Source organism: Hyla sarda, chromosome 11 (assembly GCF_029499605.1).
Source record: "Hyla sarda isolate aHylSar1 chromosome 11, aHylSar1.hap1, whole genome shotgun sequence".
Lineage (NCBI taxonomy): Eukaryota > Metazoa > Chordata > Amphibia > Anura > Hylidae > Hyla > Hyla sarda.
Window position 1 is genome coordinate 74277965 of NC_079199.1, and position 72089 is coordinate 74350053.

The 72089-nt window shown below is 47.1% G+C and overlaps 1 non-coding gene and 2 pseudogenes across 1 annotated transcript; all 3 read right to left on the reverse strand.

The window, feature by feature from the left end:
• Positions 1-40826: 40826 nt before the first annotated feature.
• On the reverse strand, positions 40827-41005 carry LOC130296118 (U2 spliceosomal RNA; annotated as a pseudogene).
• Positions 41006-46734: 5729 nt separating this feature from the next.
• LOC130296095 (U2 spliceosomal RNA) lies at positions 46735-46881 on the reverse strand (annotated as a pseudogene).
• Positions 46882-48769: 1888 nt separating this feature from the next.
• On the reverse strand, positions 48770-48957 carry LOC130296141 (U2 spliceosomal RNA). Its single transcript, XR_008849132.1, has one exon. It is a non-coding gene; the product is annotated as a U2 spliceosomal RNA (small nuclear RNA).
• Positions 48958-72089: the final 23132 nt, after the last annotated feature.

Consider the following 72089-nt stretch of genomic DNA (forward strand, 5'->3'; position numbering starts at 1 on the left):
CTTTTTTTCAATGCAAAGGAGGAGCGTATAATTATTAAAAAGGGTATTTTTGGAGATGGACAGGCAGGCTGTAGGGGAGGAGGTAGGCCTGTATTTTGAACTTAAAAACTCAAATGGGTTTTTGGGTTCAAAATGTGTATTTTTCCCTTATGCTGCTATCCTTTTATAATCCATAATTTTTGGCCCAGGTAGTCTAATTACTTGGCGACATAATAACAGTATGAGTGCGTGGTTTGGGAAAATAGATGCAGAAGGACAAATGGATGAAAGGATGGCCGCATCTGGCAACTTTACTGTTTGCTTTTTTTTAATGCAAAGGAGGAGCGTATAATTATTAAAAGGCTATTTTTGGAGATGGACAGGCAGGCTGTAGGGGAGGAGGTAGGCCTGTATTTTGAACTTAAAAACTCAAATGGGTTTTTGAGTTCAAAATGTGTATTTTTCCCTTATGCTGCTATCCTTTTATAATCCATAATTTTGGGGCCAGGTTGTCCGATAACTTGGCAAAGTGAAAACAGTATGAGTGTATGATGGTTTGGGAACATAGGTGTAGAAGCACAAATCGATGAAAGGATAGCAGCATATGGCAACTTAACTGTTTGTTTTTCCAAAGCAAATGAAGAGTGCATAATTATTAAAAAAGGGTATTTTTGGAGATGGACAGGCAGGCTGATGGGGAGGAGGTAGGCCTGTATTTTGAACTTAAAAACTCAAATGGGTTTTTGGGTTCAAAATATGTATTTTTCCCTTATGCTGCTATCCTTTTATAATCGATAATTTTTGGGCCAGGTAGTCTAATTACTTGGCGACATAATAACAGTATGAGTGCATGGTTTGGGAAAATAGATGCAGAAGGACAAATGGATGAAAGGATGGCCGCATCTGGCAACTTTACTGTTTGCTTTTTTTCAATGCAAAGGAGGAGCGTATAATTATTAAAAGGGTATTTTTGGAGATGGACAGGCAGGCTGTAGGGGAGGACGTAGGCCTGTATTTTGAACTTAAAAACTCAAATGGGTTTTTGGGTTCAAAATGTGTATTTTTCACTAATGCTGCTATCCTTTTATAATCCATAATTTTTGTGCAAGGTAGTCTAATTACTTGGCGACATAATAACAGTATGAGTGCGTGGTTTGGGAAAATAGATGCAGAAGGACAAATGGATGAAAGGATGGCCGCATCTGGCAACTTTACTGTTTGCTTTTTTTCAATGCAAAGGAGGAGCGTATAATTATTAAAAGGCTATTTTTGGAGATGGACAGGCAGGCTGTAGGGGAGGAGGTAGGCCTGTATTTTGAACTTAAAAACTCAAATGGGTTTTTGGGTTCAAAATGTGTTTTTTTCACTAATGCTGCTATCCTTTTATAATTCATAATGTTTGGGCCAGGTAGTCTAATTACTAGGCGACATAATAACAGTATGAGTGCATGGTTTGGGAAAATAGATGCAGAAGGACAAATGGATTAAAGGATGGCCGCATCTGGCAACTTTACTGTTTGCTTTTTTTCAATGCAAAGGAGGAGCGTATAATTATTTAAAAGGGTATTTTTGGAGATGGACAGGCAGGCTGTAGGGGAGGAGGCAGGCCTGTATTTTGAACTTAAAAACTCAAATGGGTTTTTGGGTTCAAAATGTGTATTTTTCACTAATGCTGCTATCCTTTTATAATCCATAATTTTGGGGCCAGGTTGTCCGATAACTATGCAAAGTGAAAACAGTATGAGTGTATGATGGTTACCCCTGCTATCGGCGCTGCTGCCCCTTCTCTCCCCCTGGCTATCAGTGCAGCTGCCCCATTGCCGGCACCGATAGCCAGGGGGAGAGAAACGGCGCAGGCAATGGGGCAGCGATGTCGACAGACAGGGGGAAAGAAGGGGCAGCGGCACCCATTGCCGGCGTCGCTGCCCCGTTGCCTCCCCCATCCCCGGTTGTATAATTACCTGTTGCTGGGGTCGGGTCAGCGCTGCTTCAGGCCTCCGGTGTGCATTCCCTGCGTCGTTGCTATGCTTTGCATGGCGCGGCGCAATGACGAGAGACTTCACTCGTCATTGCGTCTCGCAACGCATAGCAATGATGCAGGGGACGCACAACAGAGGCCTGAAGCAGCTCGGACCCGACCCCGACAACAGGTAATTATACAACTAGGGATGGGGGAGGCAACGGGGCAGCGGCGCCGGCAATGGGTGCCGCTGCCCCTTATGCCCCCCTGGCTATCGGTGCCGTTGCCCCATTACCGGCGCCGCTTCTCTCCCCCTGACTATCGGCGCTGGCAATGGGACAGCGGCACCGATAGCCAGGGGGAGAGAAGGGGCAGCGGTGCCGATAGCAGGGGGAGAGAAGCGGCGGTAGCAGGGCTCTAGACCCCAGGAAAGGCAGGGGGAGAGAAGCAGGCAGCGACGGCCTCTCTCCCCCTGCCTTTCCTGGGGGCTCTGTGGGTTGAGAAGCAGTGTATCGGGGTACACACATGCACACACACGCACCCTCATTTTATGAAGGATATTTGGGTAAAAACTTTTTTTACCCAAATATCCTTGGTAAAATGAGGGTGCGTGTTAAAGGCCGGTGCGATGTACACCCCGATAAATACGGTAATGTTCCCTTATGCTGCTACCCTTTTATAATCCATAATTTTTGGGCCAGGTAGTCTAATTACTTGGCGACATAATAACAGTATGAGTGCATGGTTTGGGAAAATAGATGCAGAAGGACAAATGGATGAAAGGATGGCCGCATCTGGCAACTTTACTGTTTGCTTTTTTTCAATGCAAAGGAGGAGCGTATAATTATTAAAAAGGGTATTTTTGGAGATGGACAGGCAGGCTGTAGGGGAGGAGGTAGGCCTGTATTTTGAACTTAAAAACTCAAATGGGTTTTTGGGTTCAAAATGTGTATAGTTCACTAATGCTGCTATCCTTTTATAAACCATAATTTTTGGGCCAGGTAGTCTAATTACTTGGCGACATAATAACAGTATGAGTGCATGGTTTGGGAAAATAGATGCAGAAGGACAAATGGATGAAAGGATGGCCGCATCTGGCAACTTTACTGTTTGCTTTTTTTCAATGCAAAGGAGGAGCGTATAATTATTAAAAATGGTATTTTTGGAGATGGACAGGCAGGCTGTAGGGGAGGAGGTAGGCCTGTATTTTGAACTTAAAAACTCAAATGGGTTTTTGGGTTCAAAATGTGTTTTTTTCACTAATGCTGCTATCCTTTTATAATCCATAATTTTTGGGCAAGGTAGTCTAATTACTTGGCGACATAATAACAGTATGAGTGCATGGTTTGGGAAAATAGATGCAGAAGGACAAATGGATGAAAGGATGGCCGCATCTGGCAACTTTACTGTTTGCTTTTTTTCAATGCAAAGGAGGAGCGTATAATTATTAAAAATGGTATTTTTGGAGATAGACAGGCAGGCTGTAGGGGAGGAGGTAGGCCTGTATTTTGAACTTAAAAACTCAAATGGGTTTTTGGGTTCAAAATGTGTTTTTTTCACTAATGCTGCTATCCTTTTATAATCCATAATTTTTGGGCAAGGTAGTCTAATTACTTGGCGACATAATAACAGTATGAGTGCATGGTTTGGGAAAATAGATGCAGAAGGACAAATGGATGAAAGGATGGCCGCATCTGGCAACTTTACTGTTTGCTTTTTTTCAATGCAAAGGAGAGGCGTATAATTATTAAAAATCGTATTTTTGGAGATGGACAGGCAGGCTGTAGGGGAGGAGGTAGGCCTGTATTTTGAACTTAAAAACTCAAATGGGTTTTCGGGTTCAAAATGTGTTTTTTTCACTAATGCTGCTATCCTTTTATAATTCATAATGTTTGGGCCAGGTAGTCTAATTACTTGGCGACATAATAACAGTATGAGTGCATGGTTTGGGAAAATAGATGCAGAAGGACAAATGGATGAAGGAATGGCCGCATCTGGCAACTTTACTGTTTGCTTTTTTTCAATGCAAAGGAGGAGCGTATAATTATTAAAAAGGGTATTTTTGGAGATGGACAGGCAGGCTGTAGGGGAGGAGGTAGGCCTGTATTTTGAACTTAAAAACTCAAATGGGTTTTTGGGTTAAAAATGTGTATTTTTCCCTTATGCTGCTATCCTTTTATAATCCATAATTTTGGGGCCAGGTTGTCCGATAACTTGGCAAAGTGAAAACAGTATGAGTGTATGATGGTTTGGGAACATAGGTGTAGAAGCACAAATCGATGAAAGGATAGCAGCATATGGCAACTTAACTGTTTGTTTTTCCAAAGCAAATGAAGAGTGCATAATTATTAAAAAAGGGTATTTTTGGAGATGGACAGGCAGGCTGTAGGGGAGGAGGTAGGCCTGTATTTTGAACTTAAAAACTCACATGGGTTTTTGGGTTCAAAATGTGTATTTTTCCCTTATGCTGCTATCCTTTTATAATCCATAATTTGGGGCCAGGTTGTCCGATAACTTGGCAAAGTGAAAACAGTATGAGTGTATGATGGTTTGGGAACATAGGTGTAGAAGCACAAATCGATGAAAGCATAGCAGCATATGGCAACTTAACTGTTTGTTTTTCCAAAGCAAATGAAGAGTGCATAATTATTAAAAAAGGGTATTTTTGGAGATGGACAGGCAGGCTGATGGGGAGGAGATAGGCCTGTATTTTGAACTTAAAAACTCAAATGGGTTTTTGGGTTCAAAATGTGTATTTTTCCCTTATGCTGCTATCCTTTTATAATCCATAATTTTGGGGCCAGGTTGTCCGATAACTTGGCAAAGTGAAAACAGTATGAGTGTATGATGGTTACCCCTGCTATCTGCTCTGCTGCCCCTTCTCTCCCCCTGGCTATCAGTGCCGCTGCCCCATTGCTGGCACCGATAGCCAGGGGGAGAGAAACGGCGCCGGCAATGGGGCAAAGGCGTCGACAGACAGGGGGAAAGAAGGGGCAGCGGCACCCATTGCCGGCGCCGCTGCCCCGTTGCCTCCCCCATCCCCGGTTGTATAATTACCTGTTGCTGGGGTCGGGTCAGTGCTGCTTCAGGCCTCCGGTGTGCATCCCCTGCGTCGTTGCTATGCTTTGCATGGCGCGGCGCAATGACGAGAGACGTCACTCGTCATTGCGTCTCGCAACGCATAGCAATGATGCAGGGGACGCACACCGGAGGCCTGAAGCAGCGCGGACCCCACCCCGGCAACAGGTAATTATACAACTAGGGATGGGGGAGGCAACGGGGCAGCGGCGCTGCCCCTTATCCCTCTCTGGCTATCGGTGCCGTTGCCCCATTGCCTGCGCCGCTTCTCTCCCCCTGGCTATCGGCGCTGGCAATGGGACAGCGGCACCGATAGCCAGGGGGAGAGAAGGGACAGTGGCGCCGATAGCAGGGGGAGAGAAGCGGCGGTAGCAGGGCTCTAGACCCCAGGAAAGGCAGGGGGAGAGAAGCAGGCAGCGACGGCCTCTCTTCCCCTGCTTTTCCTGGGGACTCTGTGGGGTGAGAAGCAGTGTATCGGGGTATACACATGCGCACACACACGCACCCTCATTTTATGAAGGATATTTGGGTAAAAAACTTTTTTTACCCAAATATCCTTGGTAAAATGAGGGTGCGTGTTATAGGCCGGTGCGTGGTACACCCCGATAAATACGGCGATTTTTTCCTTATGCTGCTACCCTTTTATAATCCATAATTTTTGGGCCAGGTAGTCTAATTACTTGGCGACATAATAACAGTATGAGTGCATTGTTTGGGAAAATAGATGCAGAAGGACAAATGGATGAAAGGATGGCCGCATCTGGCAACTTTACTGTTTGCTTTTTTTCAATGCAAAGGAGGAGCGTATAATTATTAAAAAGGGTATTTTTGAAGATGGACAGGCAGGCTGTAGGGGAGGAGGTAGGCCTGTATTTTGAACTTAAAAACTCAAATGGGTTTTTGGGTTCAAAATGTGCATTTTTCACTAATTCTGCTATCCTTTGATAATCCATAATTTTTGGGCCTGGTAGTCTAATTACTTGGCGACATAATAACAGTATGAGTGCATGGTTTGGGAAAATAGATGCAGAAGGACAAATGGATGAAAGGATGGCCGCATCTGGCAACTTTACTGTTTGCTTTTTTCAATGCAAAGGAGGAGCTATGCACTGCATGGCGAGGCGCAATGACGAGTGACGTCACTCGTCATTGCGTCTCGCAACGCATAGCAATGATGCAGGGGACGCACACCGGAGGCCTGAAGCAGCGCGCACCCGACACCGGCAACAGGTAATTATACAACTAGGAATGGGGGAGGCAACGGGGCAGCGGCGCCGGCAATGGGTGCCGCTGCCCCTTATCTCCCCCTGGCTATCGGTGCCGCTGCCCCATTGCCGGCGCCGCTTCTCTCCCCCTGGCTATCGGCGCTGGCAATTGGACAGCGGCACCGATAGCCATGGGGAGAGAAGGGGCAGCGGCGCCGATAGCAGGGGGAGAGAAGCGGCGGTAGCAGGACTCTAGACCCCAGGAAAGGCAGGGGAAGAGAAGCAGGCAGTGACGGCCTCTCTCCTCCTGCCTTTCCTGGGGGCTCTGTGGGGTGAGAAGCAGTGTATCGGGGTATACACATGTACACACACGCTCCCTCATTTTATGAAGGATATTTGGGTAAAAAACTTTTTTTACCAAATATCCTTGGTAAAATGAGGGTGCGTGTTATAGGCCGGTGCGTGGTACACCCCGAGAAATCTGGTAATGTTCCCTTATGCTGCTACCCTTTTATAATCCATCATTTTTGGGCCAGGTAGTCTAATTACTTGGCGACATAATAACAGTATGAGTGCATGGTTTGGGAAAATAGATGCAGAAGGGCAAATATATGAAAGGATGGCCGCATCTGGGAACTTTACTGTTTGCTTTTTTTCAATGCAAAGGAGGAGCAAATAATTATTGAAAAGGGTATTTTTGGAGATGGACAGGCAGGCTGTAGGGGAGGAGGTAGGCCTGTATTTTGAACTTAAAAACTCAAATGGGTTTTTGGGTTCAAAATGTGTATTTTTCCCTTATGCTGCTATCCTTTTATAATCCATAATTTGGGGCCAGGTTGTCCGATAACTTGGCAAAGTGAAAACAGTATGAGTGTATGATGGTTTGGGAACATAGGTGTAGAAGCACAAATCGATGAAAGCATAGCAGCATATGGCAACTTAACTGTTTGTTTTTCCAAAGCAAATGAAGAGTGCATAATTATTAAAAAAGGGTATTTTTGGAGATGGACAGGCAGGCTGATGGGGAGGAGATAGGCCTGTATTTTGAACTTAAAAACTCAAATGGGTTTTTGGGTTCAAAATGTGTATTTTTCCCTTATGCTGCTATCCTTTTATAATCCATAATTTTGGGGCCAGGTTGTCCGATAACTTGGCAAAGTGAAAACAGTATGAGTGTATGATGGTTTGGGAACATAGGTGTAGAAGCACAAATCGATGAAAGGATAGCAGCATATGGCAACTTAACTGTTTGTTTTTCCAAAGCAAATGAAGAGTGCATAATTATTAAAAAAGGGTATTTCTGGAGATGGACAGGCAGGCTGATGGGGAGGAGGTAGGCCTGTATTTTGAACTTAAAACTCAAATGGGTTTTTGGGTTCAAAATGTGTATTTTTCACTAATGCTGCTATCCTTTTATAATCCATAATTTTTGGGCCTGGTAGTCTAATTACTTGGCGACATAATAACAGTATGAGTGCATGATTTGGGAAAATAGATGCAGAAGGACAAATGGATGAAAGGATGGCCGCATCTGGAAACTTTACTGTTTGCTTTTTTTCAATGCAAAGGAGGAGCGTATAATTATTAAAAAGGGTATTTTTGGAGATGGACAGGCAGGCTGTAGGGGAGGAGGTAGGCCTGTATTTTGAACTTAAAAACTCAAATGGGTTTTTGGGTTCAAAATGTGTATTTTTCCCTTATGCTGCTATCCTTTTATAATCCATAATTTTGGGGCCAGGTTGTCCGATAACTTGGCAAAGTGAAAACAGTATGAGTGTATGATGGTTTGGGAACATAGGTGTAGAAGCACAAATCAATGAAAGGATAGCAGCATATGGCAACTTAACTGTTTGTTTTTCCAAAGCAAATGAAGAGTGCATAATTATTAAAAAAGGGTATTTTTGGAGATGGACAGGCAGGCTGATGGGGAGGAGGTAGGCCTGTATTTTGAACTTAGAAACTCAAGTGGGTTTTTGGGTTCAAAATGTGTATTTTTCCTTTATGCTGCTATCCTTTTATATTCCATAATTTTGATGCCAGGTTGTCCGATAACTTGGCAAAGTGAAAACAGTATGAGTGTATGATGGTTACCCCTGCTATCGGCGCTGCTGCCCCTTCTCTCCCCCTGGCTATCAGTGCCGCTGCCCCATTTCCGGCGCCGATAGCCAGGGGGAGAGAAACGGTGCCGGCAATGGGGCAGCGGCGTCGACTTACAGGGGGAAAGAAGAGGAAGCGGCACCCATTGCTGGCGCCGCTGCCCCGTTGCCCCGTTGCCTCCCCCATCCCCGGTTGTATAATCACCTGTTGCTGGGGGCTCTGTGGGGTGAGAAGCAGTGTATCGGTGTATACACATGCACACACACGCACCCTCATTTTATGAAGGATATTTGGGTAAAAACTTTTTTTACCCAAATATCCTTGGTAAAATGAGGGTGCGTGTTATAGGCTGGTGCGTGGTACACCCCGATAAATACGGTAATTTTCCCTTAAGCTGCTACCCTTTTATAATCCATAATTTTTGGGCCAGGTAGTCTAATAACTTGGCGACATGATAACAGTATGAGTGCATGGTTTTGGAAAATAGGTACAGAAGGACAAATCGCTGCTGCCCCTTTTCTCCCCCTAGCTATCAGTGCCGCTGCCCCATTGCCGGCGCCGATAGCCAGGGGGAGAGAAACGGCGCCGGCAATGGGACAGCGGCGTCGACAGACAGGGGGAAAGAAGGGGCAGCGGCACCCATTGCCAGTGCCGCTGCCCCGTTGCCCCGTTGCCCCCCCCATTCCCGGTTGTATAATTACCTGTTGCTGGGTTCGGGTCAGTGCTTCATCAGGCCTCCGGTGTGCATCCCCTGCGTTGTTTCTATGCGCTGCATGGCGCGGCTCAATGACGAGTGACGTCACTCTTCATTGCGTCTCGCAACGCATAGCAATGATGCAGGGGACGCACATCGGAGGCCTGAAGCAGCGCGGACCCGACCCCGGCAACAGGTAATTATACAACTAGGGATGGGGGAGGCAACGGGGCAGCGGCGCCGGCAATGGGTGCCGCTGCCCCTTATCTACCCCTGGCTATCGGTGCCGCTGCCCCATTGCCGGCGCCGCTTCTCTCCCCCTGGCTATCGGCGCTGGCAATGGGACAGCGGCACCGATAGCCAGGGGGAGAGAAGGGGCAGCGGCGCCGATAGCAGGGGGAGAGAAGCGGCGGTAGCAGGGCTCTAGACCCCAGGAAAGGCAGGAGGAGAGAAGCAGGCAGCGACGGACTCTCTCCCCCTGCCTTTTCTGGGGGCTCTGTGGGGTGAGAAGCAGTGTATCGGGGTATACACATGCACACACACGCACCCTCATTTTATGAATGATATTTGGGTAAAAAAACTTTTTTTACCCAAATATCCTTGGTAAAATGAGGGTGCGTGTTATAGGCCGGTGCGTTGTACACCCCGATAAATACGGTAATGTTCCCTTATGCTGCTACCCTTTTATAATCAATAATTTTTGGGCCAGGTAGTCTAATTACTTGGCGACATAATAACAGTATGAGTGCATGATTTGGGAAAATAGATGCAGAAGGACAAATGGATGAAAGGATGGCCGCATCTGGCAACTTTACTGTTTGCTTTTTTTCAATGCAAAGGAGGAGCGTATAATTATTAAAAAGGGTATTTTTGGAGATGGACAGGCAGGCTGTAGGGGAGGAGGTAGGCCTGTATTTTGAACTTAAAAACTCAAATGGGTTTTTGGGTTCAAAATGTGTATTTTTCCCTTATGCTGCTATCCTTTTATAATCCATAATTTTGGGGCCAGGTTGTCCGATAACTTGGCAAAGTGAAAACAGTATGAGTGTATGATGGTTTGGGAACATAGGTGTAGAAGCACAAATTTATGAAAGGATAGCAGCATATGGCAACTTAACTGTTTGTTTTTCCAAAGCAAATGAAGAGTGCATAATTATTAAAAAAGGGTATTTTTGGAGATGGACAGGCAGGCTGTAGGGGAGGAGGTAGGCCTGTATTTTGAACTTAGAAACTCAAGTGGGTTTTTGGGTTCAAAATGTGTATTTTTCCCTTATGCTGCTATCCTTTTATAATCCATAATTTTGATGCCAGGTTGTCCTATAACTTGGCAAAGTGAAAACAGTATGAGTGTATGATGGTTACCCCTGCTATCGGCGCTGCTGCCCCTTCTCTCCCCCTGGCTATCAGTGCCGCTGCCCCATTGCCGGCGCCGATAGCCAGGGGGAGAGAAACGGTGCCGGCAATGGGGCAGCGGCGTCGACTTACAGGGGGAAAGAAGAGGAAGCGGCACCCATTGCCGGCGCCACTGCCCCGTTGCCCCGTTGCCTCCCCCATCCCCGATTGTATAATTACCTGTTGCTGGGGGCTCTGTGGGGTGAGAAGCAGTGTATCGGTGTATACACATGCACACACACGCACCCTCATTTTATGAAGGGTATTTGGGCAAAAACTTTTTTTACCCAAATATCCTTGGTAAAATGAGGGTGCGTGTTATAGGCTGGTGCGTGGTACACCCCGATAAATACGGTAATTTTCCCTTAAGCTGCTACCCTTTTATAATCCATAATTTTTGGGCCAGGTAGTCTAATAACTTGGCGACATGATAACAGTATGAGTGCATGGTTTTGGAAAATAGGTGCAGAAGGACAAATCGCTGCTGCCCCTTTTCTCCCCCTAGCTATCAGTGCCGCTGCCCCATTGCCGGCGCCGATAGCCAGGGGGAGAGAAACGGTGCCGGCAATGGGGCAGCGGCGTCGACTTACAGGGGGAAAGAAGAGGAAGCGGCACCCATTGCCGGCGCCGCTGCCCCGTTGCCCCATTGCCTCCCCCATTCCCGGTTGTATAATTACCTGTTGCTGGGGTCGGGTCAGTGCTGCATCAGGCCTCCGGTGTGCATCCCCTGCGTCGTTTCTATGCGCTGCATGGCGCGTCTCAATGACGAGTGACGTCACTCTTCATTGCGTCTCGCAACGCATAGCAATGATGCAGGGGACGCACACCGGAGGCCTGAAGCAGCGCGGACCCGACCCCGGCAACAGGTAATTATACAACTAGGGATGGTGGAGGCAACGGGGCAGCGGCGCCGGCAATGGGTGCCGCTGCCCCTTATCTACTCCTGGCTATCGGTGCCGCTGCCCCATTGCCGGCGCCGCTTCTCTCCCCCTGGTTATCGGCGCTGGCAATGGGACAGCGGCACCGATAGCCAGGGGGAGAGAAGGGGCAGCGGCGCCGATAGCAGGGGGAGAGAAGCGGCGGTAGCAGGGCTCTAGACCCCAGTAAAGGCAGGGGGAGAGAAGCAGGCAGCGACGGACTCTCTCCCCCTGCCTTTCCTGGGGGCTCTGTGGGGTGAGAAGCAGTGTATCGGGGTATACACATGCACACACACGCACCCTCATTTTATGAATGATATTTGGGTAAAAAAACTTTTTTTACCCAAATATCCTTGGTAAAATGAGGGTGCGTGTTATAGGCCGGTGCGTTGTACACCCCGATAAATACGGTAATGTTCCCTTATGCTGCTATCCTTTTATAATCCATCATTTTTGGGCCAGGTTGTCCGATAACTTGGCAAAGTGAAAACAGTATGAGTGTATGAAGGTTTGGGAACATAGGTGTAGAAGCACAAATCGATGAAAGGATAGCAGCATATGGCAACGTAACTGTTTGTTTTTCCAAAGCAAATGAAGAGTGCATAAATATTAAAAAAGGGTATTTTTGTAGATGGACAGGCAGGCTGATGGGGAGGAGGTAGGCCTGTATTTTGAACTTAAAAACTCAAATGGGTTTTTGGGTTCAAAATGTGTATTTTTCACTAATGCTGCTATCCTTTTATAATCCATAATTTTTGGGCCAGGTAGTCTAATTACTTGGCGACATAATAACAGTATGAGTGCATGGTTTGGGAAAATAGATGCAGAAGGACAAATGGATGAAAGGATGGCCGCATCTGGCAACTTTACTGTTTGCTTTTTTTCAATGCAAAGGAGGAGCGTATAATTATTAAAAAGGGTATTTTTGGAGATGGACAGGCAGGCTGTAGGGGAGGAGGTAGGCCTGTATTTTGAACTTAAAAACTCAAATGGGTTTTTGGGTTCAAAATGTGTATTTTTCACTAATGCTGCTGTCCTTTTATAATCCATAATTTTTGGGCCAGGTAGTCTAATTACTTGGCGACATAATAACAGTATGAGTGCATGGTTTGGGAAAATAGATGCAGAAGGACAAATGGATGAAAGGATGGCCGCATCTGGCAACTTTACTGTTTGCTTTTTTTCAATGCAAAGGAGGAGCGTATAATTATTAAAAAGGGTATTTTTGGAGATGGACAGGCAGGCTGTAGGGGAGGAGGTAGGCCTGTATTTTGAACTTAAAAACTCAAATGGGTTTTTGGGTTCAAAATGTGTATTTTTCACTAATGCTGCTATCCTTTTATAATCCATAATTTTTGGGCCAGGTAGTCTAATTACTTGGCGACATAATAACAGTATGAGTGCATGGTTTGAGAAAATAGATGCAGAAGGACAAATGGATGAAAGGATGGCCGCATCTGGCAACTTTACTGTTTGCTTTTTTTAATTGCAAAGGAGGAGCGTATAATTATTAAAAGGGTATTTTTGGAGATGGACAGGCAGGCTGTAGGGGAGGAGGTAGAAAAAAAGAAGGGGCTGCGGCACCCATTGCCGGCGCCGCTGCCTCCCCCATCCCCGATTGTATAATTACCTGTTGCTGGGGTCGGGTCAGAGCTGCTTCAGGTCTCCGGTGTGCATCCCCTGCGTCGTTGCTATGCGCTGCATGGCGAGGCGCAATGACGAGTGACGTCACTCGTCATTGCTTCTCGCAACGCATAGCAATGATGCAGGGGACGCACACCGGAGGCCTGAAGCAGCGCGGACCCGACCCCGGCAACGGGTAATTATACAACTATGGATGGGGTAGGCAACGGGGCAGCGGCGCCGGCAATGGGTGCCACTGCCCCTTATCCCCCCCTGGCTATCGGTGCCGTTGCCCCATTGCCGGCGCCGCTTCTCTCCCCCTGGCTATCGGCGCTGGCAATGGGACAGCGGCACCGATAGCCAGGGGGGGAGAAGGGGCAGCGGCGCCGATAGCAGGGGGAGAGAAGCGGCGGTAGCAGGACTCTAGACCCCAGGAAAGGCAGGGGGAGCGAAGCAGGCAGCGACGGCCTCTCTCCCCCTGCCTTTCCTGGGGGCTCTGTGGGGTGAGAAGCAGTGTATCGGGGTATACACATGCACACACACGCTCCCTCATTTTATGAAGGATATTTGGGTAAAAAACTTTTTTTACCCAAATATCCTTGGTAAAATGAGGGTGCGTGTTATAGGCCGGTGCGTGGTACACCCCGATAAATACGGCAATTTTTCCTTATGCTGCTACCCTTTTATAATCCATAATTTTGGGGCCAGGTAGTCTAATTACTTGGCGACATAATAACAGTATGAGTGCATGGTTTGGGAAAATAGATGCAGAAGGACAAATGGATGAAAGGATGGCCGCATCTGGCAACTTTACTGTTTGCTTTTTTTCAATGCAAAGGAGGAGCGTATAATTATTTAAAAGGGTATTTTTTGAGATGGACAGGCAGGCTGTAGGGGAGGAGGTAGGCCTGTATTTTGAACTTAAAAACGCAAATGGGTTTTAGGGTTCAAAATGTGTATTTTTCCCTTATGCTGCTATCCTTTTATAATCCATAATTTTGGGGCCAGGTTGTCCGATAACTTGGCAAAGTGAAAACAGTATGAGTGTATGATGGTTTGGGAACATAGGTGTAGAAGCACAAATCTATGAAAGGATAGCAGCATATGGCAACTTAACTGTTTGTTTTTCCAAAGCAAATGAAGAGTGAATAATTATTAAAAAAGGGTATTTTTGGAGATGGACAGGCAGGCTGTAGGGGAGGAGGTAGGCCTGTATTTTGAACTTAGAAACTCAAGTGGGTTTTTGGGTTCAAAATGTGTATTTTTCCCTTATGCTGCTATCCTTTTATAATCCATAATTTTGATGCCAGGTTGTCCGATAACTTGGCAAAGTGAAAACAGTATGAGTGTATGATGGTTACCCCTGCTATCGGCGCTGCTGCCCCTTCTCTTCCCCTGGCTATCAGTGCCGCTGCCCCATTGCCGGCGCCGATAGCCAGGGGGAGAGAAACGGTGCCGGCAATGGGGCAGCGGCGTCGACTTACAGGGGGAAAGAAGAGGAAGCGGCACCCATTGCCAGCGCCACTGCCCCGTTGCCCCGTTGCCTCCCCCATCCCCGGTTGTATAATTACCTGTTGCTGGGGTCTCTGTGGGGTGAGAAGCAGTGTATCGGTGTATACACATGCACACACACGCACTCTCATTTTATGAAGGATATTTGGGTAAAAACTTTTTTTACCCAAATATCCTTGGTAAAATGAGGGTGCGTGTTATAGGCTGGTGCGTGGTACACCCCGATAAATACGGTAATTTTCCCTTAAGCTGCTACCCTTTTATAATCCATAATTTTTGGGCCAGGTAGTCTAATAACTTGGCGACATGATAACAGTATGAGTGCATGGTTTTGGAAAATAGGTGCAGAAGGACAAATCGCTGCTGCCCCTTTTCTCCCCCTAGCTATCAGTGCCGCTGCCCCATTGCCAGGCGCCGATAGCCAGGGGGAGAGAAACGGTGCCGGCAATGGGGCAGCGGCATCGACTTACAGGGGGAAAGAAGAGGAAGCGGCACCCATTGCCGGCGCCGCTGCCCCATTGCCTCCCCCATTCCCGGTTGTATAATTACCTGTTGCTGGGGTCGGGTCAGTGCTGCATCAGGCCTCCGGTGTGCATCCCCTGCGTCGTTTCTATGCGCTGCATGGCGCGTCTCAATAACGAGTGACGTCACTCTTCATTGCGTCTCGCAACGCATAGCAATGATGCAGGGGACGCACACCGGAGGCCTGAAGCAGCGCGGACCCGACCCCGGCAACAGGTAATTATACAACTAGGGATGGTGGAGGCAACGGGGCAGCGGCGCCGGCAATGGGTGCCGCTGCCCCTTATCTACCCCTGGCTATCGGTGCCGCTGCCCCATTGCCGGCGCCGCTTCTCTCCCCCTGGTTATCGGCGCTGGCAATGGGACAGCGGCACCGATAGCCAGGGGGAGAGAAGGGGCAGCGGCGCCGATAGCAGGGGGAGAGAAGCGGCGGTAGCAGGGCTCTAGACCCCAGTAAAGGCAGGGGGAGAGAAGCAGGCAGCGACGGACTCTCTCCCCCTGCCTTTCCTGGGGGCTCTGTGGGGTGAGAAGCAGTGTATCGGGGTATACACATGCACACACACGCACCCTCATTTTATGAATATTTGGGTAAAAAAACTTTTTTTACCCAAATATCCTTGGTAAAATGAGGGTGCGTGTTATAGGCCGGTGCGTTGTACACCCCGATAAATACGGTAATGTTCCCTTATGCTGCTATCCTTTTATAATCCATCATTTTTGGGCCAGGTTGTCCGATAACTTGGCAAAGTGAAAACAGTATGAGTGTATGAAGGTTTGGGAACATAGGTGTAGAAGCACAAATCGATGAAAGGATAGCAGCATATGGCAACTTAACTGTTTTTTTTTCCAAAGCAAATGAAGAGTGCATAATTATTAAAAAAGGGTATTTTTGTAGATGGACAGGCAGGCTGATGGGGAGGAGGTAGGCCTGTATTTTGAACTTAAAAACTCAAATGGGTTTTTGGGTTCAAAATGTGTATTTTTCCCTTATGCTGCTATCCTTTTATAATCCATAATTTTTGGGCCTGGTAGTCTAATTACTTGGCGACATAATAACAGTATGAGTGCATGGTTTGGGAAAATAGATGCAGAAGGACAAATGGATGAAAGGATGGCCGCATCTGGCAACTTTACTGTTTGCTTTTTTCAATGCAAAGGAGGAGCGTATAATTATTAAAAAGGGTATTTTTGGAGATGGACAGGCAGGCTGTAGGGGAGGAGGTAGGCCTGTATTTTGAACTTAAAAACTCAAATGGGTTTTTGGGTTCAAAATGTGTATTTTTCACTAATGCTGCTATCCTTTTATAATCCATAATTTTTGGGCCAGGTAGTCTAATTACTTGGCGACATAATAACAGTATGAGCGCATGGTTTGGGAAAATAGATGCAGAAGGACAAATGGATGAAAGGATGGCCGCATCTGGCAACTTTACTGTTTGCTTTTTTTCAATGCAAAGGAGGAGCGTATAATTATTAAAAAGGGTATTTTTGGAGATGGACAGGCAGGCTGTAGGGGAGGAGGTAGGCCTGTATTTTGAACTTAAAAACTCAAATGGGTTTTTGGGTTCAAAATGTGCATTTTTCACTAATTCTGCTATCCTTTGATAATCCATAATTTTTGGGCCTGGTAGTCTAATTACTTGGCGACATAATAACAGTATGAGTGCATGGTTTGGGAAAATAGATGCAGAAGGACAAATGGATGAAAGGATGGCCGCATCTGGCAACTTTACTGTTTGCTTTTTTCAATGCAAAGGAGGAGCTATGCACTGCATGGCGAGGCGCAATGACGAGTGACGTCACTCGTCATTGCGTCTCGCAACGCATAGCAATGATGCAGGGGACGCACACCGGAGGCCTGAAGCAGCGCGGACCCGACACCGGCAACAGGTAATTATACAACTAGGAATGGGGGAGGCAACGGGGCAGCGGCGCCGGCAATGGGTGCCGCTGCCCCTTATCTCCCCCTGGCTATCGGTGCCGCTGCCCCATTGCCGGCGCCGCTTCTCTCCCCCTGGCTATCGGCGCTGGCAATGGGACAGCGGCACCGATAGCCATGGGGAGAGAAGGGGCAGCGGCGCCGATAGCAGGGGGAGAGAAGCGGCGGTAGCAGGACTCTAGACCCCAGGAAAGGCAGGGGAAGAGAAGCAGGCAGTGACGGCCTCTCTCCTCCTGCCTTTCCTGGGGGCTCTGTGGGGTGAGAAGCAGTGTATCGGGGTATACACATGCACACACACGCACCCTCATTTTATGAAGGATATTTGGGTAAAAAACTTTTTTTACCAAATATCCTTGGTAAAATGAGGGTGCGTGTTATAGGCCGGTGCGTGGTACACCCCGAGAAATCTGGTAATGTTCCCTTATGCTGCTACCCTTTTATAATCCATCATTTTTGGGCCAGGTAGTCTAATTACTTGGCGACATAATAACAGTATGAGTGCATGGTTTGGGAAAATAGATGCAGAAGGGCAAATATATGAAAGGATGGCCGCATCTGGGAACTTTACTGTTTGCTTTTTTTCAATGCAAAGGAGGAGCAAATAATTATTGAAAAGGGTATTTTTGGAGATGGACAGGCAGGCTGTAGGGGAGGAGGTAGGCCTGTATTTTGAACTTAAAAACTCAAATGGGTTTTTGGGTTCAAAATGTGTATTTTTCCCTTATGCTGCTATCCTTTTATAATCCATAATTTTGGGGCCAGGTTGTCCGATAACTTGGCAAAGTGAAAACAGTATGAGTATATGATGGTTACCCCTGCTATCGGCGCTGCTGCCCCTTCTCTCCCCCTGGCTATCAGTGCCACTGCCCCATTGCCGGCGCCGATAGCCAGGGGGAGAGAAACGGCGCCGGCAATGGGGCAGCGACGTCGACAGACAGGAGGAAAGAAGGGGCAGCGGCACTCATTGCCGGCGCCGCTGCCCCGTTGCCTCCCCCATCCCCGGTTGTATAATTTCCTGTTGCTGGGGTCAGGTCAGCGCTGCTTCAGGCCTCCAGTGTGCATTCCCTGCGTCGTTGCTATGCTTTGCATGGCGCGGCGCAATGACGAGAGACGTCACTCGTCATTGCGTCTCGCAACGCATAGCAATGATGCAGGGGACGCACACCGGAGGCCTGAAGCAGCGCGGACCCGACCCCGGCAACATGTAATTATACAACTAGGGATGAGGGAGGCAACGTGGCAGCGGCGCCGGCAATGGGTGCCACTGCCCCTTATCCCCCCCTGGCTATCTGTGCCGTTGCCCCATTGCCGGCACCGCTTCTCTCCCCCTGGCTATCGGCGCTGGCAATGGGACAGCGGCACCGATAGCCAGGGGGAGAGAAGGGGCAGCGGCGCCCATAGCAGGGGGAGAGATGCGGCGGTAGCAGGGCTCTAGACCCCAGGAAAGGCAGGGGGAGAGAAGCAGGCAGTGACGGCCTCTCTCCTCCTGCCTTTCCTGGGGGCTCTGTGGGGTGAGAAGCAGTGTATCGGGGTATACACATGCACACACATGCACCCTCATTTTATGAAGGATATTTGGGTAAAAAACTTTTTTTACCCAAATATCCTTGGTAAAATGAGGGTGCGTGTTATAGGCCGGTGCGTGGTACACCCCGATAAATACGGTAATGTTCCCTTATGCTGCTACCCTTTTATAATCCATCATTTTTGGGCCAGGTAGTCTAATTACTTGGCGACATAATAACAGTATGAGTGCATGGTTTGGGAAAATAGATGCAGAAGGGCAAATGGATGAAAGGATGGCCGCATCTGGCAACTTTACTGTTTGCTTTTTTTCAATGCAAAGGAGGAGCAAATAATTATTGAAAAGGATATTTTTGGAGATGGACAGGCAGGCTGTAGGGGAGGAGGTGGGCCTGTATTTTGAACTTAAAAACTCAAATGGGTTTTTGGGTTCAAAATGTGTATTTTTCCCTTATGCTGCTATCCTTTTATAATCCATAATTTTGGGGCCAGGTTGTCCGATAACTTGGCAAAGTGAAAACAGTATGAGTGTATGATGGTTTGGGAACATAGGTGTAGAAGCACAAATCGATGAAAGGATAGCAGCATATGGCAACTTAACTGTTTGTTTTTCCAAAGCAAATGAAGAGTGCATAATTATTAAAAAAGGGTATTTCTGGAGATGGACAGGCAGGCTGATGGGGAGGAGGTAGGCCTGTATTTTGAACTTAAAACTCAAATGGGTTTTTGGGTTCAAAATGTGTATTTTTCACTAATGCTGCTATCCTTTTATAATCCATAATTTTTGGGCCTGGTAGTCTAATTACTTGGCGACATAATAACAGTATGAGTGCATGATTTGGGAAAATAGATGCAGAAGGACAAATGGATGAAAGGATGGCCGCATCTGGAAACTTTACTGTTTGCTTTTTTTCAATGCAAAGGAGGAGCGTATAATTATTAAAAAGGGTATTTTTGGAGATGGACAGGCAGGCTGTAGGGGAGGAGGTAGGCCTGTATTTTGAACTTAAAAACTCAAATGGGTTTTTGGGTTCAAAATGTGTATTTTTCCCTTATGCTGCTATCCTTTTAGAATCCATAATTTTGGGGCCAGGTAGTCTAATTACTTGGCGACATAATAACAGTATGAGTGCATGGTTTGGGAAAATAGATGCAGAAGGATAAATGGATGAAAGGATGGCCGCATCTGGCAACTTTACTGTTTGCTTTTTTTCAATGCAAAGGAGGAGCGTATCATTATTAAAAAGGGTATTTTTGGAGATGGACAGGCATGCTGTAGGGGAGGAGGTAGGCCTGTATTTTGAACTTTAAAACTCAAATGGGTTTTTGGGTTCAAAATGTGTATTTTTCCCTTATGCTGCTATCCTTTTATAATCCATAATTTTGGGGCCAGGTTGTCCGATAACTTGGCAAAGTGAAAACAGTATGAGTGTATGATGGTTTGGGAACATAGGTGTAGAAGCACAAATCGATGAAAGGATAGCAGCATATGGCAACTTAACTGTTTGTTTTTCCAAAGCAAATGAAGAGTGAATAATTATTAAAAAAGGGTATTTTTGGAGATGGACAGGCAGGCTGATGGGGAGGAGGTAGGCCTGTATTTTGAACTTAGAAACTCAAGTGGGTTTTTGGGTTCAAAATGTGTATTTTTCCTTTATGCTGCTATCCTTTTATAATCCATAATTTTGATGCCAGGTTGTCCGATAACTTGGCAAAGTGAAAACAGTATGAGTGTATGATGGTTACCCCTGCTATCGGCGCTGCTGCCCCTTCTCTCCCCCTGGCTATCAGTGCCGCTGCCCCATTTCCGGCGCCGATAGCCAGGGGGAGAGAAACGTTGCCGGCAATGGGGCAGCGGCGTCGACTTACAGGGGGAAAGAAGAGGAAGCGGCACCCATTGCCGGCGCCGCTGCCCCGTTGCCCCGTTGCCTCCCTCATCCCCGGTTGTATAATTACCTGTTGCTGGGGGCTCTGTGGGGTGAGAAGCAGTGTATCGGTGTATACACATGCACACACACGCACCCTCATTTTATAAAGGATATTTGGGTAAAAACTTTTTTTACCCAAATATCCTTGGTAAAATGAGGGTGCGTGTTATAGGCTGGTGCGTGGTACACCCCGATAAATACGGTAATTTTCCCTTAAGCTGCTACCCTTTTATAATCCATAATTTTTGGGCCAGGTAGTCTAATAACTTGGCGACATGATAACAGTATGAGTGCATGGTTTTGGAAAATAGGTGCAGAAGGACAAATCGCTGCTGCCCCTTTTCTCCCCCTAGCTATCAGTGCCGCTGCCCCATTGCCGGCGCCGATAGCCAGGGGGAGAGAAACGGCGCCGGCAATGGGACAGCGGCGTCGACAGACAGGGGGAAAGAAGGGGCAGCGGCACCCATTGCCAGCGCCGTTGCCCCGTTGCCTCCCCCATTCCCGGTTGTATAATTACCTGTTGCTGGGGTCGGGTCAGTGCTGCATCAGGCCTCCGGTGTGCATCCCCTGCGTTGTTTCTATGCGCTGCATGGCGCGGCTCAATGACGAGTGACGTCACTCTTCATTGCGTCTCGCAACGCATAGCAATGATGCAGGGGACGCACACCGGAGGCCTGAAGCAGCGCGGACCCGACCCCGGCAACAGGTAATTATACAACTAGGGATGGGGGGGGCAACGGGGCAGCGGCGCCGGCAATGGGTGCCGCTGCCCCTTATCTCCCCCTGGCTATCGGTGCCGCTGCCCCATTGCCGGCGCCGCTTCTCTCCCCCTGGCTATCGGCTCTGGCAATGGGACAGCGGCACCGATAGCCAGGGGGAGAGAAGGGGCAGCGGCGCCGATAGCAGGGGGAGAGAAGCGGCGGTAGCAGGGCTCTAGACCCCAGGAAAGGCAGGGGGAGAGAAGCAGGCAGCGACGGACTCTCTCCCCCTGCCTTTCCTGGGGGCTCTGTGGGGTGAGAAGCAGTGTATCGGGGTATACACATGCACACACACGCACCCTCATTTTATGAATGATATTTGGGTAAAAAAACTTTTTTTACCCAAATATCCTTGGTAAAATGAGGGTGCGTGTTATAGGCCGGTGCGTTGTACACCCCGATAAATACGGTAATGTTCCCTTATGCTGCTACCCTTTTATAATCCATAATTTTTGGGCCAGGTAGTCTAATTACTTGGCGACATAATAACAGTATGAGTGCATGGTTTGGGAAAATAGATGCAGAAGGACAAATGGATGAAAGGATGGCCGCATCTGGCAACTTTACTGTTTGCTTTTTTTTCATTGCAAAGGAGGAGCGTATAATTATTAAAAAGGGTATTTTTGGAGATGGACAGGCAGGCTGTAGGGGAGGAGGCAGTCCTGTATTTTGAACTTAAAAACTCAAATGGGTTTTTGGGTTCAAAATGTGTATTTTTCACTAATGCTGCTATCCTTTTATAATCCATCATTTTTGGGCCAGGTAGTCTAATTACTTGGCGACATAATAACAGTATGAGTGCATGGTTTGGGAAAATAGATGCAGAAGGGCAAATATATGAAAGGATGGCCGCATCTGGGAACTTTACTGTTTGCTTTTTTTCAATGCAAAGGAGGAGCAAATAATTATTGAAAAGGGTATTTTTGGAGATGGACAGGCAGGCTGTAGGGGAGGAGGTAGGCCTGTATTTTGAACTTAAAAACTCAAATGGGTTTTTGGGTTCAAAATGTGTATTTTTCCCTTATGCTGCTATCCTTTTATAATCCATAATTTTGGGGCCAGGTTGTCCGATAACTTGGCAAAGTGAAAACAGTATGAGTGTATGATGGTTACCCCTGCTATCGGCGCTGCTGCCCCTTCTCTCCCCCTGGCTATCAGTGCCGCTGCCCCATTGCCGGCGCCGATAGCCAGGGGGAGAGAAACCGCGTCGGCAATGGGGCAGCGGCGTCGACAGACAAGGGGAAAGAAGGGGAAGCGGCACCCATTGCCCCGTTGCCTCCCCCATCCTCGGTTGTATAATTACCTGTTGCTGCGTATCGGGTCAGCGCTGCTTCAGGCCTCCGGTGTGTATTCCCTGCGTCGTTGCTATGCTTTGCATGGCGCGGCGCAATGACGAGAGACGTCAGTCGTCATTGCATCTCGCAACGCATAGCAATGATACAGGGGACGCACACCGGAGGCCTGAAGCAGCGCGGACCCGACCCCGGCAACAGGTAATTTTACAACTAGGGATGGGGGAGGCAACGGGGCAGCGGCGCCGGCAATGGTTGCCGCTGCCCCTTATCCTCCCCTGGCTATCGGTGCCGTTGCCCCATTGCCGGCACCGCTTCTCTCCCCCTGGCTATCGGCGCTGGCAATGGGACAGCGGCACCGATAGCCAGGGGGAGAGAAGGGGCAGCGGCGCCGATAGCAGGGGGAGAGAAGCGGCGGTAGCAGGGCTCTAGACCCCAGGAAAGGCAGGGGAGAGAAGCAGGCAGCGACGGCCTCTCTCCCCCTGCCTTTCCTGGGGGCTCTGTGGGGTGGGAAGCAGTGTATCGGGGTATACACATGCACCCACACGCACCCTCATTTTATGAAGGATATTTGGTTAAAAAACTTTTTTTACCCAATATCCTTGGTAAAATGAGGGTGCGTGTTATAGGCCGGTGCGTGGTACACCCCGATAAATACGGTAATTTTCCCTCATGATGCTACCCTTTTATAATCCATAATTTTTGGGCCAGGTAGTCTAATTACTTGGCGACATAATAACAGTATGAGTGCATGGTTTGGGAAAATAGATGCAGAAGGACAAATGGATGAAAGGATGGCCGCATCTGGGAACTTTACTGTTTGCTTTTTTTCAATGCAAAGGAGGAGCGTATAATTATTAAAAAGGGTATTTTTGGAGATGGACAGGCAGGCTGTAGGGGAGGAGGTAGGCCTGTATTTTGAACTTAAAAACTCAAATGGGTTTTTGGGTTGAAAATGTGTATTTTTCACGAATGCTGCTATCCTTTTATAATCCATAATTTTTGGGCCAGGTAGTCTAATTACTTGGCGACATAATAACAGTATGAGTGCATGGTTTGGGAAAATAGATGCAGAAGGACAAATGGATGAAAGGATGGCCGCATCTGGCAACTTTACTGTTTGCTTTTTTTCAATGCAAAGGAGGAGCGTATAATTATTAAAAAGGGTATTTTTTTGAGATGGACAGGCAGGCTGTAGGGGAGGAGGTAGTCCTGTATTTTGAACTTAAAAACTCAAATGGGTTTTGGGTTCAAAATGTGTATTTTTCCCTTATGCTGCTATCCTTTTATAATCCATAATTTTGGGGCCAGGTTGTCCGATAACTTGGCAAAGTGAAAACAGTATGAGTGTATGATGGTTACCCCTGCTATCGGCGCTGCTGCCCCTTCTCTCCCCCTGGCTATCAGTGCCGCTGCCCCATTGCCGGCGCCGATAGCCAGGCGGAGAGAAACGGCGCCGGCAATGGGGCAGCGACGTCGACAGACAGGAGGAAAGAAGGGGCAGCGGCACTCATTGCCGACGCCGCTGCCCCGTTGCCTCCCCCATCCCCGGTTGTATAATTACCTGTTGCTGGGGTCGGGTCAGCGCTGCTTCAGGCCTCCGGTGTGCATTCCCTGCGTTGTTGCTATGCTTTGCATGGCGCGGCGCAATGACGAGAGACGTCACTCGTCATTGCGTCTCGCAACGCATAGCAATGATGCAGGGGACGCACACCGGAGGCCTGAAGCAGCGCGGACCCGACCCCGGCAACATGTCATTATACAACTAGGGATGAGGGAGGCAACGTGGCAGTGGCGCCGGCAATGGGTGCCACTGCCCCTTATCCCCCCCTGGCTATCGGTGCCGTTGCCCCATTGCCGGCACCGCTTCTCTCCCCCTGGCTATCGGCGCTGGCAATGGGACAGCGGCACCGATAGCCAGGGGGAGAGAAGGGGCAGCGGCGCCGATAGCAGGGGGAGAGAAGCGGCGGTAGTAGGGCTCTAGACCCCAGGAAAGGCCTGGGAGAGAAGCAGGCAGTGACGGCCTCTCTCCTCCTGCCTTTCCTGGGGGCTCTGTGGGGTGGGAAGCAGTGTATCGGGGTATACACATGCACACACACGCACCCTCATTTTATGAAGGATATTTTTGTAAAAAACTTTTTTTACCAAATATCCTTGGTAAAATGAGGGTGCGTGTTATAGGCCGGTGCGTGGTACACCCCGAGAAATACGGTAATGTTCCCTTATGCTGCTACCCTTTTATAATCCATCATTTTTGGGCCAGGTAGTCTGATTACTTGGCGACATAATAACAGTATGAGTGCATGGTTTGGGAAAATAGATGCAGAAGGGCAAATATATGAAAGGATGGCCGCATCTGGGAACTTTACTGTTTGCTTTTTTTCAATGCAAAGGAGGAGCAAATAATTATTGAAAAGGGTATTTTTGGAGATGGACAGGCAGGCTGTAGGGGAGGAGGTAGGCCTGTATTTTGAACTTAAAAACTCAAATGGGTTTTTGGGTTCAAAATGTGTATTTTTCCCTTATGCTGCTATCCTTTTATAATCCATAATTTTGGGGCCAGGTTGTCCGATAACTTGGCAAAGTGAAAACAGTATGAGTATATGATGGTTACCCCTGCTATCGGCGCTGCTGCCCCTTCTCTCCCCCTGGCTATCAGTGCCGCTGCCCCATTGCCGGCGCCGATAGCCAGGGGGAGAGAAACGGCGCCGGCAATGGGGCAGCGACGTCGACAGACAGGAGGAAAGAAGGGGCAGCGGCACTCATTGCCGGCGCCGCTGCCCCGTTGCCTCCCCCATCCCCGGTTGTATAATTACCTGTTGCTGGGGTCAGGTCAGCGCTGCTTCAGGCCTCCAGTGTGCATTCCCTGCGTCGTTGCTATGCTTTGCATGGCGCGGCGCAATGACGAGAGACGTCACTCGTCATTGCGTCTCGCAACGCATAGCAATGATGCAGGGGACGCACACCGGAGGCCTGAAGCAGCGCGGACCCGACCCCGGCAACATGTAATTATACAACTAGGGATGAGGGAGGCAACGTGGCAGCGGCGCCGGCAATGGGTGCCACTGCCCCTTATCCCCCCCTGGCTATCGGTGCCGTTGCCCCATTGCCGGCACCGCTTCTCTCCCCCTGGCTATCGGCGCTGGCAATGGGACAGCGGCACCGATAGCCAGGGGGAGAGAAGGGGCAGCGGCGCCCATAGCAGGGGGAGAGATGCGGCGGTAGCAGGGCTCTAGACCCCAGGAAAGGCAGGGGGAGAGAAGCAGGCAGTGATGGCCTCTCTCCTCCTGCCTTTCCTGGGGGCTCTGTGGGGTGAGAAGCAGTGTATCGGGGTATACACATGCACACACACGCACCCTCATTTTATGAAGGATATTTGGGTAAAAAACTTTTTTTACCCAAATATCCTTGGTAAAATGAGGGTGCGTGTTATAGGCCGGTGCGTGGTACACCCCGATAAATACGGTAATGTTCCCTTATGCTGCTACCCTTTTATAATCCATCATTTTTGGGCCAGGTAGTCTAATTACTTGGCGACATAATAACAGTATGAGTGCATGGTTTGGGAAAATAGATGCAGAAGGGCAAATGGATGAAAGGATGGCCGCATCTGGGAACTTTACTGTTTGCTTTTTTTCAATGCAAAGGAGGAGCAAATAATTATTGAAAAGGGTATTTTTGGAGATGGACAGGCAGGCTGTAGGGGAGGAGGTGGGCCTGTATTTTGAACTTAAAAACTCAAATGGGTTTTTGGGTTCAAAATGTGTATTTTTCCCTTATGCTGCTATCCTTTTATAATCCATAATTTTGGGGCCAGCTTGTCCGATAACTTGGCAAAGTGAAAACAGTATGAGTGTATGATGGTTTGGGAACATAGGTGTAGAAGCACAAATCGATGAAAGGATAGCAGCATATGGCAACTTAACTGTTTGTTTTTCCAAAGCAAATGAAGAGTGCATAATTATTAAAAAAAGGGTATTTCTGGAGATGGACAGGCAGGCTGATGGGGAGGAGGTAGGCCTGTATTTTGAACTTAAAACTCAAATGGGTTTTTGGGTTCAAAATGTGTATTTTTCACTAATGCTGCTATCCTTTTATAATCCATAATTTTTGGGCCTGGTAGTCTAATTACTTGGCGACATAATAACAGTATGAGTGCATGATTTGGGAAAATAGATGCAGAAGGACAAATGGATGAAAGGATGGCCGCATCTGGAAACTTAACTGTTTGCTTTTTTTCAATGCAAAGGAGGAGCGTATAATTATTAAAAAGGGTATTTTTGGAGATGGACAGGCAGGCTGTAGGGGAGGAGGTAGGCCTGTATTTTGAACTTAAAAACTCAAATGGGTTTTTGGGTTCAAAATGTGTATTTTTCCCTTATGCTGCTATCCTTTTAGAATCCATAATTTTGGGGCCAGGTAGTCTAATTACTTGGCGACATAATAACAGTATGAGTGCATGGTTTGGGAAAATAGATGCAGAAGGACAAATGGATGAAAGGATGGCCGCATCTGGCAACTTTATTGTTTGCTTTTTTTCAATGCAAAGGAGGAGCGTATCATTATTAAAAAGGGTATTTTTGGAGATGGACAGGCAGGCTGTAGGGGAGGAGGTAGGCCTGTATTTTGAACTTTAAAACTCAAATGGGTTTTTGGGTTGAAAATGTGTATTTTTCCCTTATGCTGCTATCCTTTTATAATCCATAATTTTGGGGCCAGGTTGTCCGATAACTTGGCAAAGTGAAAACAGTATGAGTGTATGATGGTTTGGGAACATAGGTGTAGAAGCACAAATCGATGAAAGGATAGCAGCATATGGCAACTTAACTGTTTGTTTTTCCAAAGCAAATGAAGAGTGCATAATTATTAAAAAAGGGTATTTTTGGAGATGGACAGGCAGGCTGATGGGGAGGAGGTAGGCCTATATTTTGAACTTAAAAACTCAAATGGGTTTTTGGGTTCAAAATGTGTATTTTTCACTAATGCTGCTATCCTTTTATAATCCATAATTTTTGGGCCTGGTAGTCTAATTACTTGGCGACATAATAACAGTATGAGTGCATGATTTGGGGAAAATAGATGCAGAACGACAAATGGATGAAAGGATGGCCGCATCTGGCAACTTTACTGTTTGCTTTTTTTCAATGCAAAGGAGGAGCGTATAATTATTAAAAAGGGTATTTTTGGAGATGGACAGGCAGGCTGTAGGGGAGGAGGTAGGCCTGTATTTTGAACTTAAAAACTCAAATGGGTTTTTGGGTTGAAAATGTGTATTTTTCACGAATGCTGCTATCCTTTTATAATCCATAATTTTTGGGCCAGGTAGTCTAATTACTTGGCGACATAATAACAGTATGAGTGCATGGTTTGGGAAAATAGATGCAGAAGGACAAATGGATGAAAGGATGGCCGCATCTGGCAACTTTACTGTTTGCTTTTTTTCAATGCAAAGGAGGAGCGTATAATTATTAAAAAGGGTATTTTTTTGAGATGGACAGGCAGGCTGTAGGAGAGGAGGTAGTCCTGTATTTTGAACTTAAAAACTCAAATGGGTTTTGGGTTCAAAATGTGTATTTTTCCCTTATGCTGCTATCCTTTTATAATCCATAATTTTGGGGCCAGGTTGTCCGATAACTTGGCAAAGTGAAAACAGTATGAGTGTATGATGGTTACCCCTGCTATCGGCGCTGCTGCCCCTTCTCTCCCCCTGGCTATCAGTGCCGCTGCCCCATTGCCGGCGCCGATAGCCAGGGGGAGAGAAACGGCGCCGGCAATGGGGCAGCGACGTCGACAGACAGGAGGAAAGAAGGGGCAGCGGCACTCATTGCCGACGCCGCTGCCCCGTTGCCTCCCCCATCCCCGGTTGTATAATTACCTGTTGCTGGGGTCGGGTCAGCGCTGCTTCAGGCCTCCGGTGTGCATTCACTGCGTTGTTGCTATGCTTTGCATGGCGCGGCGCAATGACGAGAGACGTCACTCGTCATTGCGTCTCGCAACGCATAGCAATGATGCAGGGGACGCACACCGGAGGCCTGAAGCAGCGCGGACCCGACCCCGGCAACATGTCATTATACAACTAGGGATGAGGGAGGCAACGTGGCAGCGGCGCCGGCAATGGGTGCCACTGCCCCTTATCCCCCCCTGGCTATCGGTGCCGTTGCCCCATTGCCGGCACCGCTTCTCTCCCCCTGGCTATCGGCGCTGGCAATAGGACAGCGGCACCGATAGCCAGGGGGAGAGAAGGGGCAGCGGCGCCGATAGCAGGGGGAGAGAAGCGGCGGTAGTAGGGCTCTAGACCCCAGGAAAGGCCTGGGAGAGAAGCAGGCAGTGACGGCCTCTCTCCTCCTGCCTTTCCTGGGGGCTCTGTGGGGTGAGAAGCAGTGTATCGGGGTATACACATGCACACACACGCACCCTCATTTTATGAAGGATATTTTTGTAAAAAACTTTTTTTACCAAATATCCTTGGTAAAATGAGGGTGCGTGTTATAGGCCGGTGCGTGGTACACCCCGAGAAATACGGTAATGTTCCCTTATGCTGCTACCCTTTTATAATCCATCATTTTTGGGCCAGGTAGTCTGATTACTTGGCGACATAATAACAGTATGAGTGCATGGTTTGGGAAAATAGATGCAGAAGGGCAAATATATGAAAGGATGGCCGCATCTGGGAACTTTACTGTTTGCTTTTTTTCAATGCAAAGGAGGAGCAAATAATTATTGAAAAGGGTATTTTTGGAGATGGACAGGCAGGCTGTAGGGGAGGAGGTAGGCCTGTATTTTAAACTTAAAAACTCAAATGGGTTTTTGGGTTCAAAATGTGTATTTTTCCCTTATGCTGCTATCCTTTTATAATCCATAATTTTGGGGCCAGGTTGTCCGATAACTTGGCAAAGTGAAAACAGTATGAGTATATGATGGTTACCCCTGCTATCGGCGCTGCTGCCCCTTCTCTCCCCCTGGCTATCAGTGCCGCTGCCCCATTGCCGGCGCCGATAGCCAGGGGGAGAGAAACGGCGCCGGCAATGGGGCAACGACGTCGACAGACAGGAGGAAAGAAGGGGCAGCGGCACTCATTGCCGGCGCCGCTGCCCCGTTGCCTCCCCCATCCCCGGTTGTATAATTACCTGTTGCTGGGGTCAGGTCAGCGCTGCTTCAGGCCTCCAGTGTGCATTCCCTGCGTCGTTGCTATGCTTTGCATGGCGCGGCGCAATGACGAGAGACGTCACTCGTCATTGCGTCTCGCAACGCATAGCAATGATGCAGGGGACGCACACCGGAGGCCTGAAGCAGCGCGGACCCGACCCCGGCAACATGTAATTATACAACTAGGGATGAGGGAGGCAACGTGGCAGCGGCGCCGGCAATGGGTGCCACTGCCCCTTATCCCCCCCTGGCTATCGGTGCCGTTGCCCCATTGCCGGCACCGCTTCTCTCCCCCTGGCTATCGGCGCTGGCAATGGGACAGCGGCACCGATAGCCAGGGGGAGAGAAGGGGCAGCGGCGCCCATAGCAGGGGGAGAGATGCGGCGGTAGCAGGGCTCTAGACCCCAGGAAAGGCAGGGGGAGAGAAGCAGGCAGTGACGGCCTCTCTCCTCCTGCCTTTCCTGGGGGCTCTGTGGGGTGAGAAGCAGTGTATCGGGGTATACACATGCACACACACGCACCCTCATTTTATGAAGGATATTTGGGTAAAAAACTTTTTTTACCCAAATATCCTTGGTAAAATGAGGGTGCGTGTTATAGGCCGGTGCGTGGTACACCCCGATAAATACGGTAATGTTCCCTTATGCTGCTACCCTTTTATAATCCATCATTTTTGGGCCAGGTAGTCTAATTACTTGGCGACATAATAACAGTATGAGTGGATGGTTTGGGAAAATAGATGCAGAAGGGCAAATATATGAAAGGATGGCCGCATCTGGGAACTTTACTGTTTGCTTTTTTTCAATGCAAAGGAGGAGCAAATAATTATTGAAAAGGGTATTTTTGGAGATGGACAGGCAGGCTGTAGGGGAGGAGGTAGGCCTGTATTTTGAACTTAAAAACTCAAATGGGTTTTTGGGTTCAAAATGTGTATTTTTCCCTTATGCTGCTATCCTTTTATAATCCATAATTTTGGGGCCAGGTTGTCCGATAACTTGGCAAAGTGAAAACAGTATGAGTGTATGATGGTTACCCCTGCTATCGGCGCTGCTGCCCCTTCTCTCCCCCTGGCTATCAGTGCCGCTGCCCCATTGCCGGCGCCGATAGCCAGGGGGAGAGAAACGGCGCCGGCAATGGGGCAGCGGCGTCGACAGACAGGGGGAAAGAAGGGGCAGCGGCACCCTTTGCCCCGTTGCCTCCCCCATCCCCGGTTGTATAATTACCTGTTGCTGCGTATCGGGTCAGCGCTGCTTCAGGCCTCCGGTGTGTATTCCCTGCATCGTTGCTATGCTTTGCATGGCGCGGCGCAATGACGAGAGACGTCACTCGTCATTGCGTCTCGCAACGCATAGCAATGATGCAGGGGACGCACACCGGAGGCCTGAAGCAGCGCGGACCCGACCCCGGCAACAGGTAATTTTACAACTAGGGATGGGGGAGGCAACGGGGCAGCGGCGCCGGCAATGGTTGCCGCTGCCCCTTATCCTCCCCTGGCTATCGGTGCCGTTGCCCCATTGCCGGCACCGCTTCTCTCCCCCTGGCTATCGGCGCTGGCAATGGGACAGCGGCACCGATAGCCAGGGGGAGAGAAGGGGCAGCGGCGCCGATAGCAGGGGGAGAGAAGCGGCGGTAGCAGGGCTCTAGACCCCAGGAAAGGCAGGGGAGAGAAGCAGGCAGCGACGGCCTCTCTCCCCCTGCCTTTCCTGGGGGCTCTGTGGGGTGGGAAGCAGTGTATCGGGGTATACACATGCACCCACACGCACCCTCATTTTATGAAGGATATTTGGTTAAAAAACTTTTTTTACCCAAATATCCTTGGTAAAATGAGGGTGCGTGTTATAGGCCGGTGCGTGGTACACCCCGATAAATACGGTAATTTTCCCTCATGATGCTACCCTTTTATAATCCATAATTTTTGGGCCAGGTAGTCTAATAACTTGGCGACATGATAACAGTATGAGTGCATGGTTTCGGAAAATAGGTGCAGAAGGACAAATGGATGAAAGGATGGCTGCATATAGCAACTTTACTGTTTGCTTTTTTTCAATGCAAAGGAGTAGCGTAAAATTATTAAAAAGGGTATATTTGGAGATGGACAGGCAGTCTGAAGGGGAGGACGTAGGCCTGTATTTTGAATGGGTTTTTGGGTTCAAAATGTGTATTTTTCCCTCATGCTGCTATCCTTTTATAATCCATAATTTTGGGGCCAGGTTGTCCGATAACTTGGCAAAGTGAAAACAGTATGAGTGTATGATGGTTTGGGAACATAGGAGTAGAAGCACAAATCGATGAAAGGATAGCAGCATATGGCAACTTAACTGTTTGTTTTCCAAAGCAAACGAAGAGTGTATAATTATTAAAAAAGGTATTTTTGGAGATGGACAGGCAGGCTGAAGGGGGGGAGGTAGGCCTGTATTTTGAACTTAAAAACTCAAATGGGTTTTTGGGTTCAAAATGTGTATTTTTCACTAATGCTGCTATCCTTTTATAAACCATAATTTTTGGGCCTGGTAGTCTAATTACTTGGCGACATAATAACAGTATGAATGCATGGTTTGGGAAAATAGATGCAGAAGGACAAATGGATGAAAGGATGGCCGCATCTGACAACTTTACTGTTTGCTTTTTTTCAATGCAAAGGAGGAGCGTATAATTTTTAAAAGGGGTATTTTTGGAGATGGACAGGCAGGCTGTAGGGGAGGAGGTAGAAAGAAAGAAAGAAGGGGCAGCGGCACCCATTGCCGGCGCCGCTGCCCCATTGCCTCCCCATCCCCGGTTGTATAATTACCTGTTGCTGGGGTCGGGTCAGCGCTGCTTCAGGCCTCCGGTGTGCATCCCCTGCATCGTTGCTATGCGCTGTATGGCGCGGCGCAATGACGAGTGACGTCACTCGTCATTGCGTCTCGCAACGCATAGCAATGATGTAGGGGACGCACACCGGAGACCTGAAGCAGCGCGGACCAGACCCCGGCAACAGGTAATTATACAACTAGGAATGGGGGAGGCAACGGGGCAGCGGCGCCGGCAATGGGTGCCGCTGCCCCTTATCTCCCCCTGGCTATCGGTGCCGCTGCCCCATTGCCGGCGCCGCTTCTCTCCCCCTGGCTATCGGCGCTGGCAATGGGACAGCGGCACAGATAGCCGAGGGGAGAGAAGGGGCAGCGGCGCCGATAACAGGGGGAGAGAAGCGGCGGTAGCAGGGCTCTAGACCCCAGGAAAGGCAGGGGGAGAGAAGCAGGCAGCAACTGCCTCTCTCCCTCTGCCTTTCCTGGGTGCTCTGTGAGGTGAGAAGCAGTGTATCGGGGTATACACATGCACACACGCACCCTCATTTTATGAAGGTTTTTTGGGTAAAAACTTTTTTTTACTCAAATATCCTTGGTAAAATGAGGGTGCGTGTTATAGGCCGGTGCGTTGTACACCCCGATAAATACGGTAATGTTCCCTTATGCTGCTACCCTTTTATAATCCATAATTTTTGGGCCAGGTAGTCTAATTACTTGGCGACATAATATTAGTATGAGTGCATGGTTTGGGAAAATAGATGCAGAAGGACAAATGGATGAAAGGATGGCCGAATCTGGCAACTTTACTGTTTGCTTTTTTTTAATGCAAAGGAGGAGCGTATAATTATTAAAAAGGGTATTTTTGGGAGATGGACAGGCAGGCTGTAGGGGAGGAGGTAGGCCTGTATTTTGAACTTAAAAACTCAAATGGGTTTTTGGGTTCAAAATGTATATTTTTCCCTTATGCTGCTATCCTTTTATAATCCATAATTTGGGGGCCAGGTTGTCCGATAACTTGGCAGAGTGAAAACAGTATGAGTGTATGATGGTTACCCCTACTATCGGCGCTGCTGCCCCTTCTCTCCCCCTGGCTATCAGTGCCGCTGCCCCATTGCCGGCGCCGATAGCCAGGGGGAGAGAAACGGCGCCGGCAATGGGGCAGCGGCGTCGACAGACAGGGGGAAAGAAGGGGCAGCGGCACCCATTGCCCCGTTGCCTCCCCCATCCCCGGTTGTATAATTACCTGTTGCTGGGGTCGGGTCAGCGCTGCTTCAGGCCTCCGGTGTGCATTCCCTGCGTCGTTGCTATGCTTTGCATGGCGCGGCGCAATGACGAGAGACGTCACTCGTCATTGCGTCTCGCAACGCATAGCAATGATGCAGGGGACGCACACCGGAGGCCTGAAGCAGCACGGACCCGACCCCGGCAACAGGTAATTATACAACTAGGGATGGGGGAGGCAACGGGGCAGCGGCGCCGGCAATGGGTGCCGCTGCCACTTATCCCCCCCTGGCTATCGGTGCAGTTGCTCCATTGCCGACACCGCTTCTCTCCCCCTGGCTATTGGCGCTGGCAATGGGACAGCGGCACCGATAGCCAGGGGGAGAGAAGGGGCAGCGGCGCCGATAGTAGGGGGAGAGAAGCGGCGGTAGCAGTGCTCTAGACCCCAGGAAAGGCAGGGGGAGAGAAGCAGGCATCGATATTTGGGTAAAAACTTCTTTTTACTCAAATATCCTTGGTAAAATGAGGGTGCGTGTTATAGGCCGGTGCGTTGTACACCCCGATAAATACGGTAATGTTCCCTTATGCTGCTACCCTTTTATAATCCATAATTTTTGGGCCAGGTAGTCTAATTACTTGGCGACATAATATTAATATGAGTGCATGGTTTGGGAAAATAGATGCAGAAGGACAAATGGATGAAAGGATGGCCGAATCTGGCAACTTTACTGTTTGCTTTTTTTCAATGCAAAGGAGGAGCGTATAATTATTAAAAAGGGTATTTTTGGAGATAGACAGGTAGGCTGTAGGGGAGGAGGTAGGCCTGTATTTTGAACTTAAAAACTCAAATGGGTTTTTGGGTTCAAAATGTGTATTTTTCCCTTATGCTGCTATCCTTTTATAATCCATAATTTTGGGGCCAGGTTGTCCGATAACTTGGCAAAGTGAAAACAGTATGAGTGTATGATGGTTTGGGAACATAGGGGTAGAAGCACAAATCGATGAAAGGATAGCAGCATATGGCAACTTAACTGTTTGTTTTTCCAAAGCAAATGAAGAGTGCATAATTATTAAAAAAGGGTATTTTTGGAGATGGACAGGCAGGCTGTAGGGGAGGAGGTAGGCCTGTATTTTGAACTTAAAAACTCAAATGGGTTTTTGGGTTCAAAATGTGTATTTTTCCCTTATGCTGCTATCCTTTTATAATCCATAATTTGGGGCCAGGTTGTCCGATAACTTGGCAAAGTGAAAACAGTATGAGTGTATGATGGTTTGGGAACATAGGTGTAGAAGCACAAATCGATGAAAGGATAGCAGCATATGGCAACTTAACTGTTTGTTTTTCCAAAGCAAATGAAGAGTGCATAATTATTAAAAAAGGGTATTTTTGGAGATGGACAGGGAGGCTGATGGGGAGGAGGTAGGCCTGTATTTTGAACTTAAAAACTCAAATGGGTTTTTGAGTTCAAAATGTGTATTTTTCCCTTATGCTGCTATCCTTTTATAATCCATAATTTTGTGGGCCTGGTAGTCCAATAACTTGGCAAAGTGAAAACAGTATGAGTGTATGATGGTTACCCCTGCTATCGGCGCTGCTGCCCCTTCTCTCCCCCTGGCTATCAGTGCCGCTGCCCCATTGCCGACGCCAATAGCCAGGGGGAGAGAAACGGTGCCGGCAATGGGGCAGCGGCGTCGACAGACAGGGAGAAAGAAGGGGCAGCGGTACCCATTGCCGGCGCCGCTGCCCCGTTGCCTTCCTCATCCCCGGGTGTATAATAACCTGTTGCTGGGGTCGGGTCAGCGCTGCTTCAGGCCTCTGGTGTGCATTCCCTGCGTTGTTGCTATGCTTTGCATGGCGCGGCGCAATGACGAGAGACGTCACTCGTCATTGCGTCTCGCAACGCATAGCAATGATGCAGGGGACGCACACCGGAGGCCTGAAGCAGCGCGGACCCCACCCCGGCAACAGGTAATTATACAACTAGGGATGGGGGAGGCAACGGGGCAGCGGCGCTGCCCCTTATCCCTCCCTGGCTATCGGTGCCGTTGCCCCATTGCCTGCGCCGCTTCTCTCCCCCTGGCTATCGGCGCTGGCAATGGGACAGCGGCACCGATAGCCAGGGGGAGAGAAGGGACAGTGGCGCCGATAGCAGGGGGAGAGAAGCGGCGGTAGCAGGGCTCTAGACCCCAGTAAAGACGGGGGAGAGAAGCAGGCAGCGACGGCCTCTCTCCCCCTGCTTTTCCTGGGGACTCTGTGGGGTGAGAAGCAGTGTATCGGGGTACACACATGCACACACACGCACCCTCATTTTATGAAGGATATTTGGGTAAAAAACTTTTTTTTACCCAAATATCCTTGGTAAAATGAGGGTGCATGTTATAAGCCGGTGCGTGGTACACCCCGATAAATACGGTAATTTTCCCTTATGCTGCTACCCTTTTATAATCCATAATTTTTGGGCCAGGTAGTCTAATTATTTGGCGACATAATAACAGTATGAGTGCATGGTTTGGGAAAATAGATGCAGAAGGACAAATGGATGAAAGGATGGCCGCATCTGGCAACTTTACTGTTTGCTTTTTTTCAATGCAAAGGAGGAGCGTATAATTATTAAAAAGGGTATTTTTGGAGATGGACAGGCAGGCTGTAGGGGAGGAGGTAGGCCTGTATTTTGAACTTAAAAACTCAAATGGGTTTTTGGGTTCAAAATGTGTATTTTTCACTAATGCTGCTATCCTTTTATAATCCATAATTTTTGGGCCAGGTAGTCTAATTACTTGGCGATATAATAACAGTATGAGTGCATGGTTTGGGAAAATAGATGCAGAAGGACAAATGGATGAAAGGATGGCTGCATCTGGCAACTTTACTGTTTGCTTTTTTTCATTGCAAAGGAGGAGCGTATAATTATTAAAAAGGGTATTTTTGGAGATGGACAGGCAGGCTGTAGGGGAGAAGGTAGAAAGAAAGAAGGGGCAGCGGCACCCATTGCCGGCGCCGCTGCCTCCCCCATCTCCGATTGTATAATTACCTGTTGCTGGGGTTGGGTCAGAGCTGCTTCAGGCCTCCGGTGTTCATCCCCTGCGTCGTTGCTATGCGCTGCATGGCGAGGCGCAATGACGAGTGACGTCACTCGTCATTGCTTCTCGCAACGCATAGCAATGATGCAGGGGACGCACACCGGAGGCCTGAAGCAGTGCGGACCCGACCCCGGCAACGGGTAATTATACAACTATGGATGGGGTAGGCAACGGGGCAGCGGCGCCGGCAATGGGTGCCCCTGCCCCTTATCCCCCCCTGTCTATCGGTGCCGTTGCCCCATTGCCGGCGCCGCTTCTCTCCCCCTGGCTATCGGCGCTGGCAATGGGACAGCGGCACCGATAGCCAGGGGGGAGAAGGGGCAGCGGCGCCGATAGCAGGGGGAGAAAAGCGGCGGTAGCAGGGCTCTAGACCCCAGGAAAGGCAGGAGGAGAGAAGCAGGCAGCGACGGCCTCTCTCCCCCTGCCTTTCCTGGGGGCTCTGTGGGGTGAGAAGCAGTGTATCGGGGTATACACATGCACACACACGCTCCCTCATTTTATGAAGGATATTTGGGTAAAAAACTTTTTTTACCCAAATATCCTTGGTAAAATGAGGGTGCGTGTTATAGGCCGGTGCGTGGTACACCCCGATAAATACGGTTATGTTCCCTTATGCTGCTACCCTTTTATAATCCATAATTTTTGGGCCAGGTAGTCTAATGACTTGGCGACATAATATTAGTATGAGTGCAAGGTTTGGGAAAATAGATGCAGAAGGACAAATGGATGAAAGGATAGCCGCATCTGGCAACTTTACTGTTTGCTTTTTTTCAATGCAAAGGAGGAGCGTATAATTATTAAAAAGGGTATTTTTGGAGATGGACAGGCAGGCTGTAGGGGAGGAGGTAGGCCTGTATTTTGAACTTAAAAACTCAAATGGATTTTTGGGTTCAAAATGTGTATTTTTCACTAATGCTGCTATCCTTTTATAATCCATAATTTTTGGGCCAGGTAGTCTAATTACTTGGCGACATAATATTAGTATGAGTGCATGGTTTGGGAAAATAGATGCAGAAGGACAAATGGATGAAAGGATGGCCGCATCTGGCAACTTTACTGTTTGCTTTTTTTCAATGCAAAGGAGGAGCGTATAATTATTAAAAAGGGTATTTTTGGAGATGGACAGGCAGGCTGTAGGGGATGAGGTAGGCCTGTATTTTGAACTTAAAAACTCAAATGGGTTTTTGGGTTCAAAATGTGTATTTTTCCCTTATGCTGCTATCCTTTTATAATCCATAATTTTGAGGCCAGGTTGTCCGATAACTTGGCAAAGTGAAAACAGTATGAGTGTATGATGGTTTGGGAACATAGGTGTAGAAGCACAAATCGATGAAAGGATAGCAGCATATGGCAACTTAACTGTTTGATTTTCCAACGCAAATGAAGAGTGCATAATTATTAAAAAAGGGTATTTTTGGAGATGGACAGGCAGGCTGAAGGGGTGGAGGTAGGCCTGTATTTTGAACTTGAAAACTCAAATGGGTTTTTGGGTGCAAAATGTGTATTTTTCCCTAATGCTGCCATCCTTTTATAATCCATAATTTTGGGGCCAGGTTGTCCGATAACTTGGCAGAGTGAAAACAGTATGAGTGTATGATGGTTACCCCTGCTATCGGCGCTGCTGCCCCTTCTCTCCCCCTGGCTATCAGTGCCGCTGCCCCATTGCCAGCGCCGATAGCCAGGGGGAGAGAAACGGCGCCGGCAATGGGACAGCGGCGTCGACAGACAGGGGAAAGAAGGGGCAGCGGCACCCATTGCCCCGTTGCCTCCCCCATCCCCGGTTGTGTAATTACCTGTTGCTGGGGTCGGGTCAGCGCTGCTTCAGGCCTCCGGTGTGCATTCCCTGCGTCGTTGCTATGCTTTGCATGGTGCGGCGCAATGACGAGAGACGTCACTCGTCATTGCGTCTCGCAACGCATAGCAATGATGCGGGGGACGCACACCAGAGGCCTGAAGCAGCGCGGACCCGACCCCGTTAACATGTAATTATACAACTAGGGATGGGGGAGGCAACGGGGCAGCGGCGCAGGCAACGGGACAGCGGCACCGATAGCCAGGGGGAGAGAAGGGGCAGCGGCGCCGATAGTAGGGGGAGAGAAGCGGCGGTAGCAGGGCTCTAGACCCCAGGAAAGGCAGGGGGAGAGAAGCAGGCAGCGACGGCCTCTCTCCCCCTGCCTTTCCTGGGGGCTCTGTGGGGTGAGAAGCAGTGTATCGGGGTATACACATGCACACACACGCACCCTCATTTTATGAAGGATATTTGGGTAAAAAACTTTTTTTACCCAAATATCCTTGGTAAAATGAGGGTGCGTGTTATAGGCCGGTGCGTGGTACACCCCGATAAATACGGTAATTTTCCCTCATGCTGCTACCCTTTTATAATCCATAATTTTTGGGCCAGGTAGTCTAACAACTTGGCGACATAATGAGTGCATGGTTTGGGAAAATAGATGCAGAAGGACAAATGGATGAAAGGATGGCCGCATCTGGGAACTTTACTGTTTGCTTTTTTTCAATGCAAAGGAGGAGCGTATAATTATTAAAAAGGGTATTTTTGGAGATGGACAGGCAGGCTGAAGGGGAGGAGGTAGGCCTGTATTTTGAACTTAAAAATTCAAATGGGTTTTTGGGTTCAAAATGTGTATTTTTCACTAATGCTGCTATCCTTTTATAATCCATAATTTTTGGGCCTGGTAGTCTAATTACTTGGCGGCATAATAACAGTATGAGTACATGGTTTGGGAAAATAGATGCAGAAGGGCAAATGGATGAAAGGATGGCCACATCTGGCAACTTTTTTTGTTTGCTTTTTTTCAATGCAAAGGAGGAGCGTATAATTATTAAAAAGGGTATTTTTGGAGATTGACAGGCAGGCTGTAGGGGAGGAGGTAGGCCTGTATAGATGGATGCAACAATCTCCTGTTGCTTCTATGAAGGCCATAATAGACGACATCACCAACCAGCTCCATAGTCACATACACAGCAAAGGTGAGATGTTGTTTACACCTAGTGATGTCAGTGGTATTGAGTGACATCACAGCACAGTGCTAAGGCTCCTGGGCCTGAACACAGCAGCGGCTGCAATATCTCAACGGAGAATACGTTTATATATATGTGTGTGTGTGTGCGTATATATATATATATATATATATATATATATATATATATATTTCTCCGCCGAAATCACTTTTAAACCCATTTCCACCTTTTTTTCCCTTCTCTTCCTCTTACTTTTTTTTCATGTTTTTTCACGTTTTTCTCCTTTTCGACTCTTTTCTCGGCGTATTATTCTTCTTTTTCTTCTATTTTTTTCGTCTAATGCATACCCTATCAGTGCAGCAATGCTTATTCAATACCACCAGCAGATGGATACACTGGGGGATAATTTTCTAAGGATTTATACTGATTTTTCCTGTCTGAATTTGTCGCACAGAAAGTTGCAGGCCAAATATGTGTGACATTTTTGCGACTTTAGCTTCTAGAGCATTTTTACAACATTATACATAGGTGCTGAATACATAAAAAGCGACTGTTCAGCGACAGACAAGTCGCATCGGCTGAAAGTAGGCCAGAATGTCAGTCCATGTTGGAGCAGGTTTAGATACAGTCTAAAGCATAGATCTCAAAGTCTGTGCACAGAATTTAGCAAGGGCCTCGCACCTTCTGATGCATTAGGTAGGTGCACAATAGCATAGCCTAACCCTCTGTACTTTGGTCTATATTGATGCGGGACATAGACAGCCAGCTGATGACCAATCCATTAGTGCAATGGATGGCTGGAAGCATTTGTCTTTGCCTTTGCAATACCACAGAAGCAATGCATGGTCAATGTACAGCAATGACACACCTGTGTGAACAGCCAGGAGACCCCCCATGTTATGTCAATTAGGAACATTCAGCACCCACCCGCTATAAGGCAGCTGCCTATCATGTCATGCCCTACCTGCACAGGTGTGCTGGCTGCTCAGATGATCCAATTAAGGAGGCCATTTAGTCAGCAGCAGCAGAAGTCCTGTGCCTGGACGCTCCAACAGCGGCCAGACACAAGCAGCAGCAGCACCACCTTTTGTTTTTTGGCTGCAGCAGCAGCAAGGCCCACACGGCTGGCTAGCTGGCTAGCCAGCAAGCAGGTAGCAATGAAAGTAGGAATCTTTCTTTTTAACCCTGTAAGGGGGTGGTGCACTGTACCCGAAGATACTGCCATATCGGGTCAATGCATAGGGCGACGGAAGCAAGCTTCGAAATCGGCCCCCGTTCTCAAAAATCCATTTAATATATGGTCCCCAGATAGGGGACGTATCAGATATTAAACTGATAAGAACAGATGTTTTTTTTTGATTGAAAGAGCTTTATTTTCCGTTCAGTCATTACAAGTCGTACAATAAATTACAGTCACACAATGCATGATAGTACAATACACAGCAAAGGTTCCCTAAGCTATACATCGCACACCATGCTACTCTAACATTCAGCTCAATCCTGCAATAGAAAGGCACAAGAGATCAAACAAAAACCAAATAATACAATCTGTGATCGGGGTAGGGGTGTGGGCGACTATGTGGGGGTAGGGAGGGGGCGGATCACAGGGCCAAACTGTTGGGCTGTATCTTCAGGGAGACATGGGAGAAGGAGAGGGGTCTTCACTCCTCTTCTTCCTCATCAACGGCCGAGCTGTCCAAGATGGAATAGTCTCTAAGCAGGTTCTTGATGAACCTGGGGCAGTCCGGGACGGACATGTTTTCTCTGTTGATCACGAGGCGGTTCCTGGCAAGCCACACTGCGTCCTTAAAACAGTTCATAAGGCGCCAGGCCTCCTGGATGGCCTCCACGTCGTGGGTCCCAGGGAACAGGCCGTAAAGCACCGAATGGTACGATAGGCAGCTCCTGGGCACTGAGTCTCTGAGTTCATGTTCTAGGGCGTCCAACAGACCCTGTGCAAAGGGGCATTGCCAAAACACGTGGAAAGATGTTTCCTCCACGTAGGGGCAACGGGGGCAGTACCGGGTCTTGCACAGGTTGCGGGCATGCATGAATGACCTGAGAGAGAGACCTCCCATGACGGCCATCCACGACAAGTCCTTGTGTCCATTGGTAAGCCGCTTTGAGGCCACATTGTTCCAAACTGTCTCTGCAGTGGCTGCGGGGAGTCCCGGAACCAGCTCGGTCAAGTCCTTAGCTCGGATGAGCTTGTGGATTGTCTTCGGCTTCCATAGGTCGGGTTTCAGTCCTTCCAGCTGGTGCTCCCTCACAAACCGGACAACATCCCCATAGAACCAGGGAGTGTTCCAGTTGTAAGGGATGGAGCTGTCCCACTTGTCCCAGCCCAGCTGTCTCCAGAGGGGCATGAGAAGCAAGCGAGACATGGACCTGCCCGCTGAGCCAGTCTTTTCAACAAGAGTCCGCTGCACCGTGACACATGCAAAGGAGGCCCTCAGCAGAGCGGGGATGTCGGGTATTCCCTTCCCACCCTTGCGGGGTTCCTTGTGCATCACGGTCCTCTTGACTCTGTCCATTTTGCCCCAGACGAAGCCAAACACTGTCCAGGTGATGGCCTTGCAAACGGTGGTATGGGGAGGCCAGGCCTGTGCGGTATATTGGAGCACAGGCAAAACTTCACTCCGCAGGACAAGTGCCTTGCCTTCCATCGTGAGCTTTCTGGAGCTCCACAGTCCGATCTTCGAGTTTATCCTTCCTAGTCGGTCTTGCCAAGACTTAAGGGCCGCTCCTTCCTTCCCGAACCAGACTCCAAGAATTTGAATGAAGTCCGGCTTAACCGTAAAGGGGAAGGGGGCGGAAGAAGCCAGGTGCCATTCCCCGAAGAGCATGGCCTCCGACTTCCCGCAGTTGACTTTTGCCCCCGAAGCTCTGCCGAAGTCCTCGCAGGTCTGGACGAGTGCAGTCACCGAACGCTGGTCAGCGCAGAAGACGGTCACGTCGTCCATGTAGAGCGAGCACTTGACCTCGTGGCGATCTGGTCCTGGTGCGGTGATCCCTCTGATCTCTCCATTCTGCCGGATAGTCTCAGCGAAGAGCTCTATAACACAAACAAAAAGGAGAGGTGAAAGAGGGCAGCCTTGTCTAACCCCTGAAAGAATAGAAAAGGGGTCAGTCTTCCAGCCGTTCACCAACACCGTGCTGTAAATGTCAAAATACATAACGTTAACAAAAGAGCAAAACATCTTCCCCAGACCCAGCCTGCGCAAAACCCTGTCCATGAATGCGTGGGAGACACGGTCGAACGCCTTCTCCTGATCTAAGCTGACCAGGGCGGCGCGGCCCCCACGGTCCTGGATGTAATGGACCGTGTCTCTCACAAGGGCAAGGCTGTCGGCAATCCTGCGGCCAGGAATGCTGCAGGTCTGGTCCGGATGGACGATCTGCCCCATGACAGGTTTCAGCCTGTTGGCCAGCACCTTGGCGAGGATCTTGTAGTCCACGTTCAGGAGAGAGATGGGACGCCAGTTTTTCAGGTCACATCTCTCCCCCTTCCGCTTATACAAGATCGTGATCATCCCTTCCCTCAACGACGGAGGCATTCTGCCCCCCACCACCATCTCCTCGTACACCTCCAACAGGTCCCGACAGATCACGTCACCCAGCGCTACGTAGAGCTCGGCCGGGAGACCGTCACTGCCCGGGGTCCTGCCGGGCTTAAAGGATTTAGCGGCAGAGAGCAGCTCCCCCACCGTCAAGGGATCGTCCATAGCCGCCGCACCTGCGGGATCAACAACGTTAGTGACTCCTGACAGGAACCTCTCGGCGGCTTCGTGGTCGGATGACTTGGGGGCGTAGAGGTTGCTGTAGAAGTCGTGGACGACCCCCATCACTTCCTCCTTGCCGCTTCTCATGTGTCCGGTCTCATCTCGTAGCTCAGTCAGGGGCGTGTGGCCGGCATGGAGCTTCCTGAAAAAGAAAGAGTTACATTTCTCACCCTTCTCCAGGTTCTCCACCTTGGAACGAAAGACGATTCGCTTGGATTCCTCCTCAAAGTGCCCTTTCAAGCTCTTTTTGGTCTCCTCCAGCTCCTCCCTGACGTCCCAGCCACACTGGAGCAGGTCCTGCTCGCGCTGCAGTTTCCTCAAGTCCCACTTCTTCGCACACGCCTGTTGTCTGCCTTTTGCCTGAAAGAAACAACGGAATTCGACTTTAACATATTCCCACCAATCGCTGATGCACTTGAACAGACATTTGTCATTTCGCCATACAAGGTAAGCATCCCTAAGTTCCTCCATGACCTCCCTCTGCTCCAACAGGGCACAATTCAACTTCCAGGAGCCTGGGCCAGGTGGGAATCCATGGCCCAGAGTCCCCCGGAATCGAATGGCCCTGTGGTCAGAGAAGAAGCAGGGGACCATAGAGTACGACACCTTTCTGACTGCTCTCGAAGTGAAGATGAAGTCTATCCGAGAACGGAGCGAGCCATCGGGGCGGCTCCACGTATAGTTTACGGAGCCGTTCCCGATGGACCCAACAACGTCCTGCAAGGATGCCTCCGTCACCATCTCAATCAGCAGTTTAGACGTCACGTCCAGGTTGGCGGATGTGCCAGAACTGCGCCCGTCCACCTCAATGGGGCAGTTGAAGTCACCACCCAACACTACTGCCCTAGTGGTGGCGAGTTCAGCCCGCAGGGCCTGGAGAACCTCCAGTCGGACATCCCTCTCAGGGGAGGCATACACGTTGATGAGCCGCACGGGCTCACCCGCCCAGGAACCGTCTGCGACAAGAAGTCTGCCACAGACGAGCTCCCGGACGGAATCAAGTGCAAAGTTACCTCCCCTGATCAGGATGGCCACCCCCGCAGACCTATTGTCGCCCCCACCAGACCAGTAGGAAGGGCCGTGAGGCCACTGCCTGGCCAGATGGTTGTAAGACCTAGAAGCAGACAAAGCACATTCCTGCAACATGTAAACATCACACCTCTGGGAATCTAAGAACGTAAGAACAGTCTGAAATCTAAACCAAGCTCTAATACTCCTCACATTAATGCAGAAGATGTTGAGATCAGCCATGGGAATAAAAAGAGAGGTTAGTTCTGATACTAGTTACCAGTCTGGTCGGACGGGTCCTCTTCTCTGGCGCCTGTCGGCTCGTGTGGCTTCTCGTAGCGCCCTTCCAAGAACTCGTCGTAGACCGTGTTGGACGGAGTGTCCAGGATTTTCTTGACCTCTGGGTCCTGCAGCAGCTCCTCCATAGATTGAGCTTGGACTGGCTCTGCTTGGACCTGCTCCACTTGGGCCTGCTCCATCACCTCCTCTCCTTCTGAAGCTTCAAGGCTCTCGCAGACCTGCTCCATCTCCTCCTCCTCATCTGAAGCTTGAGGGGTCTCGCAGGTCTCGATTATCTTTCTTTTGTGGGACTCTTCTGATGCGTTGTCCCTTCCTTTCCTCTTCCTCTGTATGGTACCTGGGGGAGGAATCACAGGAAAGTCCTCCGAAGGGCGGGCACCAGCAGCTGGAGGGGGGTTAGGTGCTGCTGGGCCAGGGTGGAGCGGGGGGCAGGAGAGAGTGCCCGGGCAGGGGAGGACGGGGCAGGGGTGGGCCGGGCAGGGGAGGACGGGGCAGGGGTGGGCCGGGCAGGGGAGGACGGGGCAGGGGTGGGCCGGGGTGGGGTACGGGGGGCAGGGGTGGGGCGGGATGGGGCAGGAGTGGGACGGGATGGGGCAGGAGGGGCAGGGGTGGGGCAGGAGGGGCAGGGGTGGGACGGGATTGGGCAGCGGTGGGACTGGATGGTGCAGGGGTGGGGCGGGATGGGGAAGGAGATGGGGCGGGAGGGGCAGGGGATGGGGTGGTAGGGGCAGGGGAGGGGCGGGACGGGGCAGGGGTGGTGGCTTTCGCCTTCTTACCCTCCTTGGTCGGCTTGGCCATCCGTGGTGTTGGCTCCGGAGCTGGGGCTGGCTTCGGTGCTCTCGCTGCCACAGATGCCCATGTTCTCTCCCTCTGGGGGCAGTCCTTGTAGCTGTGGGCTGCCAGTCCGCAGAGGTTGCAAGTCTTGCTCTTGGTTCAGTCCTTGGTCGTGTGACCTGTCACACGGCAATACCTGCAGGCATCCTCCGTACAGTCCTTGCCCTCGTGGCCCATCTTGCCACATCTCCTGCAGGTCTGCGGCATGTCCGGGTAGAAGATAAGTCCTGTGGAGTTGCCCAAGGAAAAAGTCGTTGGCAGGTGCTGTAGTCCGTCTGGAGAAGCAGGGTTCTTGTTGAGTCTGACGACCACAGACCACTTGCAGGTCCAGTATCCGAGTGAGTTCAGGATACGGGTGGGCTCCCTCACCACGGTGCAGAAGCGCTTCAGGAAGGTCGAGATGTCCGTGCCTGGGGTGTGTGGGTTCCGCATTGAGACCGTCACCCGCCTCCCCTCTCTTTGAATAAGGCAGTTGCCCACAAAGCGAGAGAAAGAGGATTCGGGACTCGCCGCTTTCACCACCTCCCAGTATCTTCTACAGGTCCCAATGGTGGCAAAGGTGATGTAGAAGATTCCCGAAAAGAAGGTTGCTATTCCCAGGGTGTCAGCCGTGGGGAAGCCTTGATCCGCCAGCATCTTCTTGCAGAACACGTCGTGGGACATGTCCGGCACCCTTCCGTCCACGGGCTTGAGCTTCAAGGCAACAGTCTGCCTCATCCAGGGCTCCAGGATTGGAGCTTCCAGGTTGGGAATTCTGCTGCCCTTCTGCTTTGCCATGGTGGAGGTTGAAGCTTGCTGTGGTTGGGGCTGGACCTCCAGGCCTTGCCCTGCAGCCTCCTGGGTGGACTTGCTGGTTGAGGCCATGGCTTCTTCCAGCAGGCTCTTTTCCGCTTCCTTGCTTGCTTGTGGAGAGAGGCTTCGCAAAGTCTTCTTTCCCGGGTGGGAGGAGCTATGCAGATCCGGTCCCGGTGGGAGGAGCTATGCAAATCCTTCTCCAGAGGCAGCGGGTTTCTTCGAAAAGATTCTGCGCCGCCTTCCTCTTCGCTGCTGTTCCGGAATTCACCGCCGATTCCCTTCTTCCAGGTTCTTCGTCGGCTTCTTCCGGAGCTGCAGTCTTCAAGATATTCTCCTTCCGAGGCAGGCAGGAGACGATCTTCAGGTGGTATGCTCTAGAGAAATGCGGTTCTAATAAGAACGAAAAGTACTGCAATCGTACTACGCAAAATCTCTACCACAATGCTTGGAGTTCTTCAGACCGTAGCGATCATGGTATCTCCCCTGCCAGGTACTACACTTGATCTTAGCCAAAAGGCCGAGAAGCGATAACCGTGAAAGGGGCGGGCCCAACAAGGTCCCCTTCATGGGCACTATCACTGCTTGCTAGAAGGGAGGCTGCCAGACAATTTCCCATGCACACTCTGGGCTGGGGGGCAGTCAACCACCAGTACACACAGCAGAACCTAAACCCATACCATTATTGCTAAGCAGCAAGACAGGGGCCCATTGCACTCCCACGGGGCCTTTATAAATGCAATCCATAACCTGGATTTGCCAGGAACCCTTCTTACTCCTCCTACTTGCATGTGACACTGGGCTTAGGATCTGCATAGGAAACACACACACAAGCACACACCTACCTTTGTTGCCTGCAGATGCCTCCTTGGCTGTCCCCAAACGGTATCAAACCAACACCCACGGGAAGCTGTAAGCATAGAGGACATGCCTGCACCCTATTGGACTTACTTGTGTGGGTTAAATCCGGGTTATTTGACAACCTATGGCGGTGATGGTTCTGCTCAGGCAGAGCAGTGCTGATGCTCCTCATAAAGCTGTCGCTGCTGTGAAGGTTCTAGGCAACATCACAATCCCTATGGTTACATACACAACAAAGCTGGGTTGTTGTTGTTTACACTCTGCAAGGCCTGTGGAAGTGAGTGACATCTTAGCACTGTAGTTCTAAGGGTTCTAGATGGATGCAACAATCTCCTGTTGCTTCTATGAAGGCCATAATAGACGACATCACCAACCAGCTCCATAGTCACATACACAGCAAAGGTGAGATGTTGTTTACACCTAGTGATGTCAGTGGTATTGAGTGACATCACAGCACAGTGCTAAGGCTCCTGGGCCTGGACACAGCAGCGGCTGCAATATCTCAACGGAGAATATGTTTATATATATGTGTGTGTGTGCTTATATATATATATATATATATATATATATATATATATATATATATATATATATTTCTCCGCCGAAATCACTTTTCCCTTCTCTTCCTTTTTTTTCAAGTTTTTTCACGTTTTTCTCCTCTTTTCTCGGCGTATTATTCTTCTTTTTCTTCTTTTTTTTCCTCTAATGCATACCCTATCAATGCAGCAATGCTTATTCAATACCGCCAGCAGATGGAGACACTGGAGAATAATTTTCTAAGGATTTATACTGATTTTTCCTGTCTGAATTTGTCGCACAGAAAGTTGCAGGCCAAATATGTGTGACATTTCTGCGACTTTAGCTTCTAGAGCATTTTTACAACATTATACATAGGTGCTGAATACATAAAAAGCGACTGTTCAGCGACAGACAAGTCGCATCGGCTGAAAGTAGGCCAGAATGTCAGTCCATGTTGGAGCAGGTTTAGATACAGTCTAAAGCATAGATCTCAAAGTCTGTGCACAGAATTTAGCAAGGGCCTCGCACCTTCTGATGCATTAGGTAGGTGCACAATAGCATAGCCTAACCCTCTGTACTTTGGTCTATATTGATGCGGGACATAGACAGCCAGCTGATGACCAATCCATTAGTGCAATGGATGGCTGGAAGCATTTGTCTTTGCCTTTGCAATACCACAGAAGCAATGCATGGTCAATGTACAGCAATGACACACCTGTGTGAACAGCCAGGAGACCCCCCATGTTATGTCAATTAGGAACATTCAGCACCCACCCGCTATAAGGCAGCTACCTATCATGTCATGCCCTACCTGCACAGGTGGGCTGGCTGCTCAGATGATCCAATTAAGGATGCCATTTAGTCAGCAGCAGCAGAAGTCCTGTGCCTGGACGCTCCAACAGCGGCCAGACACAAGCAGCAGCAGCACCACCTTTTGTTTTTTGGCTGCAGCAGTAGCAAGGCCCACAGGGCTGGCTAGCTGGCTAGCCAGCAAGCAGGTAGCAATTAAAGTAGGAATCTTTCTTTTTAACCCTGTAAGCGGGTGGTGCACTGTACCCGAAGATACTGCCATATCGGGTCAATGCATAGGGCGACGGAAGCAAGCTTCGAAATCGGCCCCCATTCTCAAACATCCATTTAATATATGGTCCCCAGATAGGGGACGTATCAGATATTAAACTGATAAGAACAGATTTTTTTTTTTAACTTGGCTACCCCTGAGGGGTATCTTTTTATTTAGAATTCATAAAATTTTACAAAGTGCATTACGATTTTTAAATATAATTTTTTCAATAAAAACAAATTTTGATAATAAAATCACATATAACAATAAAAGTTCACATAAATACAATCATAATACACTTAAAATGGGCACTTGGTGGCTTTACAAAAGGGCGTTCCATTCATTAAAATACCATTTTCTAGCTAATAAAGGATAATATTTCTTGTCTAATAAAAAGTACTGGTACATATCACTACTACAAAGAGCTAAAACATCATTCACAGATAAAATCTCATGTTTAAAAAGTAAAATGTTTCTGGCATTCCATAGAGCTGCTTTAACATAGTTTATGATCTTCCATGCCATTATCTCTTGAGTCCGTATTGGGCATTCCAGACATCCATAAAAAACAGCTGCAGAGTTTAAGTCCTTTATTTCTGTTATCTTCTTCACCAGAGGGAGTATTTTAGTCCATATCCTTTTTGCATAAAAACAAGTCCAGAAAAGGTGGTACACGGTCTCGGGTTCCTGGCAGCCCTCCCTCGGGCATACTGCAGTGTTGGCCATCCTTCTTCGGTGCTGGAATGCCCGGCATGGAAGACACTCGTGTATGCAGCTCCAGGCCAGATCTTTCTGTGAATTAAAAAGATAAATCATATTTGCCATCTTCCATATTTTCCTGCATTTCTCTCCATTAAAATTATTCACAGGGGCAATAAAACCACTTTCTTTAATATATTTTAACAGTTTTTTGCTATTAGTTATTTCATTCATACTTTTTCCGTTAAAGTTGTACAGGTTGAAAATTTTCTCTAAAATCTTGTATTGTTGGGGAAGATTAAAAGCATAAGGACAGCTTAAAACAGTTTTAAACCACCCATTCCTTCTCATAAAAAAACCTGTATTAAAACGGATAAAATATGACCAGTAACTATCCTTAAAAAGTGTGCTAACACATACACACCCATATATATATACCCATATATATATATATATATATATATATATATATATATCCATAGATATATATATATATATGTGTGTGTGTATGTATTGCTTACTGACATGATAAAAACATTCTTGAGACCAATAAACATATACTTCATTATATTCATCATCAGTAATTTTAGTAGACACATGAATAACTGTTTCTAAACAACAACTCCCATGATAAGGGTTGCCTTCTGCTGTTGCAAATCTTTAGGCTCAACATGTTTTTTAAATTACAACTCCCATTATTCCCACACAGGAAATGTGGGTTGTTTTTTATCAAAAGTTGGAGCATCCACATTAAAAAAACGTTCTCCACAGGGGTGAGTGCCATGCATGTAGTAACTTTTTTTTTAGTTTTTATTTCAGATACGTGTGAAGGGCTACAACTCTGTCTGATGGACTACGTTTATTTTGTTGTAAATTCAAAAAAATATTTTGACAGCTTGTGTGGTAGTGCTTCTTTCAATAAAATTTTTATAAAACTTGTTGTAATTTTTTATTTTTGTGTAATAAATTTACATTATAAGGCTTAGTAGTGGAAACTGTCTTGTAGACAGAATCCATTACTAAGTCAGGGCTTAGCTTTAGCGCCAAAACCAGCTAGCGCTATCCCCCCCATTATTACCCTGGTACCCACCGCCACAGGGGTGCTAGGAAGAGCCGGTACCAACAGGCCTGGAGAATCAAAAATGGCGCTACTGGGCCTAGGTGGTAACAGGCTGGCATTATTTAGGCTGGGGAGGGCCAGTAACAATGGTCCTCACCCACCCTGGTAACGTCAGGCTGTTGCTGTTTGGTTGGTATCTGGCTGAGAATGAAAATATGGTGAACTGCACACGTTTTTTTTTTTTCCCCATCTTGGTAATTATTTTTGACAAACAACGTGTGTGTCACCATTTTTTCAGTCTCTGCCAGATAGCAAACAAACAGCAAGAGCCTGACATTACCAGAGTGGACGAGGACCATTGTTACTGGCCCTCCCCAGACTAAAAAACACCAGCCTGTTAACAACTAGGCCCAGGATCACCATTTTGGATGCTCTGGGCCTGTTGGTACCGGCTCTTCCCGGTACCTCGTTTTAGGTTGTGAACTTGGTAATAATTGGAGGTTACCGCTTCCTGGTTATTTATTTTTTGGCACAAACGCTAATCCCTGCGTTTGTAATGGACTACATCTATACGATTGGTTCCACTACTAAACCGTATAATATAAATTAATAAAAAAAAAAATTATAACATTTTAGAGAAATAAGCACTCCCCTCCATTTTATTGTTTTTATACCAAAATAAAGGAGAGCCAGCTACATAGGCAACAGAATGCAAAATTGTATTCCTCACAATTAATGAACTTGAAAATAAAACATAATAATTTAATTGTGTAACATGGTATTCAAAATACATATTAACAGGGTAGAGGTGGTGCTATATGGTGTGGTTCACATATATCAGGTATCCTGCATAGGTGGTCTCACCCTAAATATTGACACAACTGATTGAATAACTTATGAAAACTTGGCATAAATTGTATTGACTCATGCGTCCATTGTTTCTTGCCAACAGACAGGTGAAAGCAGAAAGTTGTGTTACCCTGTCATAAGCCCTCCATCATGTCCACCCATCTGGCATTAAATTTAGATTCTTGATGAATGTGATCTGTCAAAAAGAAAAGATTGGTATCAGTTCTTGCATGATTTTACCCGCAAATCACGCCAGAGGGAAACTTTGCAGGACATCAATTTTGAGGCAGGATGGTTGGACATCTGAGAGGGCACCTGACAGGGTAACACATCTTTATGCGTTACCCTGTCCACTGTCTTGAAAAAATGGACACCAGATGCTATACTACTTATGATAAGTGGTCATCTGTTGTGGCGTCAATTGTGTCAATATTTATGCTTTAACCTATGTTCACTAGAGATGAGCGAACTTACAGTAAATTCGATTCGTCACGAACTTCTCGTCTCGGCAGTTGATGACTTTTCCTCAATAAATTAGTTCAGCTTTCAGGTGCTCCAGTGGGTGGAAAAGGTGGAAACAGTCCTAGAAGACTCTTTCCTAGGACTGTATCCACCTTTTCCAGCCCACCGGAGCACCTGAAGGCTGAACTAATTTACGCAGGAAAAGTCATCAACTGCCGAGCCCAGAAGTTTGTGACGAATCAAATTTACTGTAAGTTCGCTCATCTCTAATGTTCACCATAAGGTGTCTATGCATTCAATTTGGAACAAGTTGTGATACATAGATCAAAACCATAATTAGGAAAATGATGTATTGGTCTGTATGTCAATGTGACATTTTCCTTTTCATTTTTCAGAAGACTCATCTACAGCTATCTTATTTGTGTTTATTGTTGACTACTCTACAGAACAGCTATACAGGTTGGCATTTAATAATACATACATAATTGTATTATGTAATATAAACTAAATGTACATAAAAAATTTTTTTTGTTATAATCAATGTCTTAGCATTACATGTAGCTGGCACGGACGTCACTGTGCCAATGTAGTCGAAATAAAACGTAAAAATGAGTTTAGTAGCTGTGCTGGAGTCCCTCTATTTTCTGCCCAATATACCCTGTCGTCACAGCCCTGCTGTATGAGTGATATTTAGTGGGGTGGGGGTGAGTGCTGAGTTATTCAGGGGCGCACTGCTTTACTTGAGTCCTCCGCTGTGGAACTCTTTTACCCTTGCAGTGCTGTTACAATATTAACCAAGTTTCAAGCGGAATGAAGGTTTGCCAGTATGTGCCTCTTGCTGGAAAATGCAGATGGTGGTGTTATTGGACTAGGTTCAGGGACCAATGCCTTGATTTGGCTGGACAGCGGTGATGTTGTGATCAGTGGAGCGTGCTCTCAGTTCTCAAGTGAGACGGTAATGGCTTCGTAATTGCGTGTACTACTATGTGTATAATATTTTGGTATTGGTGTGTGCAGTCCTAGGCTACACACATTTATGGAAGCCACATCCCCATTTTCAAAAGCGATTAGTAGGGTTAACTTGTGATAAGTTGTCATTTGTTGTGTTATAAATTTTGTCTATTTAGGCTTAGTTCACCTATGGTGTCTATGTGTTAAATTTTTTAAAAGCTGGGCAACATAGATCAAAAATCTAAGTAATAAAATGATGTTTAGTTCTGTGTGTCAATGTGACATTATCCTTTTTTGATTTTTTTCAGAAGACTCATCAACAGCTCTTTTCTTTTGCTTTATTGTCTACTACTTATCAGAGCCGCTTTTCAGGTTTGCATAAAAATTTTACATAAAGTTATGTAATACATAAATATAGTGTGGGTGATTTTAGAACAACTTGTCCTGATGTGAAGCTGAAGAGTGTCCCATGGCAACCGTTCAGATCGCTTCTTTCATCAAAAAAGCTATATGATTGTTTGCTTTAGGCAACCCAACAACCTTTAGATACATAAATGTATTTCCTCTTCATGCCACACAGAGGTAATAAAGGGGCAATGAAATAGTAGGGTGAAAATTAGTAGTAGACATAGTGGCGGATCAAGGTGAAATAATATGGCACAGTGGTTAAAATCATATGGGGGGGTGGTTTTAGTAGATTACTAAAAGGCTCTCAGATATTCTACTGTATTTAAGGGTTTTATAGTTAATTACAATCTTCATTTAGTACATGACACTACTCTATAATTTATAAAGATTTTTTTAGCCTCTATTCACAATAGGGAACATCTTCCACTAATGGACACTATTTTATTCCACGTGATTCTGCACCATTCTTAGATTATAGTGGATACTATCTTATGCCTCAGTTCAATAATGTAATGCTCTCGCACTAAAATTATTTAGAAAGCTTTGTAAAATTTTGGAAGGGGTTACATTACTGTACTAGTGAACTAACATATTAATCTTGTATTTATTATTTGAATGGTGCTTTTTCAATAAATATTATTTTTCAAATGTTCTCCTAGAAAATAGAAACATAATGTAATTTTAATATTTTTATATAGACATATTTAGTATTTATTTTAAAATCCATTATTCCATTTTCTTCTTTAGAAAATGCCGGGCTGCATTGTCAACGGTTGCAAGTCAAGGAGCGTAAAAGGCGACCATAATATCATCATGCATTCCTTCCCAAGAGAGAGGGATCGTATCATGGCATGGCTATTGGCTACAGATCAAGAGTTTCCCAAAATTGATGAACTGGTTGACCACATTCATCTCTCTAAAACGAACAATTATCGGCTCTGCTGAGCCCATTTTAAAACTACTGACTATACCTTTAATCCAAATACAGGAAAACAGAGGCTCACCCCCTTTGCCGTCCCTAGTATTTTCCCTACACGGGATATACAAGTTCAAGCTGCCGAGGCAGTTGAGGCTGAAATCCTGAATCCTCAAAAGAGGAAAAGATTGGATGAAGACGTAGCTTCAACCAATGGTTTAAAGCCAGGGGAAATGTGCCCAACCTGCCGAAATATTGTACCTCATGTTAACCCAACTGAAACGGAGCCACAAGCCTCAGAGATAACGAAAAAGGAAGCAGCAACTATATTTGACAGGAATTGGGGAACCGGAAATCAGTGTATACAAGTAAAACCTACAACTTTCTCTATAAAAATACAATGCAGAAGACTGGTTAAAAAAAAAATCTTGAGAAAAAAAAAATCAAGACAAAGCTTGGTATTTGGAAACCTGCCTTCGGAGCCATTGCAAGGTGCCAGTGTAATATTTTCGACTCCAAAAAAAAATATAGGACCAACTGGATCAGCAACTCTTAACAGTGTACCTGAGTTTCAAGAAAGTTGTAGAGCTAGACACGAACTACTACCTGCCACGCTTTTATCCGAATTGACAATTTCACCTATACAACCTACTGAAGACCCTGAAGTCACTGTTATTGTGGAGGAATCTACTCTGCATGCCCCTATATCTGTTTTAGAAGTAGATAAAAGTTTATCAACAATCACAACTCCAGTCTCAACAAATGAAAGTAGTTCAAGTGATGATGAGGGAGACTCAGTTCATTCAGATGATGAAGACTACGAAGAAGAGGACAGTCAGCATGTGCTGAGTGAAAAATTTGTAAATGTAAATGTACCACATCATGAAGAAAGAAAATTCATAGTTTATGAAAGCTGTTTGGACACATACTATACTATACTATACAAGATGCCTTGTACCTCTAATCCACCCTGCAACAAAAAAATACTAAGAGTGTATAAAAAAACAAAGGGATCATATATTTCAGTCTTTGCTGAATGCGAGGCCAAACATTTAAAACGCATATGGCAGAGCCAGCCCCGATTGGGAAAGAAACCATTTGGAAATTTACAGTTAGCTACTGCTATCATTACTAGTGGAAACACTTACATCAAAATCCAACAGTTCCTAAAAATATTTAATATTTTGGGAATTAGCCAGGCTACTTACTACCGTATCCAAAAAATATATATATTTCCTGCAATTGAAAATTCTTGGACAATTAATCAAAAATAAGAAATGGAAAAAATATCACAACATGCAGTATGTGTTGCTGGAGATGGACAATGTGATTCACCCGGGCACAGTGCAAAATATTGCATATACACATTGATGGATGTAGAAACTAACAAAATATTGAATTTCAACATTCAACAAATCGGTATTGGTTTATCCTCTGTTGCCCTTGAAAAAATAGCGTGCAAGAATGCCTTGGAATTTCTACTGCAAAATAAAGTGGACATAGACATCATTTGCACTGACCGGCACGTATCCATCAGAAAAATGCTGCGTGAGGAATATAAAACAATTGGTCACCAGTTTGATGTCTGGCACTTAGCTAAATCTATTGGAAAAAAAGCTACTTGCCGTCAGCAAAAAAAAAACTAAAAACTGCCAAGATTTAGCAGAATGGATAGGACCAATTAAAAATCATTTATGGTGGAGTTCTAATACTTGTGAATGCAATCCAGATGAACTTGTAAACAGATGGAACTCTGTCTTGTACCATGTCACCAACGTTCATTTTTGGAAGGATGATAATGGTCAGGAATCATCTTGTCATCATGACCAACATTCAGTCCACCCGAAAATGGTTAAAAAAACAAAGTGCCTGTTATGTTGAACTTGGAAAAATTGTCATGGATACAAGACTACAAAAAGACCTTAGACATCTTAGCAACTTTTGTCACACTGGAGATCTGGAAGTGTTTCATAGTTTACTAACAAAATACAGGCCTAAAAGACTTCTGTCACGATTCGGCTTCCAGGTAGTGGATCCTCTGTGTCAGCGAGGGATTGGCGTGGACCGTGCTAGTGGACCGGTTCTAAGAGGCTACTGGTTTTCACCAGAGCCCGCCGCAAAGCGGGATGGTCTTGCTGCGGCAGTACCAACCAGGTCGTATCCACTAGCAACGGCTCTACCTCGCTGACTGCTGAGAAGGCGTGGGACAGAAGGACTAGGCAGAGGCAAGGTCAGACGTAGCAGAAGGTCGGGGGCAGGCGGCAGGGTTCGTAGTCAGGATGGGTAGCAGAAGTTCAGGTAACACAGGCTTTGGACAACACTAAACGCTTTCACTGGCACAAGGCAACAAGATCCGGCAAGGGAGTGCATGGGAGGAGATCAGATATAGCCAGGGAGCAGGTGGAAGCCAATTAAGCTAATTGGACCAGGCACCAATCATTGGTGCACTGGCCCTTTAAGTCTCAGAGAGCTGGCGCGCGCGCGCCCTAGAGAGCGGAGCCGCGCGCGCCAGCACATGACAGCAGGGGACCGGGACGGGTAAGTGACCTGGGATGCGATTCGCGAGCGGGCGCGTCCCGCTGTGCGAATCGCATCCCCAACGGCCAAGACAGTGCAGCGCTCCCGGTCAGCGGGACTGACCGGGGCGCTGCAGGGAGAAAGACGCCGTGAGCGCTCCGGGGAGGAGCGGGGACCCGGAGCGCTAGGCGTAACAGTACCCCCCCCCTTAGGTCTCCCCTTCTCTTTGTCCGGTAACTGCCTCCCCTGGGATGAGGACACCGGAAAGAATGGAGGGTTTCCTCATCGGCAGGCAGTACAGCAGGAGTGGGAATGGGGAGGGAGGGCAGAGGGCGAGGCCTGGCACGGGGCAGTGTGACACCAGGACGGGGGCCATGGGGAGGCACAGAGGCTTGCCTGACGGGACTGGGAGGGGGGGAGAGGCACTTCCTGTGGCAGGCAGAGTCCCAGTTCCTGATCTCCCCGGTGGTCCAATCAATGGTGGGGGAATGAAGCCGGAGCCAAGGCAGACCGAGGAGGACCTCAGAGGTACAGTTGGGGAGAATGAAGAACTCAATCCTCTCAAGGTGGGGTCCAATAGACATGAGGAGGGGCTCTGTGCGGTAACTAGTGTTGAGCGGCATAGGCCATATTCGAATTCGCGAATATTCGCGAATATATGGACGAATATTCGTCATATATTCGCGAATATTCGCATATTCGTTATATTCCCGTTTTATTTTCGCATATGCGAACATTTGCGTATGCGAAAACTATCATATGTGCATATTAGCATATACAAAATTAACATACGCGAAAATTCGCATATGTGAAAATTCGCATGTGCTAATTTTCGCATATGCGAATTTTCGCGCGCCAGTCTCACACAGTAGTATTAGAGCCTTCTTTACACCACACAAGCTGGAAGCAGAGAGGGATGATCACTGTGATGTGTACTGTGAAAAAAAAAAAAAAAAAAAAAAAACAATATTCGTAATTACGAATATATAGCGCTATATTCGCGAAATTCGCGAATTCGCGAATATGCGATATTCGCGAATAATATTCGAATTGCGAATATTCGTGAGCAACACTAGCGGTAACGCACGGTGCAGTCCAATCTGGCTCCGTTGACCGCGGAAATGTAGAGCGGCTTGACGAGACGGGTCACCGGGATGCTGAATTTATTAACAAACGACTCCAAAATAAAATTTCCAGAGGCACCGGAGTCCAAGCAGGCCACGGCTGAGAGGGAGGAGTTGGCTGAAGAAGAAATCCGCACGGGTACCGTGAGACGTGGAGGAGCAGACTTGGAACCAAGAGACGCCACACCCACGTGAGCTGGGTGCGTGCGTGCGTTTCCCAGGCGTGGAGGACGGATAGGGCAATCCACCAAGAAATGCTCGGTACTGGCACAGTAAAGACAGAGATTTTCTTCCCTACGGCGATTCCTCTCTTCCTGGGTCAGGCGAGACTTATCCACTTGCATGGCCTCCTCGGCGGGAGGCCCAGGCGTAGATTGCAACGGATACTGTGGGAGAGGTGCCCAGAGATCTAAGTCTTTTTCCTGGCGGAGCTCTTGGTGTCGCTCAGAAAAACGCATGTCAATGCGGGTAGCTAGATGGATGAGTTCTTGCAGATTGGTAGGAATCTCTCGTGCGGCCAGCACATCCTTGATGCGACTGGATAGGCCTTTTTTAAAGGTCGCGCAGAGAGCCTCGTTATTCCATGATAACTCGGAAGCAAGAGTACGAAATTGGATGGCGTACTCGCCCACTGAAGAATTACCCTGGACCAGGTTCAACAGGGCAGTCTCGGCAGAAGAAGCTCGGGCTGGCTCCTCGAAGACACTCCGGAGTTCAGTGAAGAAGGCCTGGACTGTGGCTGTGGCAGGATCATTGCGGTCCCAGAGCGGTGTGGCCCAAGACAAGGCCTTTCCTGAAAGAAGGCTTACTACGAACGCCACCTTAGACCGTTCTGAAGGAAACAAGTCCGACAACATCTCCATATGCAGGGAACACTGAGACAAAAATCCACGGCAGAGTTTAGAGTCCCCATCAAATTTGTCCGGCAGGGACAAGCGGAGGTTAGGAGCGGCCACTCGCTGCGGAGGAGGTGCAGGAGCTGGCGGAGGAGATGGTTGCTGCTGTAGCAGAGGCAGAAGTTGCTGTAACATGGCGGTCAACTGCGACAGCTGCTGTCCTTGTTGGGCAATCTGCTGCGATTGCTGAGCGACCACCGTGGGAAGATCAGCGAGACTTGGCAGCGGCACCTCAGCGGGATCCATGGCCGGATCTACTGTCACGATTCGGCTTCCAGGTAGTGGATCCTCTGTGTCAGCGAGGGATTGGCGTGGACCGTGCTAGTGGACCGGTTCTAAGAGGCTACTGGTTTTCACCAGAGCCCGCCGCAAAGCGGGATGGTCTTGCTGCGGCAGTACCAACCAGGTCGTATCCACTAGCAACGGCTCTACCTCGCTGACTGCTGAGAAGGCGTGGGACAGAAGGACTAGGCAGAGGCAAGGTCAGAAGGTCGGGGGCAGGCGGCAGGGTTCGTAGTCAGGATGGGTAGCAGAAGTTCAGGTAACACAGGCTTTGGACAACACTAAACGCTTTCACTGGCACAAGGCAACAAGATCCGGCAAGGGAGTGCATGGGAGGAGATCAGATATAGCCAGGGAGCAGGTGGAAGCCAATTAAGCTAATTGGACCAGGCACCAATCATTGGTGCACTGGCCCTTTAAGTCTCAGAGAGCTGGCGCGCGCGCGCCCTAGAGAGCGGAGCCGCGCGCGCCAGCACATGACAGCAGGGGACCGGGACGGGTAAGTGACCTGGGATGCGATTCGCGAGCGGGCGCGTCCCGCTGTGCGAATCGCATCCCCAACGGCCAAGACAGTGCAGCGCTCCCGGTCAGCGGGACTGACCGGGGCGCTGCAGGGAGAAAGACGCCGTGAGCGCTCCGGGGAGGAGCGGGGACCCGGAGCGCTAGGCGTAACAACTTCATTTTAGAACAGAAGGGGTGTATGCTCGAACACAGCTTGCTGCTCTTGACCATAATTATAATGTGAATAGAGTGCAAGCAGTTGTTACAAGAGAGACTGAAACTAGCGGACCTTTAGGCACACCGAGGTACAATCTTGCCTATTCAAAAGCCCGGAAAGAGTGGTTTGTACGATCAGTGTATGAGCCAACCACTCAGGAATTCGTCTCGAAAATCATGCAGGATGTAATGGGACTTGCCGATGGAAACATTTCCATAGACTGGACCTCTCGCCGGTCAACAATGCCTTCTAATATAGCACCAATTGAAAAACCAGACAAACAATCAATGGTTGAAAAACACCACTCAAGATTTAAATTTTTTACTTGTTTGTTATGTGCTATATACTTGTTTATGTGCTATATTGTTTAACATGCATATTCATGTATATTTTCATGAGTAAAAAATACTTTTTTTATTAATGGTTTATTATTATAGTGTTGTTTATTTAAAAATATTATTACTACTTGTTTTTGTGAAATGTTTTCATTACAGAAAATAAATTTTAATCATCAATTGTTCAAAACGTAAATCAAAAATATTCAGTTTCTAAGGAATTAATATTTTTTTTATATGCCATATAAGACTACCTTTAAACAAGGTAAAATTTTATAGAAAACCGGGGGTTATCTCATACGCCAGGTGCTGCAGCTGGCCGAGATACAAGGAGTATGGATTATCTATTTTTCAGTTGGTATGTATTTAAAATTTCTGCTTTATATAGCAACTGACAAATAATATCTTCTCTACTTTGAATTGTTGCCATCTTGACTATTTATTCCACACACAATTCTTCACTGTTAAACATGCAAAACAAACACATTAGGATCCGCAATTATTTTACGTGGGCAACAGAGGGGTGTAGATGAGTGTACATGGGTAACAGAGGGGTGTACATGGGTGACAGAGGGGTGTAGAGGAGTGTATATGGTTTATATAGGGGTGTAGAGGAGTGTACATGGTTTATAGAGGGGTGTAGAGGAGTGTACATGGTTTATAGAGGGGTGTAGAGGAGTGTACATGGTTTATAGAGGGGTGTAGAGGAGTGTACATGGGTAACAGAGGGGTGTAATTGGGTAACAGGGGTGTAGAGGAGTGTACATGGGTGACAGATGTGAATAGGGGGTAGACATGATTGACGGGGAGGGGGAACATGTGTGACAGTGAGGCCAGGAGGATGAACATGGTGACACGGGTGTGGACGGGGGGGGGGGGGGGGTTGACAGTTGGGGTGGGTAGAGGGTGGACCTGGGTGACACCGCAGTGACGGTGGCACCGCAGGTATTACAGCTTCTTCACCATGGCTCCATTTTTGCCTCACTGGGCCGCAAGGTGGAGTGGGACACTGTGCGCAGTTCGCACGCAGGCTTCCCTTCCACCCTGCGCCGTCAGTCATCAGCGAGCATGCCAGGGCTGGAAATAAAAAAATCAACGGAAAAATAAACTCCAACAATGGGAAGTGTCAAATGGAATAGCAGTGTGCCGAGGGACCACGTTTGGGAAATGACTGGTGTAGACAGATTAAAATAGACAAAATAAAATAACCACCATAAAAATTTAAATAACTAATTAATATAATATAAATAACAAGATAAATAAACATAAAAAAATTGTAAACAATAAAAGTGCAATGTAAAACTGTAGTAACATGAAAAGTGCAGAAAGTAAGTGTCATAGTGAATCAAACATCAGCAGCCATGTCACTTGCTGGGTATTCATCAGGCCAGTGGAATCCAATATATTGCCCGTCAGGATCTGGAAATTCAGACCTAATAAAATTGACGACACATGATGGTATTGGCTTTCGTCGTTTAGGCCCAAGGATTCCATGCGCAAAACAAGAGTAGGATCTATAAGCGGACTTGCGAATAACCCTACAAATAAAATAAGATTAAAATAGTGTAAAAATTATGAATAATTTACAGATATGTGGATTTAGATTCAAATTTCACAATCGTGGGGGAAGACTTATAAAGACCTACATCATGTTGTTACACTTACATGAGTTCATAAGGCTGTGGTGGAGCTAAAACCATGTGCTACCGTATCCCTGCCGTATGGTAAATCATTTCAATGAGCCGACCGGAGTGATCCTCAGTGAGGTTGGCTCATTTTTGTCCCGTATGCACTTTCAACCGTACCTAAAAAGGTGAAGTAAAACCATGGTCGACTATGGCTTTAGGTCTGTGGAAAAAGCGCATACAGGGCAAAAATGAGCCAACCATAATCGGCATTTCACTCCGGTCGGCTCATAGAAAGGAATTAACATATGGTTGCATATGGCAGGGATACGTGATCCCCCGGTTTTATCTCCCCCAGCCGTATACGCTAAAGTTTGTGTAAATGTACTTTGAGATTGGTAAATTATTTGCACACAAAAAAATAAATAAAAAATAAAATGAATTGTAATAGCAACTGCAATTATGTTCATGTAAACACAGAGAAATGCTGATATGCACATTTTTAATTTTTCAAGTTTTATGAAAAGGTCAAAAAAAGAGAGTAATATTTAAAAACATAAAAAATTGTTTTTTCTTTAAATCTCAAGTTGACTAACTCCTCGTGTTGTAGAATACAAGTTAGTCCTTTATCAAAGTGGGGATTAAGAATATCCTCCTCCTGGCAGCAGATGCTCTCATCTCTTGTTGGCATAATTTTGCAATTTTGGCACTTGCACCAATGTGTATTCCCAATTCTTGGATCATTATAGTTCAATGTGGTTCAATGTGGATAAATGTAAAGTTATGCATCTGGGTACTAATAACCTGCATGCGTCGTATGTCTTAGGGGGGATTAAACTGGCAGAGTCACTGGTAGAGAAGGATCTGGGTGTACTTGTAGATCACAGACTACAGAATAGCATGCAATGTCAGGCTGCTGCTTCCAGAGCCGGCAGGATATTGTCATGTATCAAAAGAGGCATGGACTCAAGGGACAGGGACATAATACTCCCCCTTTATAAAGCATTGGTACGGCCTCACCTGGAATATGCTGTTCAGTTTTGGGCACCTGTCCATAAAAGGGACACTGCGGAGTTGGAAAGGGTGCAGAGACGCGCGACTAAACTAATATGGGGCATGGATCATCTTAGCTATGAGGAGCGATTAAAGGAGTTACAATTGTTTAGTCTTGAGAAGAGACGTTTAAGGGGGGATATGATAAACGTATATAAGTATATTAATGGCCCATACAAAAAATATGGAGAAAAACTGTTCCAGGTTAAACCCCCCAAAGGACGAGGGGGCACTCCCTCCGTCTGGAGAAGAAAAAGTTTAGTCTCAAGGGGCGACACGCCTTCTTTACCGTGAGGACTGTGAATTTATGGAACGGTCTACCTCAGGAACTGGTCACAGCAGGAACAATTAAGAGCTTTAAAACAGGATTAGATACATTCCTGGAACAAAATAACATTAATGCTTATGAAGAAATATAAAATCCCATCCCTTCCCCAATATCGCGCCACACCCCTACCCCTTAATTCCCTGGTTGAACTTGATGGACATATGTCTTTTTTCGACCGTACTAACTATGTAACTATGTAACTATGTCACCTGGGATGTCATTGATGCTTGGCCACTCTGGATCGTTTTGGAAAGAGTGCTCATGTAGCTCGCCATGTAGTTCTGCCTTTTTTCTTAGTCTTTCCAGAAGAGCTTTTCGTTTCTAAAAATGAATACAAAAAGATAAAAAATTGTATACAATAAAAAATGTAATCCTCTTGAACAATATATTAAATGGACATAGGGGTGTCACAAAAAATTTTGGGGACCACTTACAGTAGCCCTATGGGGGACTGTTTTATCCAAACCCACCAGTTCCTGCTAAAATGTTTGTCCAATGCATCAAGCTACAGACAAAATAGGAAAGTACAGAAATTTAGGAATAAATTAACCCATTAAACATTATCATTTTGGTGAGTCAGAATACCATTGGAGGCTGAGTATGAAGTCAGCCTCCATGGTCTATTGTTGGTGTATAGGAATGAATGGGCTAGATCTATAACATTGAGATTTTTTGCCCATTGAATTCAATGGCCCATTGTGGTCTATGGAGATCCTGTGTCAAATGAAGTAGGAAACTAAACAGCAGGGTACTGGTAGTAATATGTATGGGAGACCCTGGTGTGGGTTCAATTACTGGGTTCAGCTCAAGTTGTGTGATTATTCTTTAATTAGGTTTGACAGATATAGGTCAATTGATACTTTGAACCATGGAAACTAGGTTGATTGGATACAATAAATGGGCAACTAGGTTAATTGAAAAAGGAGGTAATGTGTTGTATTCAATTGACCTAGTTCACAAAAGTTCAAACTAATATGAGTATAATCACAGAACTCTATGGGGGAGATTCATCAAAACCAGTGTAGAGGAAGAGTTGTGCAGTTGCCCATAGCAACCAATTGGATTGCTTCTTTCATTTTTTAAAAGGCCTCTGAAAAATGAAAGAAGCAATCTGATTGGTTGCTATGGGCAACTCAGAAACTTTTCCTCTGGACAGGTTTTGATAAATCTCCCTCTATATCAACAGAGGAATTGAACCCACACCAGGGTCTCCCATACACATTACTAACAGGACACTGCTGTTCAGCTTTCTTACAAGTTTACCACAATATCGCCATAGACCACAATGGGCCCTTGGATTTAAATAGACAAAAAATCACAATGTTATAGATTTATTTATTTATTTTATTTATTTATATAGCGCATACAGATTCCACAGCGCTTACAATTATGGGGTACAAACAAAGACAAGTATCAGACATAAAATTACACAATAACTATTCAAACAAGAGGTGTGGGGATATGTTGAGGATATGTTGAGGCCAATTAGAGACTACTGTAGGCCTGTCTGAAGAGATGTGTTTTTTTTTTTTAAACTTTCTTTATTGATTTTTCAAAATGTTACAAACTAGCTCCCAACATAGGAGCGAACATAAAGGAACAACAACAGCAGGGTCCTCATCAAAGCATGTAATAAGAGATAAGACATCTCCAATACAATCATAATCCTAATACATGCATCACAATACAAAGCATAATTCGAACGTAGTTAGTTCACGTCTCGAAAAGCCGTCCCTGAGCTTTCAGCCCATTTGGGTAACATGGCAATACGGCTATCAGAAGCTCCACATCTTTTCGCTATCAAGCCCTCCAATACAAAGTTACGATGGACCTCTGCCATAATGGCAGGAAGACTCGGCACAACAGCTGACCTCCAATTCCGAGCAATAGAGGTCCGCACTACCGTTAATATATGGTATATTAGAGTCATAAAGGATGGGGGCACCACTTCCAGGGACAAGAACAGAAGCGCACTCTCTGGTCCCCATGGGAAGGGGCAGTCAATTAATTCGTCCAGCAGTCTTTTAATTTCAGACCAGAGAGGCCTAATAAGGGAACAAGTCCACCAAACATGGAGAAGAGTACCCTGTTCAGAATTACAGCGCCAACAGACTGGGGAAGTGTTGGGGTATATTTTAGCCAGGCGCACGGGTGTATAGTACCAACGGTATAAAAGCTTCCTAGAGGCTTCAAAATGACTAATACATTTAGAATGTTTCTTATGTAAATCGAACACAAAGCTCCACTGCTCGGACGAAAAACTCTGTGCCAAGTCCTCCTCCCACCTGGACGTAAACGTACATGCATCACTACCCTCCACTTCAGTCAACGCCACATAGGGCAGGGAAATGCCTCTCACAAAGGATTGATCATTCATAAAATGTTTCTCATATATAGTGCAAGGCAATGAATCATCCCAGGCGAGAGACTGAAGAAAATGTCTAAGCCTGAGGTACTTATAGAAGTCCCTTTGCGGAACCGAAAACAATTGTACAATATTGGAGAAGGGCAGCAGGCCATTCACATTACTAATCATTGCTACATTGACAATACCCGCAGCAGTCCAGGGCCTGAAATCTATATCTGAGAGATAATCTCCTATAGCGGTCAGTGGAATATCTTTCACTCTAGGAGGGCACAGGTTCCGGACATGTGTCGATTTACCCCACAGCCTGACAGCAGCCGCAATAGTAGAAAAGATAGAGGAAAGAGCAAAAGTGGGGTTAAAGCGTAGTGCCCAGAGAAAGTTGTGAAGAGTGGAGACATTGAGGATAGCAGCCTCCATGTCTACCCACAGTGGGGACTCAATTTGCCACCACCATTTTTTAATCTGGTCAAGTAGCACTGCATGATAGTACAATTTAAGGTTGGGAACACCCATACCTCCCCTGTGGACCGGACGGTATAATAAATGTGCACTCACCCTGGAATGCTTCCCCGCCCAGATGAATCTCATGAGCAGTTTTTGTAGCTGTGAAAGATAGTAAGCAGGTATGATCACTGGCAGGCATCTAAAGAAATATAGGATCTTAGGAAGCAACATCATCTTAGCAGCAGCAATACGGCCAGCCCAGGACACCGGAAGCAAAGAGTAGTTATCAAGTTCTTTAGTTAGTTGGGATTTCAGAACAGCAAAATTAGTAACAATCGTCTTTTCAGGCAATGCGGTTAGGACAATGCCCAAATAGGGAATCTGGTCATCTACCCATTTAAAGGGAAATCTAGATTGCAGCCATCCTTGCACATCAGGGGGGATATGTAACGGTAGAATACATGATTTAGTAGGGTTAATTTTATAGTAGCTAACCAAGCCAAAGGCATGTATGATTTCCATCACCGGGCCCAAGGAACTTCGGGGACTGGAGAGGCAGATAACCACGTCATCAGCAAATAAGCCGATTCTATGGTCTGTATTCCCTATCCGAACACCCCCTATGTCAGGGGAGGCTCGAATAGCCTGCGCAAACGGCTCCATAACTAAAGTGAAAATGAGAGGGGACAGGGGGCACCCCTGCCTAGTTCCATTGCTAAGGGAAAATCTATCAGAAAGAGTGCCCATGGTATAAATTCTGGCAGACGGGCAAGTATATAAAGCCATTATCGCTGACTCTAAGAGTGGGGGAAAGCCGAATTTGCGCAGCACACATCTCAGATACTCCCAATGTACCCGATCGAAAGCCTTCTCCGCATCCAGGGAAAGGAGCAGGGAAGCGTCCGACCAGAGTGAGCTGCAGTGATAATATCGAGGAAACGTCTCGTACCATCCACCGTCTGTCGACCCCTGACGAAGCCGACCTGGTCCTTGTGTATTAGTTCCGGCAACACTCTATTCAACCTAGAGGCAAGAGCCAGGGCGTACAATTTGACATCACTATTCAGAAGAGATATTTGCCTATAATTTGCAGTAATATCCAGCGGTTTACCTGGTTTAGGTATGGTAACAACCAGAGCTTCCAGCATCTCCTCAGGAGGTGAACCGCTTTCTACAATATCATTGAAGGCTCTGGCTAAGAAAGTGGCCACCGATGGGCCGAATCTCTTATAGAATTAATTAGTGATGCCGTCAGGACCAGGTGACTTCGAGGACCTGAGAGAGCGGATGCAATCAAGGATCTCATCAGTAGTAAAAGGAGAACACAAGGCAGAGGCCTGTTCCTGAGACAGAGAGGGAAGAGACACAGAGGACAAAAAGGTAGAAATAGCAGTACGGTCAGGCTGTGCAGTATCAGTGTTGTCCCTAAGGTTGTATAGTTTACTATAGAACTCCGCAAAGCAATTAGCAATTCCCTCCGGATCTGCAACTCTAGATCCATCACCCTTAGTAAGAAACGGAATTCTCCCCTTATCCTGGCGTTTTTTGAGTTGTTTAGCCAGCAAGGAACTGGATGTATTACCCTGCCAGTACCATGTCATCTTAAACCTAAGCAGCGCCATCTCATAATTGTGCAGGGAAAGGGAGTGTAGTCTAGCACTAATCAGTGAGATTTCTTCAGCCACCTCTGGAGAATGAGAGGCCTTATTGCACCTGTGCAAGTCTGCTAGCTGTTGCTGTAGTTCTAATGTCTTAGTCTGGCGAACCTTCCGATCATGTGCAGTTTGACTAATAAAGTGACCTCTAATGGTCGCTTTAAACGCACACCAGAGTGTGGGGTCAGAAACATCCCCTGTGTCATTAATTCTAAAGTAAGCATCCACAGCTAATCTGGTGGCCTCAGAGTATTCAGGGTCATGTAGGATCAGAGGATTGAGCCTTCACACATAAGTCGGTCGGGAAACGAAAGCCTCTCTAATAGTCACACTAATGGGGGAATGGTCCGACCATTCTATAGGCATAATTTGAGCCTCAGACACCAAGGGGAGTAAAGAGCGCGAGACAAGGGCATAGTCTATACGAGTATAAGTCTTGTGTACATGTGAGAAGAAGGTGAAGTCTCGCTCTGTAGGATGGAAGATACGCCACACATCATAGAGATCATTTTGGGAAACACAGTTAAAAAATCCAGTGGGCTCTTTTTGAGAGGTGGCTGAAGTGGAGTCTACACTAGGCCACATAGTCATATTAAAGTCCCCCAGTAGCATACAGTGGCCCTTTTTCAAGGAATCTAGTTTGCGCACAAATGACCTGAGAAAGGTGCACTGCTTAGCATTTGGAGCATAAACTGAAGCTAAAGTGAATTGAATGTTATTTAGTAGACATACCAAGATTATGAATCGACCTCTATCATCCAACACAGCATGTTGAACTGAAAGTATCAAAGTATTTTTAAATGCAATCGCTACTCCACCTTTCTTGTGCACAGCATGCGCCTGATATATATGAGGGAATTGCTTATTCTGTAATCTAGCCGCATCACAGGCGACCAAGTGTGACTCCTGTATACATAAAATATCAGCATTTAGGCGTTTAGCCTCTCTCCACACCGATGAACGTTTGTATGGAGAATTAAGTCCATTCACGTTAAGTGACACAACCTTAATAGCCATAAATACGAATCATAAACATCCTTAGTAACACCAGTAACACAAGAACCTTAATAAGTGTGGACATGTAGACATGGAGATACACCCTCGCTGCCAGTATTGCCGAGTAGGAGAGTCTAAATATAAGCAACATAAAGGACAAGTAGACGAGGACCAACAGGACAGACAACAAGAACAGAAAACATTCAAAAAGAGAAGTGATGTGTTTTTAGGCCACGTTTGAAACTATGGATGTTGTTGTTGAGTCTGAGGGATTTAGGGATAGCATTCAAGAGAACCGGTGCAGCACGAGTGAAGTCTTGTAGACGGGAGTGAGAAGTTCGGATTATAGAAGATGTTAGTGTGAGATCATTAGCAGATCGGAGAGAACGTGTAGGATGGTAGACGGAGATGAGAGAGGAGATGTAGGGAGGTGCAGCATTGTGGAGAGCTTTGTGTGTGAGACTAAGGATTTTGTACTGTATTCTGGACTGAATTGTTAACCAGTGTAGTGACTGGCACAGGGAGGAGTCGTCGGTGTAGCGGCTGGAGAGGAGATGAGTCTGGCTGCGGCATTAAGGATGGACTGAAGAGGAGAGAGTTTGGAGAAAGGAAGGCCTATTAGTAAAGAGTTACAGTAGTCGAGACGGGAGTGAATCAAAGCAATAATGAGAGTTTTAGCAGTTTCAGTAATGAGAAACGGGCGGATTCTGAAAATGTTTTTTAGATGCAGGTGACAAGAACGTGAAAGAGACTGAATATGGGGAGTGAAAGACAGATCAGAGTCAAGTATAACTCCAAGACAGCGAGCCTGCTGCCCGGGAGTTATGGTAGTACCACATACCGAGATGGAAATGTCAGGGTTAGGTACAGTATCAGTTGATGGAGAAAAGACAAGAAGTTCTGTTTTAGAAAGATTTAGTTTCAGATATAAAGAGGACATGATGTCTGAGACGGCAGAGAGACAGTCACTGGTATTCTGTAGGAGTGCAGGGGTGATGTTGGAGGAGGAGGTATAAAGTTGGGTGTCATCAGCGTAGAGGTGGTACTGGAAACCAAATCCACTGATTGTTTTTCCAATCGGGGATGTGTAGAGTGAAAAGAGTAGAGGACTTAGGACCGATCCCTGGGGAACCCTGACAGCAAGGGGAAGAGGAGAAGAAGTAGAGCCAGAAAACGAGACGCTAAAGAAGCGGCCAAAGAGATAGGAGGAAAACCAGGCGAGAGCAGAGTCCTTGAGACCGATGGAGCGGAGACTACTGAGGAGGAGTTGATGATTCACAGTGTCAAAAGCCACAGACAGGTCCAAGAGAATCAGTAAAGAGAAATTGCCATTTCATTTGGCCATCAGAAGATCGTCAGTGACTTTGGTTAGGGCCGTTTCTGTGAATGGAGTGAATGGAGCGGAAACCAGACTGTAAGGGGTCAAGGAGAGAGTTCTCGGAGAGATAGCGGATAAAGCGGGAGTAGACCAAGCATTCCAGGAGTTTGGAGATAAAGGGGAGATTTGAGACGGGTCAATAGTTGGCTGCACAGGAAGGGTCCAGAGATGGTTTTTTCAATAGTGGGGTTATGATAGAGTGTTTGAAGGAGGAGGGAAAGACCCCAGAAGAGAGGGAGAGGTTAAAGATTTTAGTTAGGTGACAGCTGATAGCAGGAGAGAGAGACTGGATGAGGTGTAAAGGCATGGGGTCACTAGAGCAGGTAGTGGGGCGGGCGGAGGAGAGGAGCTTGGAAACCTCATCTTCCATCACTCTCAGTTTTTGAGCCTGTAATGAAGAGGAGACGTGGCTGGGAATTGGATCAGAACTTTTAGGGGACTGGGAGAGGATTTCATCACGAATTTCATCGATTTTAGTTTTGAAGTATTTGGCCAGGTCTTCAGCACAGAGATCAGTGATTGGGGTCTGTACTTTAGGCCGAAGGAGAGAGTTGAACGTGTCAAAAAGGTGTTTTGGGTTGTTAGACAGAGAGGAGATGAGGGAGGTAAAATATGTTTGTTTGGCGAGGTGAAGAGCGGAGTAATAGGATTTAAGCATGAATTTATAGTGCAGATAGTCTGAAGAAGTCTTAGTTTTCCTCCAGAGACGTTCAGCACACCTAGAGCATCGCCTGAGAAAGCAGGTTGTTAGCGTGTGCCAGGGTTGCTGCCGTCTGTGTTGGGAGATTCGTGTTTTAGAGGGTACCATTTGATCCAGGGTAGACTTTAGGGTGTCATGGTAATGTTTGGCTGCTAGATTAGGGCAGGAGAAAGAAGAGATTGGTGATAGTGAAGATTGTAGAAGATAGATGTAGCCAAGTGGTCTTCAAACTGTGGCCCTCCAGATGTTGCAAAACTAAAACCCCCAGCATGCGTGGACTGTGAGTGAGTTGTAGTTTTGCGACATCTGGAGGGCCACTGTTTGAACAACACTGATCTAGCCCATTCATTCCTATACACCAACAAATTAACCCATTAAACATTTGAGGTTTGTTTAGTCAAAATACCATTGGAGGCTGAGTATGAAGTCAGCCTCCAGGGTTTATTGTTGGTGTATAGGAATGAATGGGCTAGATCTATAATATTGAGATTTTTTGCCCATTGAATTCAATGGCCCATTGTGGTCTATGGAGATCCTGTGTCAAATGAAGTAGGAAGCTAAACAGCAGGGTACTGGAAGTCAGCCTCCAGGGTCTATTTTTGGTGGATAGGAATGAATGGGCTAGATCTAAAACATTATTTTATTTTATTTTTTTTATTTTGCCCATTGTGGTCTATGGAGATCTTTTGTCAAACGGGGTAGAAAGCTAAACATCAGGGTGCTGTTAGTAATGTGTAGGTTAGACCCTGGTGTGGGTTCAATTACAGTGTTCAAATGATCTTCAAGTGTAGCTTGTTGATATGCTTACCGGCGTTATTTCATGTATTGTTGCAGCTGTTTCCTCCTCACTGTCACTTTACGTCTCCTGTTGAATACTATAATCTTCCTTTTTAAAAAAAAAAAAAAAAAAAAAGTGAATTAATATAATAATAAGTATTAAAAAAAATTATATATATATATATATATATATATATATATATAAATAATAAAGAATATTAATTACCTCATCAGAAGATTCTTCAGGATTATATTCTTCATTCCTTTCCTCCTCTGCAGCATATGAATATCCAGTTGCCTTTAGTAAATAGATTAATAGAGTATGTAATAGCCTAAAGCAAAATTCTCCATTACTTGGTTTTGGTCTTGTTGAGATAACATGTTAGTGGCTATCATCCTTTTTCAGTACAATAATCAATTATACAAGGTTTAATAATACTCTGCACTGTTACGCCGAGCGCTCCGGGTCCCCGCTCCTCCCCGGAGCGCTCGCAACATCCTCGCTACTGCAGCGCCCCGGTCAGATCCACTGACCGGGTGCGCTGCGATACCGCCTCCAGCCGGGATGCGATTCGCGATGCGGGTGGCGCCCGCTCGCGATGCGCACCCCGGCTCCCGTACCTGACTCGCTCTCCGTCGGTCCTGTCCCGGCGCGCGCGGCCCCGCTCCCTAGGGCGCGCGCGCGCCGGGTCTCTGCGATTTAAAGGGCCACTGCGCCACTGATTGGCGCAGTTGTTCTAATTAGTGTGTTCACCT